Source organism: Phocoena sinus, chromosome 1 (assembly GCF_008692025.1).
Source record: "Phocoena sinus isolate mPhoSin1 chromosome 1, mPhoSin1.pri, whole genome shotgun sequence".
Lineage (NCBI taxonomy): Eukaryota > Metazoa > Chordata > Mammalia > Artiodactyla > Phocoenidae > Phocoena > Phocoena sinus.
In genome coordinates this window covers 38,480,123-38,551,280 of record NC_045763.1, presented here as the reverse complement: position 1 = coordinate 38,551,280, position 71,158 = coordinate 38,480,123, and the positions used below count along the sequence as shown (strand labels likewise).

At 44.8% G+C, this 71,158-nt stretch overlaps 3 protein-coding genes across 9 annotated transcripts in view; all 3 read right to left on the bottom strand.

The window, feature by feature from the left end:
- FAAH (fatty acid amide hydrolase) overlaps window positions 1–11,229 on the bottom strand; it is a 17,013-nt gene extending 5,784 nt beyond the window's left edge. For 2 of the 5 annotated variants that reach the window (XM_032635903.1, XM_032635891.1), the window contains exons 1-7: window positions 10,733–11,221; window positions 5,177–5,290; window positions 2,708–2,842; window positions 2,378–2,511; window positions 2,092–2,298; window positions 1,800–1,840; window positions 1,449–1,573 (exon numbers count right to left, since the gene is read on the bottom strand). In XM_032635903.1, the coding sequence (XP_032491794.1) occupies window positions 1,449–1,573; window positions 1,800–1,840; window positions 2,092–2,298; window positions 2,378–2,511; window positions 2,708–2,842; window positions 5,177–5,290; window positions 10,733–10,927 (951 nt within the window). In that variant the 5' untranslated portion in view covers window positions 10,928–11,221. Of the gene's footprint in view, window positions 1–1,448; window positions 1,574–1,799; window positions 1,841–2,091; window positions 2,299–2,377; window positions 2,512–2,707; window positions 2,843–5,176; window positions 5,291–10,732 lie in introns of all 5 variants that reach the window. The other 3 variants (XR_004350490.1, XR_004350491.1, XM_032635896.1) reach the window with 3 other exon arrangements.
- Window positions 11,230–21,190: 9,961 nt separating this feature from the next.
- On the bottom strand, window positions 21,191–56,772 carry NSUN4 (NOP2/Sun RNA methyltransferase 4). Its single transcript, XM_032635925.1, has 6 exons — window positions 56,626–56,772; window positions 52,353–52,696; window positions 47,959–48,113; window positions 44,282–44,442; window positions 29,690–29,814; window positions 21,191–22,666 (listed from the first exon to the last, which is right to left on the bottom strand). The coding sequence occupies exons 1-6, from the start codon at window positions 56,716–56,718 to the stop codon at window positions 22,390–22,392; spliced, it is 1,155 nt and encodes a 384-aa protein (XP_032491816.1). The 5' UTR covers window positions 56,719–56,772; the 3' UTR covers window positions 21,191–22,389.
- Window positions 56,773–66,473: 9,701 nt separating this feature from the next.
- LOC116750837 (cytochrome b-c1 complex subunit 6, mitochondrial) overlaps window positions 66,474–71,158 on the bottom strand; it is a 7,510-nt gene continuing 2,825 nt past the window's right edge. The window contains exons 2-5 of one of the 3 annotated variants that reach the window (XM_032626128.1): window positions 70,299–70,325; window positions 69,672–69,819; window positions 69,399–69,557; window positions 66,474–66,697 (exon numbers count right to left, since the gene is read on the bottom strand). In XM_032626128.1, coding sequence (XP_032482019.1) covers window positions 66,665–66,697; window positions 69,399–69,557; window positions 69,672–69,734 — 255 coding nt within the window. In that variant the 5' untranslated portion in view covers window positions 69,735–69,819; window positions 70,299–70,325 and the 3' untranslated portion in view covers window positions 66,474–66,664. Of the gene's footprint in view, window positions 66,698–69,383; window positions 69,558–69,671; window positions 69,820–70,298; window positions 70,326–71,158 lie in introns of all 3 variants that reach the window. The other 2 variants (XM_032626118.1, XM_032626110.1) reach the window with 2 other exon arrangements.

Sequence of the window (71,158 nt, the reverse complement as noted above, 5' to 3'; positions counted from 1 at the left end):
GGCAGAGCAAGAATGAGGATTCCCACTGGTCCTACGAGGAAACTGAAGCTTCAGGTCTAGATAGGGAGATAGGCCCAGAGTGGAGCCGGGACTCAGCCAAGGCCACTTGTCAGGGCAGAGCTACAAGACTAGGTCAGGAAGCCAGGTATCCCGCGTCCAGAGCCGAGGCTCTCCACAGCCTGTTTCCAGAATGCTAGTCCTGGCTCCCGTAATAGATCGTTCCAGACCTCAGGACAGGAGCCTCACCTCCTCCCCACCTCTCAGGAAGGGGCTCTTGAACGACTGGTTTCACTTAGAACATCTCCTCTGCTGAGGAGGGGTAGCTCACCCCATCCCCAGCCCCGATCTCCTGCCTGCCCCAGCGCCTTCAGCCCTTCCAAGGCAACCTGGGCTGGGTGAGGGCAAGAGGTCTGTAGGGGGAAATGCCAGACCGCTGAGAAATGGCGCTAACATCACACAGACAGCTTACTGTCTACATTAACATGGCTTTACTATTCCACTGCCCACATCGATCTAACTTGACTACTCCTGAAAGTGTTGTACATAAAGTACAGATAACTTTATCAGTCATTCTTAAAAGACCCGTCAATTCTTCAATAGAAGCACCAAATGACAGCTTATCCCCTAAGACTCCTTGAACCCCTCTCCTCAGAATCCTCACCTTGCTGTATCCACCAGTCCTAACCTATTACATCATGATCTGTACCCAATCCTAACCAATGCCCCACACTGAAATATCCACCTGAAACCAACTTCAACATCCTAACTTCGCACCCCTCCCCCACGCCGCTAAGGCTCTGTGGAGGCAGCACTCCCCCTCACCACAGAAAGCATTAAACTCAGCCTTATCTGATCAACAGGCTGTTTTGATGATATTCTGGGGAGCCAGCATCTGACACTGCCCACAGATCCCAGCTTTCTCTGGGAGGGAGACAGCTCCGCTTTTAACCATCCTTAACTCACTCAGCCTACACGCCAAGCATCCCTCTGGAGGCTGGGGATAGGGACATGAATACTATAGGAAAGGCTCCTAATTACTGGGGATCAAACACAGATAAGGTACAGGAGTGCTCTCTCAAGCTGTTCTTAGCCTCGAGGCCACTCCTGTTCTGCAGGGACAGCCCCCAGGCTGGGCCGGAAGGTGGGCCTTTCCTCAGCTCTGGCTCCCAGCCCACCAATTTGAAAGCCTCAAGGTTTCCAAATGCAGGCAAGGGCGCCATCTGGTGGCTGTCTGAAGAGGCGCTGCTGCTGGCCTCAGACACACACACCGCCACCCCCCACCCCGCCCCCGCTCACCCCCCCTCACCCCACCCCACCCCCGGCCCTGCCGGGGTGGTTTTCAGGAGACAGGGCCTCCAAGTCCTGCTGCAATGCGGGGAGTGCTCTCTGGGCTCAGGAGCACCAGTGAGACCTGAATCCACCCCATGCCCACCCCCACCCCGGCTCACCTCCTCCCTGAAGGGCAGCGGGGGCACGGAGGGGTCCAGGTGGAACATGTCCTCACACAGCAGCGCTCGCAGGCACAGCGCCAGGCTCTCCACGTCCCGGGCCATGGGGCCGACCGAGAGCTGTACTGTGGGGCAGGGAGGGGAGGAGAGAGAGATCACCAAGCCCCAAGGAGCTCTGGGGCCAGGTCCAAGCAAGGACTGGGCCGTGGCCCGTAGTGAACAGGGACAAGGCGTAGGAACTCAGACCTAGAGTGGCCTGGGGGCCCAACACTGCCCCAAGGAGAGGCAGGGGCAGAGGCAGATCAGGCAGACCCCCCTCCTCCAGGGCATAGAGGGAACCACAGACCTCACCTGCTACCTGTCCATAGACACAGCCCTTCAGGCCACTCTTGCTGGATAAGAAACACAAGATGTTGGCAATGGGAAATGGCCATCCTCTGCCCAACCCCACATCCATACAGCAGCTCCCAACTCTCTCACCACTTTGGAAACTAGGAACCAAGGACTGTGGTGCTGCGACACTACCTCCTAGCAAAACCCCAGTCAGGGAATCCCTGCCTGGAGCCCAGAGGGGTGGGAAGCTAGGCCAAGGTCACACAGCGAGAGACTCAGAAGCTCCCTCCCCCGACCACCTACACCATACCTGATGCGGTTCCCTGTGGGTTTGAGGCCGCAGATGCCACAGAAGGCAGAGGGAAAGCGAATGCTTCCTCCGATGTCGGTGCCTAAGCCCAGTGGGGAGCCCCCAGCCGCAATGAGGGCCCCCTCACCCCCTGAGGAGCCACCTGGGCTCTTGGAAGACTTCCACGGGTTCACGGTCTGGCCAAAGAGGGGGTTACCACAGTCATAGCTGGAGGAAGCAGAAAGGGGTCAGCCCATGTCACGCTGGCACCGGTGCCCCTGCCCCCACCCCGCACCCGAGACACAACCTGAACATGGACTGGGGGACATTGGTGTACACGAAGGGCAAGGCCCCCTGCCGCTTCAGCACCTGCACCACCACGCTGTCACGCTGTGCTGGCGCCCCCTCGTGCAGGCTCAAGCCCAGTGTCGAGTCCTGGCCCTAGAAGGAGGGATGGGCGAGAGGGACGTGGCTGACGAGCTGGGGGCGCCTCGGCAGCACAGGGGCTGTTCCCACCACCACCCCACAGGCCGTACCCATGGTGCCCTCTCAAGGCCTTTGGACCTGGTACTTCCTCTGAGGGCCCAGGGTGACCCAGGACGCAGAGCTGGCTGGCAGGGACTGGGGCAGGGCACACCTTGTAGCTGAAGCACTCCTTGAGGCTCACTGGGACGCCGTAGAGCAGGCCCTGCCTTGGGACCTGGCACAGCTGAGCCTCACAGTCTGCCAGGTAGGCAGTCACACAGTTAGTCCCTTTGTTCACTTCCCAGGCCTTGGGGAGAGAGAAATGGGTACAAGAACAAAGCGAGGCTGGCTTTTCTTTTTTTGTTTCAGTTGTGTTAAAATTCCCTTACCACCCAGGGAAAGGGTAACCAGAAACCTGACCCAGGGGCACAGAGGATAACCTAGGCCCAGCACTCGCCTCACTAGGGACATGTGGCTCCAGCCTCACCCTGGCTGTCTCTGGCCTTCAACTCCAAAACGGACAGAGAGTGAGCGTACTCCCAGGGCCAGGACACAACCAGGGCACTCAAAGGGGCAAGATACTGACCTCAGATGCCCCCCAGAGGCTGAGCTGGGAGGAGGTTGACCCTTGGCCACCCCAACCCCTGTCCTCCTCCAAGCCACAACCTCTGCCCAGTGAGGCTGGCAGATCCCCGTGTCAGGTCACAGTGGGAGTCAGTGCAGGGCAAGGCTTAGACCCAGGCTACAGCCTCCCAGCAGCACAAGGAGCCTCCCAACTCCTCTGCCCCAGGTGGGCCCAGGTGAAGCCTCCCCTCCCCCAGGAACCCTTGAAGCTGAGCTGATAATCAAGTCTCGTGGGCGCATGGCTGACTGACAGCAACTGACAGGAACATGGGTGTGGCCCTGTTGCCACACTCAGGCACAGAAAATCTGTCTCCTGCCCCAGGGCAGAAAGAGAAGAGGCCAATCTGTAGCCAGAATGCTCTCTGTGGATGATTAAGGGGGGCAGGAGCTTCTTCAGGGACATGGATTCATTAGAAACAACCCCGGCTGTTGAGACTGTGTGTCCTCTCAGTGTACCCGGCCCAGGGGTGTCCAGTCCTTTCTCTACAGTCCCTCTCTGCCCCGCTCTCAGCTGCAGTCACTCACACCACTCTCATACACACCCGTCAGTCCCCCTGGCACTCATGTCCACCTGCTTAGGGGTCCCACTCACTACCACATGCTCTCTTCCAAGAAATCATATCAGATACAAGTCACACTCATAGAAGTCAGTCAGAAAAAGAAAAACAAATACCATATGCTAACACATATATATAGAATCTTAAAGAAAATGGTTCTGAAGAACCTAGGGGCAGGACAGGAACAAAGACGCAGTTGAGAATGGACTTGAGGACATGGGGAGGGGGAAGGGTAAGCTGGGACGAAGTGAGAGAGTGGCATGGACATATATACACTACCAAACGTAAAACAGCTAGCTAGTGGGAAGCAGCTGCATAGCACAGGGAGATCAGCTCGGTGATTTGTGACCACCTAGAGGGGTGGGATAGGGAGGGTGGGAGGGAGACGTAAGAGGGCGGGGATATGGGGATATATGTATACGTATAGCTGATTCACTTTGTTATACAGCAGAAACTAACACAACATTGTAAAGCAATTATACTCCAATAAAGATGTTTTTAAAAAATGCTATGGCATATATAGACAAGTCACACAAAGCACATTTCCTTCTTTCATTTTGTTTCAAACACATTTTTTGAGCACTTACTATATAAAAGACATAGCGTTCAGCAATAAGGTGCAAAGACAAATAAGACTGTCCACCAAAAGCCCACATTTGCCTTGGGAAAGAGAAAGACAAGGCAAGCCCTACAATTTGATGAGAAACGTGCTGTTAGAAAGTGAACACTGAAGAGGAAACCCTAACTCAGGCTGGGAAGGGAGGAGGGTCCTGGGAGGCTTCCTGGAAGACTCCAGAGACTCCTCTCTGAGCCCTGAAAACTCTTCTGGGGGAGCCTGTTGCACTGAGCGGGGCAAGAAGGAGAAGAGCCTCGCAGGTAAAAGGAACCCCAGTGCAGGCGCTGGGTGCCAGGAAACTGCCAGCAGCTGAGCCGCTGATGCCACAAGCTACAGAAGGCCTTGGCCAGAGAGGACGCTGAAGAGCTGAGGGGGCACCTGGCCAGGAGGCTGGCGCTTGGTCCCAGAGGGAGATGGTGGTGGAGGACCAGGGTGGCTGAAGAGGGGGAGACAAGGGGATGGACTAGAGACAGCTATAGGAAGGGACCAGACCAGACTTGGTGACTGATGGGGTGGGGGCAGAAGGGAGAGGGAAGTCTGGGCTAAAAGCCAGGTTTCTAGCTAAGACAACATGCTCAGTATCCACCCCCCCCCCGCCCCTTCCCCCCCCTCCCCAAATACACACACAGAGCCATTTTCTCTCTTCTCTCTCTCTCTCTCTCTCTCTCTCTCTCTCTCTCTCTCTCACACACACACACACACACACACACACACACATACACACAGTACCTCCCTGGCACTGTGATCCCACCAGGGTCCTCAGTGGGACAAAGTCCAGGCCAGGTTTTCCCCCCAGCCTTGCAGAGAAAGTGGAGGAAGGAGCAGGGTCACTCCCAGGCTTTACCTTTCCCAAGTAGGTGAAGAGCACAGCCTCCGGAGACAGCTCCCCACTGTGTAGCTTCTGTACCAGTTGAGGCAGAGGCAGGGCCAGCAGTGCCTCTGAGTCCAGGTCAGGGTTCTGGGGAGACACCTCAGATCAGTCCCCTACTCCCCGCAGGCTCCATGTGCCTGCAGCAGACACCAGTGGCCCATGCCCCCAAATCCCCACACCTACCAAGCACGTGCTGTCACCTGCCAACCCGTGACAGATGTGCCCACCCACAGCTCTGACACCACAAATGTGGTCCAGCCTGGGCAGGCCCTTGCCACCTGTAGAAAATACAGATCTATCTCTTCAAGAAGCTTACCTGAGAGGGGTCCAGGGAGAGGTCATGCCCAGGCTGATCATTAGACCATTACTAACAGGGACCACCAATGACTACCTACTGTGTGCCAGGCACCATGCCAATGTGCTCCATGTTTGGATGAAATCTTACTACCATTCCCATTGCACAGCTAAAGAAACTGAGGCTCAGCAAGGGGAAGTGCCTTGCCTAGGACTTACAGATAAACTATAGTTCTCTGCCCATTCAGCATGGGCTGACCACTGGCTGTCCACCTGCACCTAACTACTCAACACCTTGTCAGGGGAGGGCAGAAATAAGAAAACCCTGTCCTGGGTGGTTAGGGTTGGAGCTGGAGCCACATCCAAATGAGAGGGTTTTTTTGTTCAGTCCATAGATATTCATTAGGCACCTATTCCGCAGCAGCCACCATGCTAGGCAAGGGGATACAGCAGTGAACAAAAAAGTCACATCCAGGCTTTGGGGGAGCTTACACAAGGTGCAGAGTTGGGGATGAGCAGATAATTCATAAGTAAATAAGAATTTTAGATAGCAAGAAATAAAGAAAATAAAATGGATGCAGTGAGTGGGCAGCACACAGGTAGAGGGTGGTCAGGGAAGAGCTCTCTGAAGGAGAAGGGATGTTTGATCAGACACCTACTGCCAGGCCTCGAAGGCCCCCAGAGTCTCTGGAGTCAGCCCCTGCCTGCAAACATCCGCTGGCTTCCCCCGCGAGGGTACTGGGCTAATTAGTAAATAGGGCTAGGAGGACATCTGAGTTGCAGGCACCACATCTCATCTCTACCCTCCTCTGCTCCTGCCAAAGTCACCAGGGACTTCCTTGTTGCCGAATACAACAAACACTTGACTCTGTTCATTCTGCTCCAAGTCTCATGGAGGCATTCAGAGGGCTCGCTTCAGTTTCCTCTGGGCACAGACATACCCCGCTCCCCGGGGCTCCCTCCCACCTCTCCGCTCCTTCTGTCATCCGCTCATTCAGTCAACACACAGGTTCTGAGCATCTACTATGTGCTGAGGACTAGCTAGGGCTGTGAATTTAGAGATAACCAAGACAGACAAGTCTCTGCTGTCAGAGCTTACCTTCAAGAAAACAAACAAGTTAATTGGGAAAATAATTTGAAAAAGAATAAAAGAAAAAAATATTTTTTAAAGAAAGAAAATAAGTTAACAAAGAATGGACAGATCATGGCAAGTGTGAGAAAGGATAAACGGAGCCTGTGACAGAAAGAACAGAGGAATGACTCAGATGGGCTGGGTAGGTGGTGGTGACATTTCAGATGTGATCTGAAGCATGAGAAGGAGCCAGACGCGGGGAGAGACAGAGGCTCCTGGAGGTTCCTCTGGCACCTCTTCTTCCCTCTCTGATGCTGGGAGAAGTCACTCCTCATGGCTTCCACTCCAGGCCCTCTGCCTATCTCACAGCCTCCAGATCATCGTCCTTCGACTGACCCAGCTGAGCTCAGACCTACTCGCTGGGCTACTCCCTTTTCTCCCTCTGTCCCTGTGTCATTCCCCTGAGCTCTGTGCCTCCCCACCCCTCTCCACTGGCTCCTCTTCCCTCAGGGAAGGACGCTGCCCTCCGTCTTCCACTCCCCGCCCTCCCTCCCACCCACATCCAATCACCAAGCCCCCTAAGTAGCTCTGGCAAATGGCCACCTCTCTGTCCCCTCTACCAAGACCCTTGCCGGTGCACATCCTTTCTCTCCTGGGTCAGACAGGGGCCACCCAACCGGCTGCCCCGCCCAAGCTTTGTGGCCAGGCCAGACAGTGCAATGTCCAAGCCCACCTTGCCTCTCCCCTTAAAGTCCCCTTCACACCACAAGCTCCAGGAGATGCTTCCAGGCCGTGGTCCTGTCAGACTCCCCTGAACCCCCTCAGTGCAACATGGCCCCCTCACACCCACCACACGCCCAGAGCTGAACGCCCACCACACACACCCACCACACAGCCTTTGAAGCCTGGCCTCAATATCAGGAACACTCCACCTCTTCCCTGAATTTGTTAAATGGATTCAACACTCACTTGGGATTTTTTTTTTTTTAAATAATACAGGCAGCTACAGGGAAGGAAAAAAAGAAAAATGGATCCATGATCTCCCCATCAACACACGAGACAACCCCTAGTGACGTACTTTTTTAAAGGTATACAGAATGAAAAGTGAACATTTCCCCCCACCTCTAGGGCCACCCTGCCCAGTCCCTCTTCTGAAAAGGAAACCATAGTTAACAGTTTCTGCTGAAACCTCACAGGAAAAAAAAAAAAATGTCTGTGAAAAACCCACAATGTGGGGCTTCCCTGGTGGCGCAGTGGTTGAGAATCCGCCTGCCAATGCAGGGGACACGGGTTTGAGCCCTGGTCTGGGAAGATCCCACATGCCACAGAGCAGCGAAGCCCGTGCGCCATAACTACTGAGCCCACATGCCGCAACTACTGAAGCCCGTGCACCTAGAGCCTGTGCTCCACAGCAAGAGAAGCCACCGCAGTGAGAAGCCCGGCCTACCACAACAAAGAGTAGGCCCCGCTCGCCGCAACTAGAGAAAGCCCGTGCGCAGCAAGGAAGACCCAACGCAGCCAAAAATAATTAATTAAAAAAAAATTAGTATGGAGAATGCAGGGAAGTGTACAAATAACGTCTCACCAAGCATGTGGCCATCTGTATGCCTACTTTTTCAAGCAAAAGATACTATAGCTATCATTGAATCACTGCCCCTCCTCCATCTGTTTTTCTCCTTCTGAACCACCTACTGTCCTAATTTCAGGTATCCTCGATTGTCCTCCAAGTCTTTTTTATTTTCACTCATGGGGTTTTTTTTTTTTATTGCTTTTGTCCTATTTCAAGATATCTCTTCCATTTGATCATGTAGGCTACTGATACTGATCGAAACAAAAACCATACTGTTCTTCGCGTTATTCATTGAATTGTTTTGTTTTAAAATCAGCTTCAGGTTGGTCTTGGAGACGCCAGGAGATGGAACTACAGGTCAGATCCAGTTGAAGGAAGTGGCATTTGTAATCCAGTGGAATTTTGACAAAAGGGCTTGTAAGGGATGTGTGGGAAGGGCATTCAGGATAAAACTACAGGTGCGGAGGCACAGAGGGATAAGCAGGTGTTCTGGGATGGCTCTCCCAGCCATAATATTCTGTCAATGGTGGTCTCTCTCTTCAGTCCAGAAAGGATATTGAAACTCATTCAGGGGGCAAGGTGGAAACAAATGCAACAAATGGGCATGTTACAAAGGTTAAGCTTCATGCGGTCAACAGAAAATACAAGAAATACGCCTCACTCTAAAGTTGCTCTAGAGTCCAGAGAAAGATGAACCATCTTGCAATGTTCAGGAGGTGCTTAGTACTCCTCCTCCTCCAGCAACGCCTCGGGACACAGGAAGTATCTGGGTCCCAACTAGCTTTCCTGCTGTCTATCAGGCAGGAGCTGCACTATAAGCTGCTGTATTCTTCCAGGGCCCTACTAACCCTGGGCCCCTTCCCAAGGCCCTGGATGAGCTCAGCTAAACTGCCCACCTCCTACCCATTCCCAAAGCTATTGTCATGAAGACAACATCTTTGTCTTCTTTGCTGATTGCTCAACACATTGAGGCTCCTAAGATAGTTCTCCCTCTCTTCTCCCAGTCACTGGAAAACCAAAAGGTGATTTCCCTGCTTTCCCATCTGCAAGAGCCAAGTTTTGGTGTTCCGAGGCCAGGCTCTGCCCCGTGGAGGCTGTTTCAACAGCTTTTGGTATTTCAGGGCCAAAGTTTCTACCCTTGAAGAGTCAGTTCTTAAAAATAATGAAAGGCTGTGCTCCAGAAGGAAACTGTGTAGATGCTGATGCTTGGAGTTGAAGCGAGGGAAGACCCACCCTTCTACCACCCCACACCCCTACCAGCTGGTGGGTTCCTTGCAACCAGGACGGGAGTCCTGTAGGCACAAACTGTGGACAGATTCTTACAGCTGCCTCCACACAGCCCTCAGTGCTGGCAGAACTCAGCTAGCCAGCTGCACAGGACCTGGAGCCTCGGGAGCAGCCGAGGGTCTCCAGGCTGAGCCTGGCATCACTGCAAGGATCCCTGAACGGGGCACCAAGGAGGTCAGCCAGAGAAGGAGGATCAGACAGTGATAAACCTGTGCCCAAGTAGGGAAAGTGACCAGTTTGGATGGAATACCTAAAAACTGACTGATTGTGTACTTTTCAGCCAGCTTGATGAGTGAAGGCTGGAACCAGATACATTTTTATTTCAATAAATAAACAAATATGACATTTCCTGGTCCAGGAATGGTGTGGAGTGAATCCATACCATTACATCCAGCTAACACCTCACGGCCATCAAGGCCATACCCAGGGCCTGGCATTCAAGGCCAGGGTCTCTCTTCCTAATCTTTCTCCCCTGCTCCTCTCCAGCGGAATGAGGCTGGATGGTCCCACCAGGCATCTGGGTTTTAGTTCCAGCTCCTGCCTCGTGCTGTCCCATTATCCGGAATGCCTTCCCACCTGTCAGATCCAAATCCTATCAAACACTCGGGGCAAGTCTTCCCTCCCTCAGCACATAAGATCTGAGTTCAGCATTTTGACTTGGAACTGGGTCCAGTGTGTCACACATCTGGACGGAAAGAAAGCCTCCCCTTCTAGGCCTCTCCCTCGCCCCCATACACACACTGAGCTGATACAGAGGAGAAAATCTTGTTGACAGATCACCCACCTAAACCTATTCATGCAAAGGGCTTATAACCCATCAGACTCGACAGCCTAGGTGGCAGGGGTCCAGCTCCCCCAGTAACTCCCTGTGAACTTGGGCAAGTCCCTCCCCAGCTCCCTCTTAGCATCCTCAAGCACATATCAATGAGTTTGAACTGTAAGCTCTCCAGATGCCCTTGGCCATCACTTTATGATTCCAAAGTCCTCAACCCGAGCATCCTATTGGTTCTCACACTTGCGTTTTAGAGTCCTAATAGTGATCTTGAGATTCTTTGGCACCAGAGCAAAGCTCCTCTTTGACCCCGTGCGCGACAGCCTGCCCAGTTCCTTTCGTTTCCCTTCCTCGCCTAGGCCCCATCTGGCTCAGAAAGAGTACGGAATGCATTACGGCGAGAGGAGTTTCGGGGAGTTACGAACCTGCGCTGCCCGCTGCCCGCCGCTCGCCCCTCCGCGCGGCCGGGCGGCTAAAAGTGCTGCCGCCACCCCAGGCCCTCCCCCAGACCCTGATTCCAACCCCGGCCATCACCTGGAGACGAAAGCGCTGCGCCGCCTTGTCCATGGTCTCCAGGGCCGCTTGCTGCCTCTGTCGTGCCCGGGCCGCCGCGCCCCGCGCCGTCCGGTGACTGGACCAGCGCAGGGCCAAGGCCGCCGCCACCAAGCAGCAAGCCACGGTAGCCCCGGAGGGGCCGGAGAGCGCGGCCCACAGTTCATCCAGCACCATGGTCTCCTGCCGCCGACCGCTGCCGAGGGCAACCGAAGAGGAATCAGCATGCGCGGACTCCGCCGCAAAACCCGGCCTGGACCTAGGATCCAGCGCCCGCCTGCGCTGGAGGGAGGGAGGGGCGGTGCCGCAGCCGCAGACCCGCGGGGCGGGGCGCTGTTGTCTGGCAGCCGGCCAGAGGCCGGTAAAGCGCAACCGTCAAGGTCAAGCGCGGCAGCTCGGCTAGGACTGCTCCGCAAGTCCTCACGCACTGGGCCGGGCGGAGCGGGAGGAGCACCCGATTCCCTTGGGCGCCCTCGGAAGCTCGAGCGTAGCAGCGGTTCGGCGCCCCCGTCCGGCCCGACTTCTGCCCTGCGCACCCGAGAGCCCCAGCTCCCGGAAGATGCAGTCCAGCCGGAGCCCCTGCGGGTAATAGGACGGAGAGCAGCGATAGGCTGAGCTCCCGGACCTGTTTAATCCCCACAAACAGTTTAGCAGCACCTTCCTTGGAGAACCTTGGGTTGGGCGGTGCATCACAGGGCACCCACCTCTCCCCTGCGTGGGGCTTTGGGGTGCCAGGCAGAGATGGGCACAGGATGTTCCTCTCGGGGAGCCCACCTGCTGCCCCCTCTCCTCCCCCACCGTGGGACCCGGTGTCTCCTTCCGTGGACTCTTCTTCATGGCCAGAATACCGGTCACTTGTCCTTTTGCTCAGCCACCTCCCACAGACTGACCTTCCCAGGGTCACTCATTTCCAGTCCTGGGCCCTCCTGGATTTCACACTCAGGAAACAGAAAGAACTGCTTCTGTCTGGGGACCTGACACTCTTCATTAGTGGGGTGGGTGGATTATATATACACACACATAATATTTCTCCCATCTAGGCCTTTCTCACAGGACTTTATGTGCTTTATTTCATTTGTCCTCCCAACAGACCTATGAGGAAAGCATTTTTATTATCCTCATTTACAGATAAGGTAACTGAGGACAAGAGGGGTTAAATGACTTCTGTGGGTCACAGAGGTGGCTGAGTGGGGATTCAAACTCAGGTCCGATCCTAAACCATTGCTCTTAACCATCAAGCAGTACTACCATTACTGCCCCTGGAAGTGAGGCTTTGTGGGATGGGATGTGGGAAAGTGCTCTGTGGCTGGAAAACTCTGTCTGCTGAAACACTGCTGTCCATCCAGTTCTGTCTTTACCTCTTTGAACCCGTGCCTTTTCCCGTAAAAGGATGAATGCCTACCTCGCAAGATTGTTAGGAGGAGTCTGTGAGATCCTTGCTGTGAGCCAGGGAAACTGAAGGAGGTACCAGATCTTCAATCAGGCCTTATGGAGCTCAAGGTCTGGTTGAGAAGGAAAAAACATGCATAGACCAAGAAACAAAAGACATGCTTTGGTGGAAATGCAGAGATCATGTGGCATGAATCCAAAAAGCCTTGGATGCTGGGCCCTTAGGCTGAATAGCCCTTGGGAAAGCCAGATAGCACAGTGGTTTAAAGTTTGCCTCTGGAGCTGGAGTGTCTGGTAACCCACCCTTGTTGTGTGACTGTGCCCCAGTTTCCTTACCTGTAAAATGAGGATAATAGTACCCCCGCCCCCGGGCCAATTCTCTAGTACTATTGTAAGAATGAGCTAACACATGAAATGCAGCCAGAACTGGGACTAGCCTATAGAAAGCAATCCATGCATGTTAGTCAGTATATTATTGTTGTTGTTATTATTAGAGACCTACAGAGAGGGGTTTTCTGACCTGAGAAGCCCAAGCTCAGGAACCAGACTCCCTGAGTTCAAATCCTAACTTTGCCACTTACTGTGTAACCTTCGGTAAATCACTTTAACCTCTTGTGCCTCAGTTTCCTTATCTGCAAAATAGGAGATAATCATAGTGACTGCTTCATAGAACTGTGAAGATTACATGAGTTAATTCAAGGGAAGTTAATTCAAAAGAGTCAATTCAGCTAATTAAATGAGGTTAGAACAGCACCTGGTCCATTGTAAGAGCTCAATAAACATTGACTCATTATTTTAAACAGAGATGTGACACAAATGTTTTGGAAAGGCAATGTGGAGGAGGACGGGGAGAGGAAAGCTGGAGGCAGAGACCGTGGAATGGAAGAGCAGGCAGATGTGGGGTTCCAGTGGGGCTGGGGTTTCCAGGGCTCCACCTGTGTTACCAGAAAAGCATCTGTAATTCAACACCACACCATTCCTCGAGACAAAACAGCACTTGCCTGCCCTCAGGTGGTGTGTGTAAACTAGAGTTACTTGTATTTCCAGTCGCTCAAGCAGGCCCTGGTGGGTTTCCTGAGCAGTATCAGGGTTCTCCCCCACTAGCTGGTGACCTTGAGCAAGTCATCCTTATGTATCCTCAGCTGTCAAGTGGGAAGACAGGTAAATACCTTGCCAAGTTCAGTTGGAGGTGGGGGCAGGGCAGAAGGGATGAGGGGTAGAGCTTGCAGAAGGGGAGGAAGCTTCTCAGATTCCAGAGGGTTTGAACCCTGTCTTTGTTCTGGGGGTGAGAAGAGGGAGTGTGCCCCTGTTCTCAGTAACTGCCCTGCTTTGTTTTCTTTCACTTCTGTGAGCCTTTCCTCAATACAGAAGGGGAGGGCAGGAGCAGGGCACAGCCTGGCTCCAAGGAACTCACAGTTCCACAAGTGACATAGGATACCACACTCAGAAGCACTACCTGTGGGGCATTTTATAATTTCAAAGCACTGACAGGTCTTTGACCTCAGCTGACTGAGCTCCCCAACCACCTCAGAGGCCCCCTACTCTTACACTCTCCCCAGAGGGAGGGGAGAGTTTGTCTCCTATGGCAAATGATTCCAATACCACAGCTTTCTATGTCTCCGCTCTTTGCAAAGAGCTCCTCCCTTCAGAAGGGAGCTATTTCCCCACCCCCTGTAAATCTGGGCTGAACTTTGACTTGCTTTAGCCATCAGAATGCAGTGCACGGGATGTTGTGTTAGTTCTGAGCCTAAGCTGCAAGAGAATTGTTTTCTTTCTCTCTCCTGGAACCCTGCCACTGCCATGAGAAGAAGTCCAAGCTAGCCTTCCTGAGGATGAGGCCATGTGGAGTAGAACCTCAGCCAGTTGTCCCTGCTCAGGCCCTTACACAGGTGAGAGCCCAGCCAAGATGAGCAGAGCCACTTGAATGCAGATACATGAGTGAACCTAGCCAACCAACAGACTCAGAATAATAAATCGTTGTTTAAATCACTAATTTTGGGGTTGGTTTATTACAAAGCAATAGCTAATTGACATACCTCCCAATCCCCATGGCCCAGATGAATAACTGAGGCCCCCAGACAACCAGGGACTTGCTTAATACTCCATAGTGAGTGGGGGCCCACTGTGAGTCAGACCTGGATCTTTGAGACTCACTGCTACCTCTGTAACAGGGATACACACACCTAGACTTTAGAACTGTTATTAAAAGTTCCTGGGCTTCCCTAGTGGCGCAGTGGTTAAGAATCCGCCTGCCAATGCAGGGGACACGGGTTCGAGCCCTAGCCTGGGAAGATCCTGCATGCCGTGGAGCAACTAAGCCCGAGCGCCACAACTACTGAACCCACGTGCCACAACTAGTGAAGCCTGTGCGCCTAGAGCCTGTGCTCCGCAGCAAGAGAAGCCACGACAATGAGAAGCCCGCACACCGCAACGAAGAGTAGCCCCCGCTCGCTGCAACTAGAGAAAGCCTGGGCGCAGCAACGAAGACCCAACACAGCCAAAAATTTTTAAAAACAAATTAAAAAAAGAATTTAAAAAAATTTCTTGTATTAAAAAAAAAGAAAGTTCCTAGTCGTTAGCCTGGAAACACACCAACCACATCTCACCCTTAATCTGTTTTCCTCAACCTGTTTTAACCCATGTCATCCTTTGGATATACACAAAATGTTTTATTTGAAACTGTGGGGTAAGTTTCTTCACCATTCTGCCCCTGAGTTTCCTCATCTGTTAAATGGAGGTATTGTACTACCTCACTGGTTATTGAGAATTAAATGAGTTAATTTTAGTACAGTATTTAGAACAGTGCCTGACATATAGCAAGGGCTATATAATAGAATAAAATAATGTGACTAAAAATGAGCCATAGCAATAGCAATTTTATTAGGGAAACATTTTTATTTTGATCCTGAGAGCTACATATTTTTCACTTGGCTCTGGTGACATCAATATGAGTATTGAGTCAGCTTGTATGCCATAACCTTTGTATCCAAGACGGTGAGGAAGAAAACATCTCGTGGGTGGCAAACCAGTTTTTGAAAACCAGACATGCAGAAAATCACATGCCCCCCTTCTCAAGAAGCATCAGTAGGAAATCATTATATATTTACCTCGTACTTCACAGAGGGTATATTCTTGGTAGGTTGTGTATAAATCAAATCTTAACATAAATCTATCTTATTTAAAGAACTCATCTGGGGAACCATTCTGCAAAGTGAGGATGGCTTTTGTAAAACCAGTATACCTTTGAGGGACATTCAGAATTTTGACTAGAGGTAGACAGAACTTCTTCGTGTCTAAAACAAATCTACCCTCCCAAGGTTCCCTCAGGTGACTCTGGTCCTTCTCTCTTGGGCTGCCTGCTACTGAATCCTGATACATCCCAAAGAGGCCTCTTGCCCTTGGCTCTCTAGGACTGGAATTTTTGCAATTCCTGACTCTACCAAGGTGAATCCCTTTGAAACCAGAAGGTGTGGGGCCATTGTCCTCAGTGACTCTGATGTCACTATGCTGACAGTCTAGATATTCAGCTACCAAGCTCTCTGGCTTCTGCTCAAGCTGGCGACAACCTGCTTACAACTTCCTTCACAAACAGGGTCATCTAAGAGAGACAGAGCCCACAGTTCTAGCGGATGCCCTCATCTGGTTCTGTAAGTTGGGTGAACACACGGGTAGGGTTCAAACTCAGTGTCTAACGACTCTGGCAGACTGTCAGAATGAGCACATGTACAAAGGAAGGTCCTAACTCATTTCTCGGCCTTCCTCAAACACGTTAGGTCCCAGTATTATTCTGTGCCTTTGAACACACTTCCCTTGGCCTCTAATGTCCGATGTTCCTCCAAAATCTTCACCCCAACCCTGCAACACACACTGCCTGGTAAACTTCTATTGATCCTTCAAGACCCAATTCAGAGGCCTCAGGTTCCAGATGGCAGATGATGCACATGTATTTTGCAGATAAAGCATTTACCTTCTTCATTAAAATAACAGAAGAACATATTTTTAAAAGAATAACAACAACAAAAAGAATAACAGAGGCATTATTGGTAAACAAACCAACCCCCAAAAAAGTAAGATTCTTAGAAGATAGAAAGCAGGTGATATCAAATTGAAGGAAAAGGAGAAGCAGTCTAAGACACCAGAGGGAGCCAGGGTCTTCCCCAAGAAAGGCCTGGGGAAGGTCCAAGCAGGAATGGGCAGTGAGGACAGTCTTGGGAATATACAGAGTACTGTTTTGGAACTGCTGTGACTTTGGGGCTGTTCCCTGCCGCCTTCAATAAATAAAATAACAGTCCAGGTTCGAGTCTGATGAAATACTCTCTAAATGAAGTGCCCCAGTTTGGGAAGGGCAACCACTAAGGGAATCAGGGCTTGCGAGGAACAGAACAAAGAGGAACTGTATGACTCTGGTCCCCTAGAACAGACAAGGAAGGGAAAAAAGAGAAAGGGACAGCGACATTGTAGGAGTCCCAGCCTACCTGCCCACTTCTTGGTCACATTCCATCTCCTGACCAGTCAACACTCTTGAGTCAGGGGAAAAGCCTCCTGGGAGGTAAGACCAACACAACTCAAGAAGGCATACCACCAGCCACCTTTCTTGACTAATAGTTTGTTCATTCATCCATTTATCCAATCAGGTGCAGAGGGATTGAATTCATCATACCCCTCAGTTCACAGGACATTATCATCATTAATCCATCCAAGCCCCTCTCATATATTATCTGAGTTTTGTTTGTTTGTTTTTGTTTTTTTTTTGCGGTACGCGGGCCTCTCACTGTTGTGGCCTCTCCCGTTGCGGAGCACAGGCTCCGGACGCGCAGGCTCAGCGGCCATGGCTCACGGGCCCAGCCGCTCCGCGGTATGTGGGATCTTCCCGGACCGGGGCACGAACCCATGTCCCCTGCATCGGCAGGCGGACTCTCAACCACTGCACCACCAGGGAAGCCCTATCTGTTTATTTTTTATCTTTGCTCCCCAATCTTATCCTCCCTCCACCCATAAGCAACTCATAATTTGTTTAAGCCTATCTTTTTGTTTGTATATGATCTTTTAAAATGTGTTGTTTTCTATGCATATATCTTATAGCTTTGAGATATAACTGGTGCACAATAAGCTGCACATATTTAAAGTATACAGTACCATGAGTTTTTTACATATGTATATACATGTAAAATCATTACCACCATCAAGACATCTATCATCCCCAAAAGTTTCCTCATGGTCCTGTGTAATCTAGCCTTCCCTAGGCAACCACTGATCTGCTGTCACTATAGATTGGTTTGCATCTGATATTTTCTATTCTATTCTCTTTTATTAAAAATATACATAAAATAGATAAGCAACAAGGATTTACTGTATAGTACAGGAAACTATATTCAATATCTTGTAATAACCTATAATGAAAAATAATCAAAAAAAGTATTATGTACATATGTGTGTATATATATATATATCTGAATCACTTTGCTGTATACGTGAAACTAACACAAGATCGTAAATCAACTATACTTTGATTTTAAAAAAAATCAATAAGAAAAAAAATAAGGAGCTGATCCATGCCCGCTGGATAGGTCAAAAGAGACCAAGGTAGGGACTTCCCTGGCGGTCCAGTAGTTAGGACTCCATGGTTTCACTGCTGAGGCCCCGGGTTCAATCCCTGGTGGGGGAACTAAGTTCCCGCAAGCCTCACAGCCAAAAAAAAAAAAAAAAAGGAGAAAAGAGAGAGAGACCAAGTTATACTTCAGTAACAACACAAACTCTCAGAGGCTGAACATGGCAGTTATTTTTCACTCTCGCCCCATGTCTAATGCAGGTCCACAGGGGGTTCTGCTCAACAAAGTCACTTGGGCACTCAGGCTGATGTAAGTTCCATCTCAACATATGTTTCCATGGTCACTGTAGTGGGAATGACATGGCAAACCTGATGTTCACTCTCAACACTTCCATCCAGAAATGTGGAAGAAAGACACCACTTCTACTAATATTTCATAAAGCAAGTCACATAGCCATGCCCAACTACAGAGGCAGTGGGGAAGGCAACTCTTCTGAGGAAGAGGAGTAACCTTTCCTTCAGGAAGAGAAGTAACTAACTAGCTATCTCTGAAAAATCCTAATGCCTACCATACGCACAAAATTGATTCCATGACCACGAATGAATTATGGTTGTGAACCACAGTCCAGAAAGCACTAGTTTAAAGGTTTTCTATTGATCTGCAATCTGGCTCACTACAACTTTCTTCTACTGACCCCAGCACTACTGACTCTGGAGACACTCAAAACACACCTGCACCCCCTGCCTCAGAACAGTCCTATTTAGATACAGGCATCTCTCATTCTCTCTCTCTCTCCTCTCTCTCTCATTCTCTCTCTCTCTCTTTCAGCAACAGAGACATCAGCGGTTTAATGGATAGAGGGAGCTTACATGTCTGTGCAAGGTCCTGGAGCGAAACCCCTCTGTAGCGGGGTTGGACTTGGCGGGGCCAGACTTGGTGGCAGTCTTCACTCCCAGGGGTAGGTGTAGGTTACCAGTTATAGGGGGAATTGATGTTAGGTTGGCTTATTGGTTACCAGGGAAACCAGCAGAAGGGCACACCTCTCACTACCCGTATGATAAGCGATCACGGTGGCTAAAGTTAGAACAATCATTAGCTGGGGCCTGGGGCAAGCATGTAGGAAGGTCAGTCAGGTGAGTAGGGTGCAGGTGAAGCAGGCACTGGTTGAGCAGGGAATGTACAGAGAGCAAGAGAACAGCTGTCTCCTGGCTTAATGCTCCCAGTTCTTCTTCCCAGGATGGAACTTTCAGTTTCCTCTCCATCCTGGTCACCCTCCCAGGTACACCTGACTTTGCCAGTGTGCCTCCTAGTGGGTCACCTCAAACTTCAGTCTGAACAGCAGGGAATTCAACAGCTCCCTTTACTCAGACAGGGGAGGGCTGAGGAAGCTTAAGTATTGGACTGACCTTCAGAAGCATTTTCTGTTGAATCAGTTATTTAACTTCCTCATTCAGCAAATACTATTGATAACCATACTCCCAGCGGGAGGCCCATGGAAATCTGATCAGGTCACTTTCCAGCTTAAAACTCCTGCACTGGCTTCCAATTACTCCAAGTACTCACTCCTTCAGAGCCTGCCAGCCCTGGTGCGGTTGACTTCCGCCTGTTCTCTGACCTCATATTTCACAAGCGTCCCCTTCTCTCTGTACTGCAACATACTAGACCTCTTTCAGGGCCCGGAGTCTATCTCTCCAGCCTCAGGAGCTTCAGTCACACAGCCTGTTACCTCTGCTGGAGGACAGCCCTCACACACACACACCCTCCTCCTCTGCCTCACTAATCTACCGCCTCCTCATTCCCAGGTCTGTCTGAACATGTCTTCCTCCAGGCTACGTTAGGTCTCCCAGGTATACGCACTGTACACTTCTCTCAGTACTTTGCTCACCTGTAACTTAGTTGTAATTCATCTGTAATTTCTTATCTTTCTTGCCCACTAGATTGTACATCCCTTGAGAACAAAGACCTTGTCCATTCTGATCACCCCTCTCTCTAGTATCTTGGATGAGGCCTAGCACATATGAGATACTCAAGTCTCTACTCATGCCTTTTATGTACCAAACACATTGGTGCTGGGGGGTTAGAGATGCAAGATACTAGCTTCCTGCCCCGAATAATTCTCAGTTTGGGGATGGGGTGAGGAGAGAAAGCACACAAGGGAAGTGTTATATTCATAATATATACAGAGGGCTGGGGAAGCACAGAAAAGGGAACAATGCAGTCTGCTTTAGAAAATCAGAGAAAGCTTCCTGGAGGCGGTGGAAATCTGGGCTAGCACGAACAGAGAGAAAAGGGCATTTAGACAGAGAAAACAATGTGTCATGATACAGAGGCACCAGGGGACAGGTTATGCTTGGGATACACAAAGAACTTGTGAGAGAAGGGAGCACTGGGGGATAGCAGAGATAGAATCAACAACCAGGGGCCAGGGCAGAGTTTGGACTTGATCCTGCAGGCAATGCAGAGAGAACAAAGGATTGTAAGCAGGTAAATGACAGTCAGATTTAGGTTTTCCACACGTGTCAATTATTTGTTGCTGTGTAACAAACCACCCCCAAAACTCAGCGCTTTAAAAACAACCATTTTATTTACTCATGATTCTGGGAATCAGCAAGCTAAGCTAGTCTTGACTGGAGTCACTCATGCAGTTTGGGTCATTTAACCACTTAATTGAGGTTAGAAGGTCTTAGCTTGGTGTCCATCACATGTCTCCAGCAGCTAGCCTAGGCTTCTTCACATGGCAGTAGAAAAGTTCCAAGGTGAGAGTGAAAGCTGCAAGGCCTCTTGAGGCCTAAGCTTAGAATTTACACAACATTCATTCCACCAAATTTAACTGGTCAAAGCAAATCATACAGTCAGCCCAGATTCAAGGGGTGAGGAAAGAGACACTGTGTCTTGGTGAAGGAAGTAGCAAAGCCATAATGCATTGGGGCAGGATGTGAAGTTTAAAATTTATAATACCAAGTATTAGCAAGGATGTGAAGCAAAGTACTCTATCTTTAGATTGAATCTCCATGATCTGTGTGGAGAATCTTGGCTGTGGGAGAGCTCAGATCTTTTTATGCTACTCTGGCCATGTAGTCAGGCCACACACATGTAATTAGTTAGGCCAGCTGTAAACCATCAGCAAAGAAAGTGACCTTGGGAGTCAGGGGAGCTTCAGAGTTAAATAGCACATTAGAAATACCAATGCCCTTACCTCGGCCAAGAGTGAAAAAACAGATATCCAGATAAAGACACAGCCTTTGCAAGCCAGCTGTAAATCAACTCCCTCTTCCATAATGTGAAATTCTAGAATAGGCAAAACTGTAGTGACAGAAAGCAGATTAGTGATTACCTGGGACCAGGATTGGGAGAAGGGGATTAAGTGCAAAGGAGCACAAGGAAACTTTTTAGAAGATGGAATTATTTTCTATATTTTGATGGTGATGATGGCTATACTACTATAATGAATTATCAAAATTCATTTAAATGGTACATTTAAAATGATAAATTATATCATATGTAAATAACAACAAAAAAGAATAAAGTTTTATTTTTAAAGGACATCATGCTACATCTAATCTTTGGGACTAAACTTTTCATTTAATATATTTTTGCTAAGAATCATTCATATTGTTATGTGTTATTGTAGCTCATTTTTTTGACACCTGTATAGTATTCCATTGTGTGAATATTCCATTTTATTTGTCCACTCTCATGGGCATTTGGGTTTGCTTTTGTGACCAGGGCTACTATGAACATTCTTTTTTTTTTAATTTTTTTTTTCGTTTTTTAAAATTAATTTATTTTTGGCTGTGTTGGGTCTTTGCTGCTGCACACGGGCTTTCTCTAGTTGCAGCACCCTTCATTGCAGTGCGCGGGCTTCTCATTGCGGTGGCTTCTCTTGTTGCGGAGCATGGGCTCTAGGCACGTGGGCTTCACTAGTTGTAGCACGTGGGCTCAGTAGCCGTGGCTCACAGGCTCTAGAGCACAGGAGCCACTGGAGCCACTAGACCTCTTCCCAGCCACATTTGGGAAGCAGTGCTGTTGACAGCAGGAGGAATGGCTGGAATTATTCAGCTCAAGAGAGCTTTCTCAAAGTAAGTAAGCAGATTATTATGCACTGGCTTAACATTTTAGTTACTTGTTCCTTAAATTAGATCGTGGGACATATGGAGAAACTTGGTAGGCTTGTTTAAGCCCTTCGGCTGCTCAAGACTTATCATGCAGAACTCACCTCAAGTGTGAGACGGGCTCTGTAACCAGAGGCCTGTAACCAGGCTGAGGTCCTGTGCTTTGGGTACCTGGGTACAAAAGGAACTAACACTACTTGGACTGACATGAGGCCCCCCAACTACAGTCCCAGCTCCATGTAGCTTCAACAATTTTATTGGCTAAATGCTTCTTCCCAAGTTTACAGCTTAAAGAGTGGCCCTGCTCACTGGTTCCTCCTCCTAAGCCCCTAATGGGGCAGGAACCTTTAGCACAGGCTCAGAGATGGGGAGTAGGAGCTGGAAGTGCGGTGTAATAAGTGAGTTAGAAATGTGCTGATGCTCCACAACTGGACAGCAGGACAGAAAAACTCTTACTTCCTATTGCTGAAAACTGTCTACAGAAAGACATGAATGGGATGGAGATAGGCCAGAGTGCATCTCTGCCACTGGTCTCCACAAGAGTACACCCTTTGTCTTCTTACAACAGGACTTCAGGAACAGGGTGATGCTACGTCATTCTACACATTTTGCAAAAGTACATAGGCCCAAAATTGGCCATGAGGTTTGGGATTACCAGCTCCCCAACTTGGCAGGATGGGAAGAAAGAAAATGTGTCCATGAAAAGCTTTCGGAAGTGAGTCAGGTCTTCCACATGAACCTTGATGTCGTACTGATTGGCCAGGAGCTCGATGGTGCCTTGCACCACATACTCATTCTGTAAGTGTGAGAGTGAGCAGGTGGAATAGACAACATGGCCTCCTGGTTTGGTGGCAAGGAGTCCAGCCCTGTAACCAGAAAGAGAAAGTACCAGTGACTAGTGAGCTTCCCAGAAGTAGAAGCGCATCAGAAGAAGCTGGAAGGATAGGGGAGTGTATTGTGGGATGGGTAGCTGTGTTAGCCTCTGAAGTGCCTTCCACACTGACACCACCTGAAAGTTGTTCTCAAAGCTGAGAGCAACCCAACCTTACTCCATGGGCTCTCCTCCAAAAGTCCTTTTGAAATGGTCCCCTGATCTTTGACTCTGGTTGTAAACCAAACCCTGATGCTGCCCATGGACTGAGTCCCTACCCCAGCTCTACAGAGCCTTAACCTCAGTAATTATTTTTCAAAATTGTGCTACTCACTGACATGGGGACTAGCATAGAGGTAAAAGTGAATCTGTGCAGCCCATCCTGCTATGCATGTCCTACCACACAGTCTTTTCTTTTCTTTTTGAATTTTGTTTATTTATTTTTTATACAGAAGGTTCTTATTAGTTATCTATTTTATACATATTAGCGTATACATGTCAATCCCAGTCTCCCAATTCATCCCATCACCACCACCACCCTCCCCGTCACTTTCCCCACTTGGTGTCCATACGTTTGTTCTCTACATCTGTGTCTCTATTTCTGCCTAGCAAACCAGTTCACCTGTGCCATTTTTCTAGATTCCACACATATGAGTTAATATACGCATATATTGTTTTTCTCTTTCTGACTTACTTCACTCTGTATGACAGTCTCTAGGTCCATCTATGTCTCTACAAATGACCCAATTTTGATCCTTTTTATGGCTAATACTCCATTGTATATATATGTATCACATCTTCTTTATCCATTCATCTGTCAGCATTTAGGTTGCTTCCATGACCTGGCTATTGTAAATAGTGCTGCAATGAACACTGGGGTGCATGTGTCTTTTTGAATTATGGTTTTCTCTGGGTATATGCCCAGAAGTGGGATTGCTGGGGCATACGGTAATTCTATTTTTAGTTTTTTAATGAACATCCATACTGTTCTCCATAGTGGCTGTATCAGTTTACATTCCCACCAACAGTGCAAGAAGGTTCCCTTTTCTCCACATCCTCTCCAGCATTTGCTGTTTGTAGATTTTCTAACAATGCCCATTCTGACCGGTGTGAGGTGATACCTCACTGTAGTTTTGATTTGCATTTCTCTAATAATTAGTGATGTGGAGCAGCTTTTCATGTGTCTCTTGGCCATCTGTATGTCTTCTTTGAAGAAATTTCTATTTAGGTCTTCTGCCCATTTTTTGATTAGGTTGTTTTTTTAACATTGAACTGCATGAGCTGTTTATATATTTTGGAGATTAATCCTTTGTCTGTTGATTCATTTGCAAATATTTTCTCCCATTCTGAGGGCTGTCTTTTCGTTTTGTTTATAGTTTCCTTTGCTGTGCAAAAGCTTTTAAGTTTCATTAGGTCCCATTTGTTTATTTTTGGTTTTATTTTCATTACTCTAGGAGGTGGGTCAAAAAGATCTTGCTGTGATTTATGTCAAAGAGTGTTCCTCCTATGTTTCCCTCTAAGAGTTTTATAGTGTTTGGCCTTACACTTAAGTCTTTAATTGATTTTGAGTTTATTTTTGTGTATGGTATTAGGGAGTGTTCTAATTTCATTCTTTTACATGTAGCTGTCCAGTTTTCCCAGCACCACTTATTGAAGACACTGTCTTTTCTCCATTGTATATCCTTGCCTCCTTTGTCATAGATTAGTTGACCACAGGTGCGTGGGTTTATCTCTGGGCTTTCTATACTATTCCATTGATCTATATTTCTGCTTTTATGCCAGTACCATATTCTCTTGATTACTGTAGCTTTGTAGTATAGTCTGGAGTCAGGGAGTCTGGTTCCTCCAGCTCCGCTTTTTTCCCTCAAGAAAAAAGATTGCTTTGGCTATTCAGGGTCTTTTGTGTCTCCATACAAATTTTAAGATTTTTTTGTTCTAGTTCTGTAAAAAATGCCATTGGTAATTTGATAGGGATTGCATTGAATCTGTAGATTGCTTTCGGTAGTATAGTCATTTTCACAATATTGACTCTTCCAATCCAAGAACATGGTGTATCTCTCCCTGTGTCATCTTTGGTTTCTTTCATCAGTGTCTTATAGTTTTCTGAGTACAGGTCTTTTACCTCCTTAGGTAGGTTTATTCCTAGGTATTTTATTCTTTTTGTTGCAATGGTGAATGGGATTGTCTCCTTAATTTCTCCTTCTGATCTTTCGTTGTTAGTGTATAGGAATGCAAGAGATTTCTGTGCATGAATTTTGTATCCTGCAACTTTACCAAATTCATTGATTAGCTCTAGTAGTTTTCTGGTGACATCTTTAGGATGATCTATGTAAAGTATCATGTCATCTGCAGTGACAGTTTTACTTCTTCTTTTCCAATTTGGATTCCTTTATTTCTTTTTCTTCTCTGATTGCTGTGGCTAGGACTTCCAAAACTATGTTGAATAATAGTGGTGAGAGTGGACATCCTTGTCTTATTCCTGATCTTAGTGGAAAGGCTTTCAGTTTTTCACCATTGAGAATGATGTTTGCTGTGGGTTTGTGGTACATGGCCTTTATTATGTTGAAGAAGGTTCCCTCTATGCCCACTTTCTGGACAGTTTTTATCACAAATGGGTGTTGAATTTTGTCAAAAGCTTTATCTGCATCTATGGAGATGATCATATGGTTTTACTTCTTCAATTTGTTAATATAGTGTATCACATTGATCGATTTGCATATATTGAAGAATCCTTGCATCCCTGGGATAAATCCCACTTGATCATGGTGTATGATCCTTTTAATGTGTTGTTGGATTCTGTTTGCTAGTATTTTTTTGAGGATTTTTGCATCTATATTCATCAGTGATATTGGTCTGTAATTTTCTTTTTTTGTAGTATCTTTGTCTGGTTTTGGTATCAGGGTAATTGTGGCCTTGTAGAATGAGTTTGGGAGTGTTCCTTCCTCTGCAATTTTTTGGAAGACTTTGAGAAGGATAGCTGTTAGCTCTTCTCTAAATGTTTGATAGAATTCACCTGTGAAGCCATCTGGTCCTGGACTTGTTTTTTGTTTTTTTTTTAATTAATTAATTTTATTTTATTTATTTTTTTGGCTGCATTGGGTCTTCATTGCTGCACATGGGCTTTCTCTAGTTGCGGCAAGTGGGGGCTACTCTTCATTGCAGTTCACAGGCTTCTCATTATGGTGGCTTCTCTTGTTGGAGAGCACAGGCTTTAGGCGCGCAGGCTTCAGTAGTTGTGGCACACAGGCTCAGTAGCTGTGGCTCGTGGGCTCTAGAGCACAGGCTCAGTAGTTATGGTGCACAGGCTTAGTTGCTCCACAGCATGTGGGATCTTCCCAGACCAGGGCTCAAACTCATGTCCCCTGCATTGGCAGGCAGATTCTTAACCACTGCACCACCAGGGAAGTCCCTGTTGGAGGATTTTTAATCACAGTTTCAATTTCATTACTTGTGATTGGTCTGTTCATGTTTTTCTATTCCTTCCTGGTTCAGTCTTGGAAGGTTATACCTTTCTAAGAATTTGTCCATTTCTTCCAGGTTGTCCATTTTATTGGCATAGAGTTGCTCGTAGTAGTCTCTTAGGATGCTTTGTATTTCTGCAGTGTCTGTTGTAACTTCTCCTTTTTCATTTCTAATTTTATTGATTTGAGTCCTCTCCCTCTTTTTCTTGATGCGTCTGGCTAATGGTTTATCAATTTTGTTTATCTTCTCAAAAAACCAGCTTTTAGTTTTATTGATCTTTGCTATTGTTTTGTTTCTATTTCATTTATTTCTGCTCTGATCTTCATGATTTCTTTCCTTCTACTAACCTTGGGTTTTGTTTGTTCTTCTTTCTCTAGTTCCTTTAGGTGTAAGGTTAGATTGTTTATTTGAGACTTTTCTTGTTTCTTGAGGTAGGACTGTGCAGCTATAAACTTCCTTCTCAGAACTGCTTTTCCTGCATCCCACAGGTTTGGATCGTCATGTTTTCATTGTCATTTGTCTCTAGGTATTTTTTGATTTCCTCTTTGATTTCTTCAGTGATTTCTTGGTTATTTAGTAACATATTGTTTAGCCTCCATGTGTTTGTGTTTTTTACGTTTTTTTTCCCTGTAATTTATTTCTAATCTCATAGCGCTGTGGTTGGAAAAGATGCTTGATTCAATTTTCTTAAATTTACCAAGGCTTGATTTGTGACCCAAGATGTCATCTATCATGGAGAATGTTCCGTGTGCACTTGAGAAGAAAGTGTAATCTGCTATTTATGGATGGAGTGTCCTATAAATATCAATTAAATCTATCTGGTCTATTGTGTCATTTAAAGCTTGTGTTTCCTTAATTTTCTGTCTGGATGATCTGTCCATTGGTGTAAGTGAGGTGTTAAAGTCCCCCACTATTATTGTGTTACTGTTGAGTTCATCTTTTATAGCTGTTAGCGCTTGCCTTATGTATTGAGGTGCTCCTAGGTTGGGTGCATATATATTTATAATTGTTATATCATCTTCTTGGATTGATCCCTTGATCATTATGTAGTGTCATTCCTTGTATCTTATAACATTCTTTATTTTAAAGTCTATTTTATCTCATATGAGTATTGCTACTCCAGCTTTCTTTTTTTTTTTTTTTTTTTTTTTTTTTGCTGTACGCGGGCCTCTCACTGTTGTGGCTTCTCCCGTTGCGGAGCACAGGCTCCGGACGCGCAGGCTCAGCGGCCATGGCTCACGGGACCAGCCGCTCCCCGGCACGTGGGATCTTCCCGGACCGGGGCACGAACCCGTGTCCCCTACATCGGCAGGCAGACTCTCAACCACTGCGCCACCAGGGAAGCCCTCCAGCTTTCTTTTGATTTCCATTTGCATGGAATATCTTTTTCCATCCCCTCACTTTCAATCTGTATGTGTCCCTAGGTCTGAAGTGGGTCTCTTGTAGACAGCATATATGTGGGTCTTGTCTTTGTATCCATTCAGTGAGCCTGTGTCTTTTGGTTGGAGCATTTAATCCATTCACATTTAAGGTAATTATTGATATGTATGTTCCTATTACCATTTTCTTTATCATTCTGGGTTTGTTCTCGTAGGTCCTTTTCTTCTCCTGTATCTCCCACTTAGAGAAGTTTCTTTAGCATTTGTTGTAGAGCTGGTTTGGTGGTGCTGAATTCTCTTAGCTTTTGCTTGTCTGTAAAGTGTTTGATTTCTCCATCAAATCTGAATGAGATCCTTGCCAGGTAGAGTAATCTTGGTTGTAGGTTCTTCCCTTTCATCACTTTAAATATATCATGCCACTCCCTTCAGGCTTGTAGAGTTTCTCCTTAGAAATTAGCTGTTAACCTTATGGGAGTTCCCTTGTATGTTATTTGTCATTTTTCCCTTGTTGCTTTCAATAATTTTTCTTTGTCTTTAATTTTTGTCAATTTGATTACTATGTATCTCGGCATGTTTCCCCTTGGGTTTATCCTGCCTGGGACTCTCTGCTCTACCTGCACTTGGGTGGCTATTTCCTTTCCCATGTTAGGGAATTTTTCAACTATAATCTCTTCAAATATTTTCTCAGGTCCTTTGTCTCCCTCTACTCCTTCTGGGACCCCTATAATGCGAATGTTGGTGCGTTTAATGTTGTCCCAGAGGTCTCTTAGGCTGTCTTCATTTCTTACTATTCTTTTTTCTTTATCATGTTCTGTGGTAGTGAATTCCACCATTCTGTCTTCCAGATCACTTATCTGTTCTTCTGCCTCAGTTATTCTGCTATTGATTTCTTCTGGTGTATTTTTCATTTCAGTTATTGTATTGTTCACCTCTGTTTGTTTGTTCTTTAATTCTTCTAGGTCTTTATTAAACATTTCTTGCATCTTCTCAATCTTTGCCTCCATTCTTTTTCTGAGGTCCTGGATTATCTTCACTATCATTATTCTGAATTCTTTTTCTGGAAGGTTGTTTATCTCTACTTCATTTAGTTGTTTTTCTGGGATTTTATCTTGTTCCTTCATAGTCCTCTACCTTTTCATTTTGTCTATGTTTCTGTGAATGTGGTTTTCGTTCCACAGGCTGCAGGACTGTAGTTCTTGCTTCTGCTGTCTGCCCTCTGGCAGATGAGGCTATCTAAGAGGCTTGTGCAAGCTTTCTGATGGGAAGGATTGGTGGTGGGTAGAGCTGGGTGTTGCTCTGGTGGGCAGAGCTCAGTAAAACTTTAATCGGCTTGCCTGCTGATGGGTGGGGCTGAGCTCCCTCCCTGTTTGTTGTTTGGCCTGAGGTGACCAGCACTGGAGCCTAGAGGCTCTTTGGTGGGGCTAATGGTGGGCTCCAGGAGGGCTCATGCCAAGGAGTACGTCCCAGAACCTCTGCTGCCAGTGTCCTTGTCCCTGCCGCTTCTGCAGGAGACCCTCCAACACTAGCAGGTAGGTCTGGTTCAGTCTCCTATGGGGTCACTGCTCCTTCTCCCTGGGTCCTGATACGCACAATACTTTGTGTGTGTCTTCCAAGAGTGTAGTCTGTTTCCCCCAGTCCTGTCAAAGTCCTGCAATCAAATCCCACTAGCCTTCCAAGTCTGATTCTCTGGGAATTCCTCCTCCCACTGCCAGATCCGCAGGTTGGGAAGCCTGACGTAGGGCTCAGAACCTTCACTCCAGTTTGTGAGTCACTCACCCAACGGTTATGGAATTTGATGTTATTGTGATTGCGCCCCTCCTACCATCTCATTGTGGCTTCTCTTTTGTCTTTGGATGTGGTGTATCTCTTTTGTTGAGTTCCAGTGTCTTCCTGTTGATGACTGTTCATCAGTTAGCTGTGATTCCAGTGCTCTCACAAGAGGGAGTGAGCGCACATCCTTCTACGCCATCTTGAACCAATCTCCACATAGAGTCTTTATGTCCCAGAGAAAGACCATCCAATGATGATTGTCTCCTCCAGGCAGATTCCCAGCCAGAAGACCCTTCTACAGGTAATGGTCTTGGCAAGAGCTTCTAGCCCCCAAGCCCCCCAGGTGACCAGACCCCCCCACAGCACTCTGGCCCGAAGTCCTGAGTTTCTGTAAACCCATTACTCACGCAAGAAGCTGCACCTGCAACATAGGCAACATCTGCCGCTCCTTCTTCCTTGAACGCTGAAAGATGTTGTTCTCCTCCTCATGAAGGGAGTGGCGGTCTGTTGTACAGGGCACATCCACCAGCACCTGCCCAGGAGTGTTAAAGGGTAAAGTATTAGGGCTCCTTACAGGCTCCTCTTCCTCAGGCCAGGGGTGTTTTAGGCCCCTAACCTGGAGGGTTCTGCAGAGTGCTCCCCTAGCCCATCCCCCCACTGCAGAGCATCTGACAAAGCTTCTCACTTTAACCTGGTGGACAATTGTGAAATAATCAGTGGGAAAATAGTACATCTAAGTATACTCATGGCTAGGCAAAAAACCAAAACCAACATACAAAAAACTGAATTAAGTAATTGATATCAACCTAAAAAGAAGTCTTCAGTGCTTCAGGACTCTGTCCTTGACTCTGTCCCTAGCTATTTGAATGAAAACATCCAATTTACAGATGATATAATACCCAAAGGGTAGCTAATATATTGAATAACAGGATCAGGATTCAAAATTATCTTATGCTAAAACAATGTCATATCCAATATGGAAAAGTTTTAAAGTGAGAGATGGAAAGTCATTCATTCATTGAGGAATTCCTCAGTGGTCCAGTGGTTAGGACTCCACGCTTTCACTGCTGAGGGCCTGGGTTCAATGCCTGATCAGGGAACAAAGATCCCACAAGCTGCGCAATGTGGCCAAAAATAAATAAACAAATAAAGTTATTCATTTATTTACTAAGAGCCTACTCTGCGATGGGCACTAAAGACCAAAAAACAAAAAACCTACCCATCCCCCCAAAAAAACAGTCCTGTATTTACATTTCAAAAAGTAAAATCAGGACTTCCCTAGTGGTGCAGTAGATAAGAATCCACCTGCCAGTGCAGGGGACATGCATTCCAGCCCTGGTCTGGGAAGATCCCACATGCCACAGAGCAACTAAGCCTGTGCGCCACAACTACTGAGCCTGCGCTCCAGAGCCTGTGAGCCACAACTACTGAAGCCCGCATGCCTAGAGCACGTGCTCTACAACAAGAGAAGACACCGCAATAAGAAGCACGTGCATCGCAATGAAGAGTAGCCCCCGCTTGCCCCAACTAGAGAAAGCCCGTGTGCAGCAATGAAGACCCAATGCAGCTAAAAAATAAATTAAATAAAATTTATTTAAAAGAAGAAGTAAAATCATCTGTGGAAGAGATCTATAAATTTTCAGTCAAGCAGAAATTCCGAGTAAATTAGTAATGACCCAGTGTTCAATATCCTGCTGTACTCTTAGGCTGAATGAATTGATACAGTGTATATAGAGTAAGAGAAATAATGACTACCTTGCATTCTAGTCACGTCGTATCTCAAGAAATGTGATGCGGCTAGCGTCCACAGGAAAAATAGACATTAACTAAATAGGAATGCTCAGAGAAGGGCATAGGAATGCTCAGAGAAGGGCCACTGGAATGTTTAGAAACCACACGATAGAAGAAATTAATACCTTCTGTTTCCAGGAACGTAGTAAACTAGATATCTTGAAACTCTTGTGATACAAAATATCTAAACATAAAATATATTTTTAAGGGCTTCCCTGGTGGCTCAGTGGTTGAGAGTCCGCCTGCCGATGCAGGGGATGTGGGTTCGTGCCCCAGTCCGGGAAGATCCCACATGCCGCGGAGCGGCTGGGCCCGTGAGCCATGGCTGCTGAGCCTGCATGTCCGGAGCCTGTGCTCCGCAACGGGAGAGGCCACAACAGTGAGAGGCCCGCGTACCACAAAAATATATATATATATATATATTTTTTTTTTTTAATACTTTTAAATGCATAGCTCATAGAAAATTAGAGAAATCCTCAGAAGCCAAAGAAAAACCAGGAGCACAAATCCAGGGAGGGATTCCAGAGCTGAAGTCAATGCCTTCTATTTTTTTTATCTTTTTTAATTGAAGTATAGTTGACTTACAATGTTGTATTAGTTTCCGGTATACAGTGAAGTGATTCAGTAAATATATATATTTACACGTATATATTATATATATTATTTTTCAGATTCTTTTCTTTGTAGTTTATTACAAGATACTGAATACAGTTCCCTGTGCTATAGGGAACTATATTCCCTATAGCACACTTCCCACTAGGCCACCAGGGAACTCCCAGGACCTTGTTGTTTATCTGTTTTATATACAGTAGTTTGTACCTGCTAATCCTAAAACTCCTAATTTATCCCTCCCCCCTTCCCCTCTGGTAACCATAAGTTTGTCTTCTATGTCTGTGAGTCTGTTTCTGTTTTGTAAATAAGTTCATTCGTTTCTTTTTTTTAGGTTCCACATGTAAGTGATCTGTGATATTTGTCTCTGTCTGACTTACTTTATTTAGTATGATAATCTCTAGGTCCATCCATGTTGCTGCAAAAGGCATTATTTCATTCTTTTTTGTGGCTGAGTAGTATTCCACTGTATATATGTACTGCATCTTCTTTATCCATTCATCTGTCAATAGACATTTAGATTGCTTCCAAGTCTTGGCCCTTGTAAATAATACTGCTATGAACATGGGGGTGCATGTATCTCTTTGAATTATAGTTTTATCTGGACATATGTCAAGGAGTGGGATAGCTGCATCATATGGCAACTCTATTTTTAGTTTTCTGAGAAACCTCCATACCATTTTCCATAGTGGCTGTACCAATTTACATTCCCACCAACCGTGTAGGAGGGTTCTCTTTTCTCCACACCCTCTCCAGTGTTTATTATTTTTTTTTTTTTTTTTTTTTTTTTTTAAATATTTTTATTTATTTATTTATGGCTGTGTTGGGTCTTCGTTTCTGTGTGAGGGCTTTCTCTAGTTGTGGCAAGCGGGGGCCACTCTTCATCGCGGTGCGCGGGCCTCTCACTGTCGCGGCCTCTCTTGCTGCGGAGCACAGGCTCCAGACGCGCAGGCTCAGTAATTGTGGCTCACAGGTCCAGTTGCTCTGCGGCACGTGGGATCTTCCCAGACCAGGGCTCGAACCCGTGTCCCCTGCATTGGCAGGCAGATTCTCAACCACTGCGCCACCAGGGAAGCCCCAGTGTTTATTATTTATAGACTTTTTGATGAATGCCATTCTGACTGATGTGAGGTGATACCACATTGTAGTATTTTTTTTATTTTTTATTTTTGGCTGCATTGGGTCTTCACTGCTGCACGTGGGCTTTCTCTAGCTGCAGCAAGTGGGGGCTGCTCTTCATTGCAGTGCACGGGCTTCTCATTGTGGTGGCTTCTTTGTTGCGGAGCACAGGTGCTAGGCATGCAGGCCTCAGTAGTTGTGGCACACAGGCTCAGTAGTTGTGACTCACAGGCTCTAGAGCACAGGCTCAGTAGTTGTGGCACACAGGCTCAGTAGTTGTGACTCACAGGCTCTAGAGCGCAGGCTCAGTAGTTGTGGCACACAGGCTTAGTTGCTCCATGGCATGTGGGATCTTCCTGGACCAGGGATTGAACCCATGTCCCCTGCATTGGCAGGCGGATTCTTTTTATTTATTTATCTATCTATCTTTGGCTGCGTTGGGTCTTCATTGCTGCACGCAGGCTTTCTCTAGTTGCAGTGAGTGGAGGCTACTCTTCATTGAGGTGTGTGGGCTTCTCACTGCCGTGGCTTCTCTTGTTGCAGAGCACGGGCTCTAGGCGCACGGGTTTTAGTAGTTGTGGCACACAGGCTCAGTAGTTGTGGCTCGCAGGCTCTAGAGAACAGGCTCAGTAGTTGTGGTGCACGGGCTTAGTTGCTCCCCGGCATGTGGGATCTTCCTGGACCGGGGCTTGAACCCGTGTCCCCTGCATTGGCAGGTGGATTCTTAACCACTGCACCACCAGGGAAGTCCCAGCTGGCAGATTCTTAACCACTGTGCCACAAGGGAAGTCCCCACGTTGTAGTTTTCATTTGCATTTCTCCAATAATTAGCAATGTTGATCATCTTTTCATGTGCCCATTGGAGGTGCCTTCTATCTTTTATCAATCCCTAGTAACCCAAAGCCTTGGAGGGCAGAAAACTGGGCACTTGAGGCACAGAATTGGAATGGAAATCCACAGAAAAGTCAAAATCCTTAAAGGGCTACATGCTCAATCAAAGTATGAACTAGGGGGGAAAAAATCAGCCACAATGGGACTTCCCTGGCAGTCCAGTGGTTAAGACTCTGTGCGTCCAATGCAGGGGGCACAGGTTCAATCCCTGGATGGGGAACTAAGATCCGACATGCCACGTGGCACAGCCAAAAAAAGAAAAATCAGACACAACGGAAGACAAGAGAATTTGTCTGTTTTGGCTTTAACTCCAGGCAAAAAGAAAAAAAAGTCTCCCTGAGAATTTGTAACCACTCAGATAGGAGGTTCAAACTCATAATGCCTGCATGATCCAGAAAATCCCCTGTAGAGCAATAAATGGTCCTGGATTGAGCAATCCCCCAAACACCTAGCAAAGCAAATGCAGGTTCCTTTCTGGAGGAATGAAAATCAACGATTAAACCAGGGCTCTTTTAATTAACTAGGCAATGATCATAAGCTCACAATAAACAAAATCAGGCTTTACACTTCTAGTAAAAGCAGAATAGCTTGTAAACCAACACTCCTGGTGGAACAATTAGAAATGCTTGACAAAATATTTAAAATATCTATCTGAAATCATTAGAGATCTACTAAAGAACCAAGAACTGAGGGGCTAAGATCCTAGAGAGGATAAAGTACAGGTAGGTAAGCCAGACGCATTCAGCTCTACTGTGACAAATAAGGGGTTGAGAAGATGAACAGAACTTTCAGCAGTCTTATAGAACTGTGGGGACAAAAACTGGAGTTCAGAGTCCACACCAAGGAGTAGAGGGTCCTAGTAAAGAAACACCTCATGCCTTGAGCTAGAGTGCTGAAATTAAATACCCTACATATAAAGGTAAACTGGAAAAAGAACAGCCCTCACAAACTCCAGCTTTGAATCAGCCTAATTTCTGGCTGAATTAAGATGATCTGCTCTGATGTTAACTGTCAGCCTTAGGAAAATCAAATCCTTTCTAGAGGAAGATATCTAGAGCCTCAGATTATCCCTGCAATTTTTCACACAAAATGTCTGGCATTCTAACAAAAAAATCACTAATACCAGGAGATAAAAGCAAATGACCAAAAACCAAGAGAAAAAACAGATCATAGAAGCTGACCCATGAGATCCAAATACTAGAATTATCATAGTATTTGAAAAAATCATGCGTATGTTCAAGAAGTTAGATGAAAAGACATAAAATTTTATCATTTCTAATTTCTACAGAACTAGAATTTTTTAAAATAATCAGCTGGAAATTCTAAAACTGGAAAATATAATAACTGAAATCAAGAACTCAATAGATGCAGTGAGAATATAAGTTACTGCAGCCACTATGGACAACAGTATGGTGGTTCCTCAAAAAATTAAAAATAGAACTATCATATCATCCAGAAATTCTACTTCTAGGTATTTACCTGAAGATAACAAAAACTTTACTTTGAAAAGATATCTGCACCCCCACGATCACTGCAGCATTATTTACAATAGCCAAGACATGGAAACAACCTAAGTGCCCATCAACAGATGAATAAATAAAGAAAATGCAGAATATGTATACAACTGAATATTACTGAGCCATAAAAGAGAAGGAAATTCTTCCATTTGAGACAATATGGATGGACCTTGAGGGCATTATGCTAAGTGAAATAAGTCAGACAGAGAAAGACAAATACTGTATGATCTCACTTATATGCAAAATGTAAAAAAAAAAAAAAAAAAAAGAAAGAAAGAGCTAGTAGATACAGAGAACAGAGTAGTGGTTACCTGAGGCAGGGAGTGTGGAAGGTGGGCGCAATGGGTGAAGGTGATTAAAAGGTACAAACTTCCAGTTATAAAACAAATAAGTCCTGGGGATATAATGTACAACATGATGACTATAGTTAGCAATACTGTATTATATATTTGAAAGTTGCTAAGAGAGTAGATTTTAAAAGTTCTCAGAAGTTCCCTGGTGGCCTATTGGTTAGGATTCCGAGCTTTCACACTGTAGCCCAGGTTCAGTCCCTGGTCAGGGAACTGAGATCCCACAAGCTGTGTGGTGCAGCCAAAAAAAAAGGTTCTCATGATAATAAAAAAATTTGTGGGACTTCCCTGGTGGTCCAGTGGTTAAGACTGCGCGCTTCCATTGCAGGGGACACGGGTTCAATCCCTGGTCAGGGAACTAAGATCCCACAGGCCGCATGGCAGCCAAAAAACAAGAAAAAAATTTGTTAACTATGTGTGGTGATAAATGTTAATTAACTAAACTTATTGTGATAATCATCTCACAATATATACATATATCAAATCATTATGTTGTACACCTAAAACTAATACAATATTAATATGTATGTCAATTATTTCTCAATTTTTAAAAAGACCTCAACAGATGTATTTAACAGCTTATTAGACACAGGTAAGAAAGGACTGGTGAATCAGGTCAAACACGACATCCAGATTGAATCATGATGGAAAAAAGGAGAGAAATATAGGAAAGAATATAAAATTTATATGGGACATGGTGAAAAAGCCTAACATACATGTAATTAAAGTCCCAAAATTATGAGAAAAAAATGAAACAAAAAATTATATGAAGAGATAATGACTGAGAATTTTCTAAAACTGATGAGAAAATCAAACCACAGATTCAGGAAGCACTATGAACCCCAGGCAGGAGATATACACACCACCTTTAAAGGAGGTTTTTTTTTTTGGTGGGGGGCATGCCTCATGGCTTGTGTGATTTTATTTCTCTGACCAAGGACTGAACCCAGGCCCCGGCAGTGAAAGCACTGAGTTCTAACCACTGGACTGCCAGGAAATTCCCCTCAAGAAGTTTTAATAAGACTTATAGTTGACTTCTCAACAGAAACAATGAATAGCAAAATAAATAAGATCTTCAGGGACTTCCCTGGTGGTCCAGTGGCTAAGACTCCATGCTCCCAATGCAGGGGGCCCAGGTTCAATCCCTGGTCAGGGAACTAGATCCCATATGCTGCAACTAAAGATCCCGCACACCACAACAAACATCACACGTGCCTCAACTAAGACCCAGCGCAGCCAAATAAATAAATAAATATTTTTAAAAATAAAAAAACAAGACCTTCAAAATGTTAAAAGGAAACAATTACCAATATAGAATTCTATGTCCAGTGAAATTATCTTTCAGATATGGTTTTTAGACTCAATATAATTCCTGGCAAAAGCCCTGAAAGTCTTGTTGTGTAAATTGACAAAATTTATGAAAATACAAAAGAACCAAGAAGAGCCAAGAGAAATTCAAAGATAAAGTTAGAGGATTTAGTATACCAGATATTAAAGGCTTATTATAAAGCCACAGCAATGAAGATAGTATAGTTTCTTGAAAAGAAAGATAAATAGGCCAATAGAACAGAACAGAGTCCAGAAACAAACCCACATATATATGGATACTTGATTTATGACAACGGTGACAAGGCAGAGCTGTGGAAAATGAATAATCTCTTCAATAATTGATACTGGGTCAACTAAATACCATTTTTAGTATCCTAACTTTGTTCACTACACATAAAAATCAGTTCCAACTGGACTGTAAATCTAAGTGACAAAGGTAAAACAAAAATGTTTCTAGGGCTTCCCTGGTGGTGCAGTGGTTGAGAGTCCGCCTGCCAATGCAGGAGACATGGGTTCGTGCCCCGGTCCGGGAAGATCCCACATGCCGTGGAGCAGCTGGGCCCGTGAGCCATGGCTACTGAGCCTGCACATCTGGAGCCTGTGCTCCACAACGGGAGAGGCCACAACAGTGAGAGGCCCGTGTACCGCAAAAAAAAAAAAAAGTTTCTAGAAGGTAATACTAGAATATCTTTATTACCTTAGGGTAGGCACAGGTATCTTAAATAAGACCTAATGTGAAGAAAAGGGAACCCTCCTACACTGTTGGTGGGAATGTAAATTGGTGCAGCCATTACAGAAAACAGTACAGAGGTTCCTCAAAAAACTAAAAATAGAGTTGCCGTATGATCCAGCTATCCACTCCTGGGCATATATCCAGACAAAACTATAATTCAAAGAGATACATGCACCCCTATGTTCCTAGCAGCACTATTCACAATAGCCAAGACAAGGAAACAACTTAAATGTCCACTGACACATGAATGGATAAAGAAGATGTGGTACACATATATAATGGTATACTATTCAGCCACAAAAAAGAATGAAATAATGCCATTTGCAGCAATATGGATGGACCTAAAGATTATCATACTAAGTGAAGTAAGTCAGAAAGAGAAAGACAAATACCATATGATATCACTTACATGTGGAATCTAAAATATGACACAAATGAACTTATATACAAAATAGAAACAGACTCACAGACATAGAGAACAGACTTGTGGTTGCCAAAGGGGAGAGGGGTTGGGGGAGGGATGGATTGGGAGTTTGGGATTAGCAGGCGCAAACTATTATATATAGAATGTATAAACAGGGTCCTACTGTATAACCCAGGAAACTATATTCAATATCCTGTGATAAATTATAATGGAAAAGAATGTGAAAAAGACTGTATATATATTTGTATAACTGAATCACTGTGCTGTACAGCAGAAATTAACACAACATTGTAAATCAACTATACTTCAATAAAATAAATTAAAAAAAAATAAGACCCCAAAGCATTAACCATTGTGATAAATTAGACTACATTAAGAACTTCTGTTTCATCCTAAGAGGGTGAAAAGATAAGTTACAGAGCAGAAGAAGATATTTATAATACATATATATTCAATAAAGGACTCATATCCAGAATACATAAAGGAACACTCACACATTAAAAAGAGACAAACAAGGGGACTTCCCTGGTAGTCCAGTGGTTAAGAGTCCACCTTCCAATGCAGGCAACACAGGTTCAATCCCTGGTCAGGGAACTAAGATCCCACATGCCATGGAGCAACTAAGCCCGTGCACCACAACTAGAGCCCGTGTGCTGCAACTATAGGGACCACACGCTCTGGAGCCCACGCCACAACTACTGAGCCCGCGAGCTCTGGAGCCCATGTGCAACAACTAGAGAGAAGCCTGCATGCCTCAACGAAGAGCCCATGTGCCACAATGAAAGATCCCGCGTGCTGCAACTGAGACCCGACGCAACCAAAAATAAATAAATAAATAAGAAGTAAATCCTTAAAGACAGACAGGGAATTCCCTGGTGGTCCGGTGGTTAGGACTCCACACTTTCACTGCTGAGGGAATGTGAGGGAATGGGTTCAAACTCTGGTCAGGGAACTAAGATCCCACAAGCCCCGTGGTGTGGCCAAATAAACAAATAAAATAAAAAATAAAAAGTAAATAAAACTTAAAAATAAATAAATAAAAATAGACACATTAAAAAGAGACAGATAATAGGAAAAACAGGCAAAAGACTTGAATTCTCACTTCAAAAAAAAATAGCCAATCAACACATGAAAAGGTGTCCAAACTCATTAGTCATCAGTGAAACAAAAATTAACATCACAATGCAAATACCATTACACGCCCATCAAAATGGCTAAAATGAGGAAAAAATAGTGTATATGTACACACACACACACACACACACACATATATATTTTTTTGGCCGCATCACACAGCATACGGGACACAGGATATTAGTTTCCCGACCAGAGATCAAACCCGTGCCCCCTGCAGTGGAAGGACAGAGTCTTAACCACTGGACCACCAGGGAAGTCCCAAAATAGTATATGTTGATAAGGTTGTGGAACACCAGGAATTTTCATGCACTGTAGGGAGGAATGTAAACTCGCACAATCACTTGGAAAACTCTGACAGTAGTGACTAAAACTGAACATATACATACTCTATGACTCAGAAATTCAACAGAAATGTGTACATAGTGCAACAAAACACATTTACAGGAATGATCACAGCAGTGTTGTTTGTAATAGCCCCAAACTGGAAGTGACCCAAATGTTTCTTACGAATAGAATAGACTATAAATTCTGTATATACACGATAATATATAATACAGCAACAACAATGAATAAACCACTGCCAGGGGCAACAACATGGATGAATCTCACAAACATAATGAGAGAAAAAAGTCAGAAAAGAGTACATACTATATGATTACATTTATATGAAGTACATCCACGGTTTTAGAAGTCAGAATAGTGATCACCTCTAGGAAGACAGAAAGGGGCATAAGAGAGTTTCTGGGATGCTGGTAGTATCATACTTCTTGAAAGGGTAGTAATAATATATTTCACTATAAGATCATTCTTTAAGCAGTATACTGATGATTTGATCACTTCTGTTATACTCCAACGGAAAAATTATTAGAAAATTATGAAAGGTGATAAAAATGACCACAAAATTTAAAGGGAGGGCTTCCCTGGTGGCGCAGTGGTTGAGAGTCCGCCTGCCAATGCAGGGGACACGGGTTCGTGCCCTGGTCTGGGAAGATCCCACATGCCGCGGAGCAGCTGGGCCTGTGAGCCATGGTCGCTGAGCCTGCGAATCCGGAGCCTGTGCCCTGCAACGCAATGGGAGAGGCCACAACAGTGAGAGGCCCGCATACCGCAAAAAACAAAAAAAAAAATTAAAGGGAAACAAGCCTCCTTAAGCAAGTGTTAGCAGAAACAACCACCAGTAGAATTAAACCCCCAAAGAGTTTTCATATTGAAATTATCTAATGTAGAATTAAAATATAAACCTTCCTGGGACTTCCCTGGTGGCACAGTGGTTAAGAATCCACCTGCCAATGCAGGGGACATGGGTTCGAACCCTAATCTGGGAAGATCCTACATGCCACGGAGCAACTAAGCCCATGTGCCACAGCTACTGAGCCTGCACTCTAGAGCTCGTGAGCCACAACTACTGAAGCCCATGTGCCTAGAGCCCGTGCTCCGCAAAAAGAGAAGCCACCGCAATGAGAGGTCTACGCACCGCAACCAAGAGTAGCCCCCACTCGCACCAACTAGAGAAAGCTTGTGTACAGCAACGAAGACCCAATGCAGTCAAAAATAATTAATTAACTAAATAATTTAAAAAAATATATATATATATAAACCTTCCTAAATAAAGTAAAACAAACACAGTAAATAATCTGACAGAGCCAAAACCAAATATATCGTGACAATTGTTTTAAAAGAATAAAATTTACAGATTTGTTCACAAAGCAAACTCCAACTCTATGCAGTATATAAGAGACATATCTAAAAGGAAGTGATTTAACAAGGCTAAATATAAAGAGATGGGTAAAGGTATAACTGCAACACCTATAAAAAGAAAGCTGTGCGTGGGGAGGCAGGTAGGTATCTTGCCATGAAAATGCAGAGCTCTGGCACTCCAGCTGATGGCCAGGTAGAGTTGGGGGAGAGATAGAGTTACCAAGAGTGTATGGAGCCCTGAGATAGTATTCTTCTTTGCATCTAAAGTGCTTCACCCCTGCCTAACACGTAGTATGTGTTACTATGTTATAGTGTGCACAACTATTTGTTCAACAAATAAATTAACAAAGACATCTTCAGGACATTAAAGCTGTTTTCAAATGTCTGAAGCACTTTGATGTGAAATGGGAGGCAGCTCACTGTTCTAAAAGGCATAGCTAGGACCGATGAATGGAAATAATATAATAAGGATTGTGATGATGACAATATTATTAAATGCTTTCTATATACCAGGAGCTATGCTAAATGCATTCTTATTTAATCTTCACCTATGGGATAGGCACTACTATTATCCTTATTTTACAGATGAAGAAACTAAAGCCTAAACTGAAAGGTTAACTTGCCCAAACTTCTCTGGCTGATAAGTGATAGAGCCAGGACTCCGATCCAAGCAGTATGACTCTAGAATCCCTGTACCCAACCATATACCATAAAATCTACACATCTTAATTCAATAAGAGGAAGAATTTTCTAACAGCAGAGGTGTTCAACCACCAAACCTCAGTGAGCCCCTGTCAATGAAAGTGTGAAAGCACAGGCTGAATAACGATGATAGCTACTACCTGCCTAATCTTCACGGCCAGTTGATGTACTAAGCACTTTCCCTGGATATGCTCATTATGAATCCTCATAATAATCTTACATAGCAGTGTTTCCTATTTTACAAATGAAGAGGCTGAAGTTCAGCGAGATCAAGCAGCCTTCCCAAAGTAGGTAAGTGGCAACCTTGTGATACAGAAACAAGTTAGGCCGACAGACAGCAGAGGTCATGCTCTCTCCACTCTGCTGCCCCCATACCAAAAAAGCTGAATAGGGGATTCCTACACAGGTGGGAAGCAGGTCTCTCAAGATAACCAAGATTCTATAAGCCTTGGTCTTTCAATTTCTTAGAGTGGCTGAGGCAAGATGGTAGGAACTGGACATATTGGACAAATGTGTCAGATGACAACACAGAGACAATAGCAATATGACAACAATATGACAACAATAGAGACAATATTTTTTACATTTTTAGAAGTATATGTTTTAAGTAAGTGTTTTTAGAATGTGCCAATTAAAAGAAAATACAAATAACTTAAAAATATGAAATGAGGGGCTTCCGTGGTGGCGCAGTGGTTAAGAATCCACCTGCCAATGCAGGGGACATGGGTTCGAGCCCTGATCCAGGAAGATCCCACATGCCGCAGAGCAACTAAGCCTGTGTGCTACAACTACTGAGCCTGCGCTCTACAGCTCACGAGCCACAACTACTGAAGCCCATGTGCCTATAGCCCGTGCTCCGCAACAAGAGAAACCACCGTAATGAGAGGTCCGCGCACCACAACCAAGAGTAGCCCCCACTCGCCACAACTAGAGAAAAAACCTGCACACTGCAACAAAGACCCAATGCAGCCAAAAATAAATAAAATAAAATAAAATTTTAAAATTTAAAAAAATATATGAAATGACTTTCAACTTCATTCATAACAAAATGCAAATTAGATGCTTCAGTTTGGCAAAAAACAAAAAGCTGGACAACATCAATGGTGGCAGGATATGAGGAAACAGTACTCTTATTCATTACCAGTAGAAATGAAACTGATTTGGCCTCCATAGGGAGTGATTTAGTAACCTCTGTCACTATCCTAAGTACATATAAACTGTTATCCAGCAATTATACTCCAAAAACAAAAACAAAAGCTTGAACTTCAAGGCACATTATTAAATTTAAATAAATACAAAGTTCAGAATAGTAAACATAATATACTACCATTCCTTTTTCTTTTTAAACATCTTTATTGGAGTATAATTGCTTTACAATGTTGTGTTAGTTTCTGCTATATAACAAAGTGAATCAGCTATATGTATACATATATCCCCATATCCCCTCCCTCTTGTGCCTCCCTCCCACCCCTCCATGTGGTCACAAAGCACGGAGCTGATCTCCCTGTGCGATGCAACTGCTTCCCACTAGCTATCTATTTTACATTTGGTGGTGTATATATGCCAATGCTACTCTCTCACTTCGTCTCAGCTTACCCTTGCCCCTCCCCCTGTCCTCAAGTCCATTCTCTATGTCTGCGTCTTTATTCCTGTCTTGCCCCTAGGTTCATCAGAACCATTTTTTAATTTTCAGATTTCATATATATGAGTTAGCATACGTATTTGTTTTTCTCTAGCAAAAGGTATTTGTTTTTCTCTTTCTGACTTACTTCACGCTGTATGACAGACTCTAGGTCCATCCACCTCACTACAAATAACTCAGTTTCGTTTCTTTTTATGACTGAGTAATATTCCATTGTATGTATGTGCCACATCTTCTTTATCCATTCATCTGTCAATGGACACTTAGGTTGCTTCCATGTCCTGGCTATTGTAAATAGTGCTGCAATGAACATTGTGGTACATGACTCTTTCTGAACTATGGTTTTCTCAGGGTATATGCCCAGCAGTGGGATTGCTGGGTCGTATGGTAGTTCTACTTTTAGTTTTTTAAGGAACCTCCATACTGTTCTCCATAGTGGCTGCACCAATTTACAGTCACACCAACAGTGTGGGAGGGTTCCCTTTTCTCCACACCCTCTCCAGCATTTATTGTTTGTAGATTTAAAATACACATTTATATTTGTATATACACAAAGAAAATATTTTAAGAGGATACAGTAGAAAATATAGACAATAGTCATCTGGAGGGAGAGGAAGTAGATGGCTGTGAGACAGGAGTAAGAGGGAAACATACTTTTCCCTGGATACCATGCTGTGCCTTCTACATTTTGTACCATGTACTGTATTAATATTCAAAAATAAATAAAATGAGCTTATTCATATTAATTTAATGAGGGTTACTGTGCAACCAAGTGAGTTGCAAAATAAAATAAGCCTAATAATTTTTTTCCAGTCAGACAGGTTCAAACTCTTTTTGCTAATTGCCTCTAATGAAGATAGTAGCCAGTTATCTAAACTGAGCTAACAATTCTACAGATGGCTGTTTTCACCAAATCACCCATGGAGAGTTGGCCAGGTCCACAGTCAGCCATACATCCTCAAATATATATGGCTAGATCTTACCCCCTCAGGCCCTAGAGCCAGGATGGGGATGCCAGATTTGGCTAGCTGAATGTCCCAGGTCAGGAATCACTCACCCGGTCATAGATGTCCCCCTCCAGTTCTCCCCACTTCCTTCCGTCCCATGATGTGACTCGAACTCGATTCCTATCCCTGACATCTTGAGGCACATAGCTGTGAAGGACCTTCTGTAGTCTGCCTGCTCGTGAAGTGGACAGATCATTGGCAGCGAGATTGCCTGCGGGAGCATAAATTTTAGGATTGTTTTTTCTACTTCTGTAAAAAATGCCATTGGAATCTTGACAGGGATTGCACTGAATCTATAGAGGTTTTGGGTAGTATGAACATCTTATGCCCACAGGAATAAAGCAACTTCAGAGGCCACAGCAAAAGAAAACATCGCACCAGCAATGGTGCTAATGTAGAGTCAGACCAATTCTCAGGCACAGCCAATCAATGCAGACACCAGGGGCAGGTGCAGGTGGAGGAGAAACGTTTATTACATGCATAGCACAGTACTAGACACTCCGGAGTGGGGGCTGCAAAGGCAAACACCGACATAGGCCAGAAAGGTTATGTAAATAAATAAAGCAGACCAGGTTAAAACATTTATTTCTAAAGAAATACGTTCTCTCCCACTTTTCTTGAAATATGTGTCTCTCTTCATCTTTGGTAGACACTACACAGTATTTACCCAAAATTTACTCTCCTCTTATTCCTTAGTAATAGAACTCCAATTTTATTTGAGGGAGGGGGAAGCAATATTCCCCGAAACACTACATTTCCCAGCCTCTTTTGACAACCAAGTAAGACTATATGACTAAGTTTTGGTCAATGAGTTGTAGGCAGAATTATTGTGTGGGACTTCTGGGAAAATGTTTAAAAGGAGCTGATACAATCAGGAGATGTGCCCCTTTTGTTCAGTCTTTTCTTCCTGCCTGGAATTTGAATGTGATGACTGAAGTTCCAGCAGTCATGAGGACCATGAGGCAATCCTGGGGATGGAAGCCAGCAATAAAATAGGTTGCAAAAAGCAAGAAGAAGTCCAAGTCCCCTAATAATTGTGGAGTCTCCATACCAGCCCTGGACTGCCTATATCCCAGCTCTCTTATGTAAGAGAGAAATAAACATTTCTTCTTTAAGCTGGTTAGTTGAGTTTTCTATTGTATATAACCAAACCTAATCCTAAATGATTCATCATCTTTCTTTCATTTTCCCTTTTGTGATAGACACGAGTTCAAGAAATATCTCACTTTGCTCTTGGCTCTACTATAAGAAATAATATTACTGCAAGCTTAATGATAAATGGCAACTGATATGTGGCCTCAGAGTCAAGGAGTGAAAGGGAGCAGTGGGCACTGTGGCACTGTGGTGAAGAACTAGAGAATACACACCTTATCCAATGGTGAACCAGCTTAGTCTTCCCACAAAGAAATATGTCCCAATTTTTGAGGGCACTCGAAGTCAAAATTGGATTCTCTGCTCAAGAGGAATTTGCAGCAGAATATCAACTGAGAAAAGAAAAGTTGGGCTCCAGTTCTGGCTCTACCTCCAACTCATGTAAAAGATTCAAGTTATTGGGCTTCCCTGGTGGCACAGTGGTTGAGAGTCCGCCTGCGCAGGGGACACGGGTTCGTGCCCCGGTTCAGGAAGAACCCACATGCCGCGAGCGGCTGGGCCCGTGAATCATGGCCGCTGAGCCTGCGTGTCCGGAGCCTGTGCTCCGCAACAGGAGAGGCCACAACAGTGAGAGGCCACAACAGTGAGAGGCCCGCGTACCGCAAAAAAAAAAAAAAGATTCAAATTATTTAATCTCTCTAGAGCTCAATTTCCCCCTCCATAAAATACGAGGGCTGGGGCTTCCCTGGTGGCGCAGTGGTTGGGAGTCCGCCTGCCGGTGCAGGGGACGCGGGTTCGTGCCCCGGTCTGGGAGGATCCCACGTGCCGCGGAGCGGCTGGGCCCGTGAGCCATGGCCGCTGAGCCTGCGCGTCCGGAGCCTGTCCTCCGCAGCGGGAGAGGCCACAACAGTGAGAGGCCCCCTTAACCCATTAAAAAAAAAAAAAAAAAAAAAAAAAAAAAAAATACGAGGGCTGGTCCCTTCTTACCCTGTAATTCCTATCTCCGTGGAATCACAGAGTCATTTGAGTGAGGAGCTGGGATAAGGGTGAGGTGTTGGTAATTCAGCATATCTTAGAAAAGCAACTCTCAGTTACTTCTCCTTGGCCCTTCTTCCTCTTCTGAGTTCCAGTCCCTCCTCATCCAAGTAACCCTACCTTATCCATTCCCCCTTCTGATGGATTCTCACAGCACTCAGTCAGATTAACATAGCCCAGTACACAGGCTGGGCTCCCTTGAATTGGACCCATTAAACCGTATCAACATTTCTTCTCCATTCTCTCTGGACTTCCAGAGCTGGTGATCAAATGTGGTACCTCTCTGAATCACCTGTAGGACCTACCTTGAGGCTGGAAGCTGACTCAAACTGTGCAAGTTGGCTAATGAGAACTGGAAAAGAAGGATCCAGGCCCAACAAAAAGCTAGGGCATATGGCAAGTTAAGCATGGCTGAGCTCCAGGATCAGTGTGAAAAATACAGCCCCCTTGTGGATATTTCTCAAGATAAAAATACTGCCTATTTAAGGCAAGATGTCGGCCAACGGATGGTTGAAGTGAATACTTACAGTGTACAAGGCCCGGCCTGGGCTATACTATTGAGTAAGACTTGGGCCTGTCCTCAAGGAATTTATAATCTTGAGGAGGAAGAAGATGCATACCCAGTAAAGCTCTGATGCAAGGCTAATGTGCTAACAGTTGCAAAGGTCATGCCCATGGTGTGGGAGCACCGGAGACAGAGGCAGCACTTCTCAACTGGCCAGCAGGGATCATGAGGGAAGACTTCCGGGAGGTGGTACACTTGAGCTGAGGCTGGAAAGCTTAAAGGGCATTGACAGGCCAGCTGTGATAAGGTGGGGGTATTCCAGAGAGAATCCATAACATGGCAAAGTTGGAGGCTTATTCAGGCAACAGAGAATAGCAGGTTTTGGCAGAAGCACATAAAGCCTGGGGCAGAATGACACAGTAAAGCTATAACGGGGGACTTCCCTGGTGGTGCAGTGGTTAAGAATCCACCTGCCAATGCAGGGGACATGGGTTCGAGCCCTGGTCCAGGAAGATCCCACATGCCTGGAGCAACTAAGCCTGTGCATCACAACTACTGAGCCTTCACTCTAGAGCCTGCGAGCCACAACTACTGAAGCCCGCGCACCTAGATCCTGTGCTCCACAACAAGAGAAGCCACTGCAGTGAGAAGGCCACTCACCGCAACTAGAGAAAGCCCGTGTGCAGCAACGAAGACCCAACGCAGCCAAAAATAAATAAATTTATTAAAAAATGAAAATAAAGCTATAACAGGCTGCTGCAGCCAGATCTTATCACTTTAGCTGGCAGGTTAAGGAAATGGAACTTAATCTTAGACACAAAGTAAACAGATGCAGAGGGATGAAAGTGTCATGTGGTAGATTAATCAGGGCTCTGTTTTAATCTGCCTTCAGAGACCTTGCTCTGATCACCAGTCTTCCCTGGCCAACTAACAGAGAAAGAGAGAAAATCATTGCAAACAGAAAAAACACACCAGCTTAGCAAGCAAGCACTATTTTACCTGTGACCCAGACCAGAAAGCCCATCATATTTAGTGTGCCCTTGACTGGGTGAGGTTGGGAGCCCTCCCTGCCAAGACACCAGCCCTCTGACTTACGGCAACAGCCAGTCTGAAGCAATGCTAGTGTCTTTCCCCCAGGGGCGGCACACAGGTCAAGCACAGTGTCACCAGGCTGCAGGCCGAGGGCCAGGACAGGCAGCAAGGAGGCAGCATCCATCAGGTAGTAATCCATGACACCCAGGCTGCCAAGCCTAGAAGAGAGGAGACCACCTTAGAGTCAAATTCCAAGTCAGGAGACCCACTGGAAATCAAGGTCACAAGTCCATGCCCTCAGGGGCTACTGAGCTCTACTCAGCAAAAACTAATTTCTCAGACCCACACTCAGTTGTGTACTTACTCATTCATTCATCTACATAGCAGCCAGAGTAGCCTTTTAAAACATAGATCAACTCACTCTATTTCAGCCACACCAGCCATCTTGCTATTCCTTAATTAAGCCACGCATACTCCTGTCTCAGGCTTTTGTAGTTGTGCTTTTTGCCTACAACACTCTTCCTCCAAATATCCCTCATTTGCTTCCTCACTTCTTTCAGGTCCTCCTCAAAAGTTACCTCATCAAAGAGGCACTGGCATACCCTGACTACTCCATCTAAAAATAGCAGCCCCCTACTCCCATCTATCTATCTTGCATTCTTTTTCTTTAAAGTATTTATTATTCACTTTATATGTATAGGTTTGTGTGTATTTTACCCCTTCTCTCTCTCCCTATTAGAATGAAGGTGGGGACTTTGTCTTGCTTTGTTCATTATAACATCCCCAACACCTGAAACAGTGAATGGCATGTAGTAAGAACTCAGTTTTATTAGGTTACATACTGAGATACAAAGTGCTTTGTGGGTTCAGGAAAGAGTGCCATCCACTGTGCCTGTCAGAGTCAGAGTTACCTGAGTTAGATCTGATGAAGGAATGGGCCTTCATTCGGTTAAAAAAAAAACAGAAGAGGAGCATTCCAAGCAGAAGAAAAAAGAAAAAGAAAAGGCACAGATGCATGCAAACTCATAACTTCTTTCAGACACAGTGAGAAATCTGGTGTGTTAGAAATACAAGGTACATTAGATTGAAGTTGGAAAGCAGATAGAGGCCAAGGCGGTAAAAGGTCTTAAACCCTACGCTAAGGAGTTTGGACTATAACCTGTAGACAGTTACCAAAAGTTTTTAAAGAAAATGACATGGGGGCTTCCCTGGTGGCGCAGTGGTTGAGAGTCCACCTGCCGATGCAGGGGACACGGGTTCATGCCCCAGTCCGGGAAGATCCCACATGCCGCGGAATGGCTGGGCCCGTAAGCCATGGCCGCTGAGCCTGTGCGTCCGGAGCCTGTGCTCTGCAACGGGAGAGGCCACTTCAGTGAGAGGCCCACGTATCACAAAAAAAAAAAAAGAAAAGAAAATGACATGATTGGCTAGTTAGAGTTTTAGAAAGCTAGGTGGGCTACAAAGAACAAATTAGAAACAGAGACACCAGTGGGAAAGCTGTTACAAGAGTCCAAACGAGAGCTAATAAGGCATGGAGAGAGGCAGCACCCATGTGGGTAGAGAGAGAGGGACAACAGACAGGTTGTTGTCACAGAAGGCCTTCTCACTCCCAATCCACTTGTCATAAGGGCAACTGTGGTGCAGCCATTCAGCCTGAGACACGGTTCAGCACGGACAGCCTTTGGCGACAGCCTCAAGGAGGCAGAAACTTGGTCCTTGCTGACCTGACAGGAAGGCTCTGGAAGAAAGATGTGACAAGATATAAGACAGAGCACCACTGAGAATCAGCTACAAGACCTACAATCCCCAGTCTCGAGGTCATAACACCTTTGGCGTTCACAAATGGGCTCAGGCCATGATAGGATATTTTCAAAGTCAAATCACACTTTGTGCCGCAACTACTGAGCCCGCACACCACAACTACTGAAGCCTGCGCGCCTAGAGCCTGTGCTCCACGACAAGAGAAGCCACCGCAATAAGCCTGCGCACCACAAAGAAGAGTAGCCCCTGCTCGCCGCAACTAGAGAAAGCCTGCGCGCAGCAACAAAGACCCAACACAGCCAAAAATAAATAAACTTAAAAAAAAAAAAGCAGCACAACAATTTCTCAATTTCAGGAGGTTCCTGGACTCCCTAAATACATCCTTGAACTCCCAAGAGATTAAGATCCCCTTGATTTACAGGGAGCCCATCAAGACAAGAAGGAAAAAAAACTCAAACATAGAGGGCTGCTTCCCCCACTACTGTCCGGATATCCTCAGGCAACTTAGGAAACCTCATGGGTCTGACTCCATTGATCTGCCTAAAGCCAGTGCCTCCAAATTGGTCTCTAATCCTGCTCTCATCTATGCCCTCCTCACAGTGACTAAAATGATCTTCCTGAAGCACAACCTTGATGGGAATAACATCGATATTGCAGGTACTATACTAGGTGTTTAATATGCATCATTTCCTTTAATCCTCACCACAACCCTGTGAGGCAGGAGAACCCAGATTCTAGAGCCTGACTGCCTGGATCTCAAATCCAGCCCAGTTGCTCATCAGTTGTGTGACCTTCTGCAAATTACTCAATTTCCCTGTGCCTCAGTTTCCTCATCTGTAATAAGAGTACCTATCAGATAGGATTAGTGTAAGAATTAAAGGAATAGAAGACAAGTACTTAGAACAGTAGCTGGCACAGTGAGCTACACTGTCAGCTATTACTACCATTACTTTCCAGATTATTTTCCTGATAAGGAAACCAAGGCTCAGTTATCCAATGCCACATGTCTAATAAGTGGTGAAGACAGGATCCAAACCTAGGTTTTCTTAACCACTGTACATTATTACCTTTCCTCTACTCAAAAACCCTCTTCAGTGGTTCTCTAGAACAGATGAACGTATTGCAATTACAGCAATATGAATTAAAAGGCACATGTCTGAAGCTGCCCAGCCCTGGTAATTCCAGCCATTTATAAGCAACCCTGGACCACCAGGAAAATCCCCTTCCCCCAACCTGCAAGCTCGTGACATTCAAGATTCCCACACATGGCCCCCATGTACTTTTCCAACCTCATCTCTTACTTCTCTTAAGCATGCAGTCTTCCCTCAAACCAGCAGCTAAGACAACTGCAAAAGCCTCCTAACTTACAACTCCATTTCTAGCCTTGCCCCTCTCCAATCTATTTTCCACACAGCAGCCAGAATGATATTTTAAAAATTCAGATCTGATCATGTTATTCCCCAGCTTAAAACCTTTCATGGCTGGGGCTTCCCTGGATGCCCAGTGATTAAGACTCTGAGCTTCCACTGCAGGGAGCACAGATTTGACCCCTGGTCAGGAAACTAAGATCCTGCATGCCACACGGTGTGGCCAAAAACAAACAAAAAACCACCACCAACAAAACAAACCAACCAACCTTTCATGGCTCCCTCTTCCTTTTAGAGAAAAAGTCCATGATCCCATAAGGCCTGTAAAACCTTCAAAATCTGGCTCTAGCCCTCTTCTGTAGCCTCACATCACTCTCCCATCCCCACTCCACGCCACCAGCTTTAATTCCTACTCGGCTTTCAGGTCTTAGCTTAAAGTTCACTTCCTCAGCATTAGATCTCCTAACTGTAAGACTTCATAGCATCTTGCACTTTTTTTCTGTAGCACTTATCACAACCATAAATAGTTTTTTAACACTTATCTCCCTCACTAGGCTGCAAGCTCCATGAGGACTTGTGCACTTAAGAGTGCCTAGCATTTGGTAGACAATAAATATTTGTTGAATGAATGAATCAGTCCTTCAAAGATCAATTCCCACATCCTACAGCTAACACTGAGCTCTCCTTTTCTCAATTTAGCATTTTATTACAGAGTCTTTTTTCATTCAACTTCATATACATCTGAGCATTGGATAAGATGACTGGAAGGTCTCCTTTTTTTTTACCCCAGTCTGGTCTGGTACTAACTTCGTGACCCTAAGCAAGCCCTATTTCCTAGGCAAGTCCCACCTCTTATTTGGTATCATGAGGTTACTTGTCCTACTCACTTTGATGGGGGCAAGTGAGAAAGCAGTTGTAAATAACACACATTTTAACTGGAGAGGGTGCTCGTGTAAAAAGGTTTTTTGTTTTTTTTCTTACTTAGGCGGTAGAAGTGGGGCACTTAAGCAGGTTCAAAGTGCAGGTTCTGAGGTCAGACTGCCTAGGTCTAAATACTAGCTTCACCACTTACTATCTAAGGGACCTAAAGCAAGTAAGTACCTTAACTTCCCTGCACCTTTGTTTCCTCAAATGTAAAAGAAAAACAATAATATTACCCACCTCAGAAGGCTGTTGACAGAACAAAAGGAGATAATGCCCAGCATGTATAAGTACTCAGTAAATATTAGCAATATTAAGATCCCTATTAAACAGGACAGGAGCTGTGCCTCTTCCTGTCTACTTCCAGCAGACACTCAGAACAGCCCTAGCCACAGCTCCAGATCCTACCTGGCAGGAGGGAAACGGCTGACATCCCCTCTGGCGAAAGTGAAGCATCGAAGGTTTGGACTGCAGGCCCAGGAGGCAGGGGGTGGAGCTGCAGTTTGGCCATTCTCAGGTTCTGGTTCCCCGTGGAAGATAGCTTCATTCACGAAGTCCCTTGCACTCAGCTGCTCCAGCTCCGCACTCACACGATCCCAGGCAGCAAAGTTATTGACCAGTGCACCATACTTCTGCTCTGAGAGGAGACTGACCCGGATCGATGGCCAAAGATCCCCAAATTGCACACTGTAGGTCATGTCAAAATTCTGCAGAGCCAGTCGAGTGGCAGGAAATTTGGGCTCTGTGGCAGCCTAAAAGAATGAGAACAGGCCTACTGGTCTTCCAGTCTTGCCTCTATCCCCTTACTGCCTGAGCCCACCAGTACCTCAGAGCGCTGGGGCAAACGTGGATCCAGCTAGTGCCCACTCCTCTTTGCACCCTGTCTTTGCATCCTGCCTCTGCCTGCCAAAGAAGTGTGTGAGAGACAAGCAGTGGGGAACCAGCCTTTCTATCTCAGCGTTGTGAAAGTAAGCTATAGCTCTCACAATAGCATGTGGGGGTCACCAATAAAGAGGATACTCCTTTGAGGCCTTGGAGAGGACTCTTGAGAAGAGTCTACAGCAGGTTGGTAGAAACTATGTAGGCCCTGGGTGAAGCATCAAGCTTAAAAATAGAAGATGTTTTCTTTCTCAACAGACCTTCCATTTTCTAAAGCACTTTCATGTCTCCTAGTTTAGGTGAGCACCACAAGAGATAGCGCAGTGGGATACAAAAAATATCAACCTTCTACATTTGATGGAGAGATGAGGGTAACTTACCTAAGGTCATGCAGTGACTGACACCACAATGCTCAGAATCACAGGGCTGAGGGTCATTTTGGGAAAGTCCCCAGACTCCAGGAAGGTGGGATGAGGAGAGCTCACAGAAACCTTGAGGTGTGAACAAAAGTGGGGACTTACAGGATGACTGCTATGAGGGTAGCAGAGAGGGGCATGAGTCAGGCTTGAAGAGCACAGAAGTAGACTGAAAGGGAAAAAAGGCCTCAGCTGAGGAGTCCACAAGTTGGTCCTGGTTGCCACAGCTGGGATGCTTGCTATGGCTGGCAGCCCTGTTACTATGAATTTTGCTTTAGCCTGGATTTTTGGATTTTTGGTCAGAACTCTTTCTCTGCTCTCATTTCTTGTTATGGTGGGGACTCTTGCTCTGGCCACGACTTTTGCCACGGCAAGGACTCTTGCTTCGGCTCCGACTTCTGTTACGGAGGGCACTCTTGATCGGGCCCTGACTTTTGCTATGTTGGGTACTTTCGCTCTGGCCCTGACTTTCAAAAAGTTGAGGACTCCCACTCTGTTCCTGATTTATGCTCTGATGGGTACTATGGCTCCCATTCAGACTTCTACTAAGATGGAAACTCTTTCTTTGACTCCAATTTGTGCTAGGGCTATGGGTACTCTCACTCTGGCTCCAACTTGTGCTTTGGAGGGTGCTCTTGCTCTGGCTGTCACTACTCTGGCATTCACTAATAACAACAGTCGAACTACAGTTGGCATTAGTGCTACAGCTGGAATTCTTGGATGAAGACAAAGGACAGCTGTAGAGGATCTGGGGAGACTCCTTGCGGCAGTCTCGAGAAACCAGAGTAGACATGGAGGCCACAGGGCATAGTATCAAGATGGCCCCAGGCTCGGGGGGCAATCGGTAAATTTGGGGGGTCAAAGGGTGTTCTCAAAGGGATAAAACAATAGATATGCATAGAACAAGGAGGCACCACAGGCTGGCGATGAGGTTGGGGTGGGCCCCTGGGAGTGCTATAGGTGCCACAGCAGGGCACCACGGGCTGGTTATGACACTGAAGGGGACCTGTGGATTGATTGAGGGGACCAGAGAGTAGGCAGGGATTGCGGCAGGTGGGGGAAACCACAGAATACACATGGGTACTGCAGGGGGGTCCAATGGGGGGTCCTCGGGGGCTGGTCTGAGCATAACTATTGGGTAAGACAGGATCACAAGGAAGGCAAAGGGGAAGGGAAGTGGGGATAACTGTTTTGAGGGTTCTAGGGACCACAGTAGGTGTGGTAGTCCCTTGGGGAAGTTTTTGGGGCAGGAATTTGAGCAAGTTGTGATGAATGTCACCATACAAGAAGGACCGGAGAGACCAGAAGGGCAGCAGGGAGGTGGAGGAGAGGTGCTGGCCTTAGGCGACATGGGCCGGTCAGGAGTGTGCTGGGTGACCAGGGAGTGACATCTGTGAGGAGCACATGGCTGTTTTAACTCTGAGGATTTGGGAGACTTAGCTTGGGGGCAAACTGGGATAGGGAGAGGGGGTTCCTTATAGCTTCTGCAGTGGGGTGCCTGGAGTGGAGACATAAACTGGTTGCCTGGAGGTGAAGGAAAGAAGGCAGAACAAGGACAGTGGGAGGACAGAGGAAGAGGTGGTTCCTGGGGACAGGGTGGACCAGAAATTGTAGTGCCTGAGGTTATGCAGACATAAGAGCTCCCACCAGTCTCCCAAGAGTAAATGGACTCAAAGCAAGGCTTCCTGGAAACCTGGGACTGGGGCGAGCAAGGAGAGCCAGTACTCCCAAGGGGTAGGTGGATGGCACAGTAAGGGCTCCCAGCGGCAGGTATGCTGGCATCTGGGGGAATATGGGAATAGTGATAAGAGCCCTCCTGAGGTGAGCTGGGACAAGATGTGCCTGCCTGAGAAGAAAGTGGGGAGCCACAGTAATTTTTCCCAGGAGGGGGGTCAAGCTGTGGTTTAGGTTCACAAGCGTCTGAATGCTTAACATGGCCTTAGTAAAAGCTGCCAGTGGGTGGGGAAGATGTTGGGGAAAGAGGAGGATAATTATAACTCCTCCCTGAGGACCAGGAAGAGAGCAGAGTGGAGGTCATGGGCCCAGTTTCCAAAACCCTGCGAGAAAGGGGTGGGGAAATTATAGGTCTAGTTTCCATGGGCCAGTGAGCATGAGGAGGTGAAATTATGAGGCCAGTTCCCAGCGGCCTATGAGTAAGAGGAGGTGAAATCATGGGGCAAGTTCCCTGGGTCCCAGCAGTGATGGAAGGTGAAATCGTGAGGCCAGTTTCCAAAGGCACATGAGTGAGGGGAGGGGAGGTCACCAGGTTGGTCACTGGGGCTGAAGGGTATCCACCACAGTAACAGCGATAAGTGTGTTGGTCAAAGTAAGGGCCTTGGGGACAGGGACATGGTGTTCTCAGGGGACTGATCCAGCTGCAATAAGGGCTCCACAGACGGGCAAGGGGTGACCCCACAAGGCGGAACCGGTCAACACAAGGACTTGGAGGGGATGAATCCGAGAGGATAGGCTCCCGGCGGTAGGGCCTTCCTAGGAGTGGAGAACAGGGTTCAAAAGAACATCTTCCTGGGCGCAGGGGAGTCTTTGGGGGTGGGGAGAGGGGAAGTGGGGGTGGGGAGAGGGGAGGTGGGGGCGGGGAAGGAATCGCTTGGGGTAGGGCGGGGGGCTGGCCGGTTATGGAAGAAATTCCAGGGCTACAAGTGAGGCCAGAGAAAGGATCTCTGGATAAGTGGGGAGAGCCCATGGGGTGAGAGGAGTCGCTGCACCTTTTTGCCTGGGCTTGGGGGAAAGGCCGGGAGGGTGGCTACTGTAACTTCCTGGGCGCCAGAGGCGGCTCGAGGCTGAGGAAGGGGTTGAATCCTTTCCCGGAGGGCAGAGGAAGGAGAGAAGGGGAAGTCGCTATGTCACCTTCCTAGGGGTGAGAGAGGCCGGGCTGGAAGGTTTAGGAGGAAAGGAGTAGAAGAGGTCATGCGGTGGGGGCGGGGGGCGGGAGGGGAGACGGAGGAGGAGAAAGAGGGAGGGGGGAGGGAGGAGCAGAAAGGGGGAGGGGAAGGGAGGAAGGGAAGTGGAAGGGTTAGTGGGGGCCCAAGGGAAGGTAACCAAGAGCCGGGAAACAAGAGGCGAGACAGAACTTAAAGAATGAGGACAGAGGTGATGGCGTAACATAGAGGGGCGGAGTCTGGAGTCTGCAGACTTAAGAGAAAAAGCCGAAGACTTGTGACGAAATAAAAGGGCGGACAGAGGCGATGACGTTACAGATGTGAGAGGGAGGGGCCTAGTCACGCCCCCTGAGGGGCGGGGGAAAGGAGGCCCAAGGCGTTCCAGAGGCACAGGAGTAGCGAGCCTAACTGAGGGCGCGGGAAGTGGGAGGGCTGGAGAAGTTTCCCGAGGGATGGTGGCGAGACACTGCTGTCACGGGACCTTACCCATTTCTTCTTATGTCGTTGTCTCCGCGGGACTGTCATGAAGTCCGCACGCTTCAGCATGTCCCGCACACCTCTCCCTACCAGCGCAGCCATGTCTGCGTGCACCGCTGGGTAGTTCCGACCGGAACCGCAAAGGGAGACGCGCAGGTTCCGGAGAGTTGGTGCGCCCCACTGCGGACGAAAAGGGGAGAGAGTTAACGGCTCTTTCCTGGGGCTCTGCCCACCGATACGTCGCAGATGCAAACCCAGCCCAGCGTAGGGATCTTTTGAGGGTCTGGAAAAGAAGAATTTTTCGCAGAGAGTGGTGGCTCCGTTTGGATGCTTGTACAGACTCTGTAAAGTCCCGTAACCCAGTTGGGGGATCAGGGAGGACTGGTAGCTGACAGTTGAGTACTGAAGGAGTTAGGTAGGCAAAATGGAGCGAGAAGAGTCTTTTAGGCAGAAGTACAGAGAGAGATCCTGAGGTAGAGAAAAACGAGGCTAGACTTCTAGGCAGAGGCGGTTTTATAGTGAAGCTAATTAAGCTTAAGTTTCAGGACCTGTCATTTGCACTGCCCTTTTCAAGGCTCGTACCTAATTTTTGTATTATTTTTCTTAAAGAGGGTCTCCCAAATTTTTTAAGCTTCCACAGAACTTGACTCCACCACAGGAGCCAGTGGAAAGGAGGGTCATTATCAGATAATTGTTTTTAAAAATGAACATCTGATAGCCAGCGATCCGAGTAGGTGGGAGTAGGGCAGGGAGATCAGATGAGAGAAGACCATGGTCTGGATTAGTGTGGTGGCAGTGAAGATGGAGAGAAGAAGATGGATTCCCCTTATAGTTCAGAGAAAGAAGTACAGGACTTGTTGACTGACTGACCCTATCTACACTAGTGTATACTACACCACCAGTCAATAGCTGTCCTCTTACTCTGCTTTTATTCTTCTGACTTATTATCACCTGATATGTATTTATTTTCTTATAGTGTGCTAAATAATAATTTTCAAAAGGTTAAAAACATAACTTATAAAAATATAAAATGAACACATGCCAAAGATTTTATTCATCATAATAAACTGCTTATCCATTATTATCCTAAATAATGAGGGAACCAGTGAGATGGTAAGACTTGTTCAAATGAGAATTTGAGTTTCAGAGATTTAGATTATCAGCCAAAGGAATGCTGAAATGAATTTGCTAATAGTTGCAAAAACATTAATATCCTATTAAGCAATAAACTATAATGTTGGGGATTATCTTTTACCAGAGAGAATTAAATTCCATCTCTACTGGACAAAAATTCATTTGCATTTCTATGGATAGGAATTATTTCCATTGCTCTCAGACAAGGTTTGCATTGCCATCAGTTTTCTACAAGTTAACCTCTACCCCTATAAAGTTGTAAGATAGCCTAGTCAATGTAAAGTCAATCAAAGTTATACCCCAGCACTACAATAAAAGATCACCCAGTAATCCTCTTCTGCCCATTTACAAGTTCTGGACAATTTTTCTGGATTTGTCTCCCCTCACTAGGATGTAATATTTAAAGAGCAAGGATTTTGTTTGATTCATTGTTGAATTATCATCACCTAGAACTGTATATGATACATTGTTGGCTCTCAATAAATATTTATTGAATGAGGGAGTGAAAAATGAGAAAGTAGGGATGTGAATGTAAATTTCTTTGAGAAGTTTGTTACAGGGACCTAGCAGTTGTAAGGTGGAGGGAGGTACATGTATAGAGAAAGGCCTTTTTTTAAAAAAAGCTCAGCGTTTCCCCGGTTGGCACAGTGGTTAAGAATCCACTTGCCAATGCAGGGGACAGGGGTTCGAGTCCTGGTCGGGGAAGATCCCACATGCCACGGAGCAACTAAGCCTGTGCGCCACAACTACTGAAGCCCGCGCACCACAGCTACTCAATCCACTTGCCTAGAGCCCGTGCTCCGCAACAAGAGAAGCCACCACAATAAGAAGGCTGTGCACTGCAACAAAGAGTAGCCCCTGCTCACCGCAACTAAAGCCTGCACACAGCAACAAAGACCCAACGCAGCCAAAAATAAATAAATGAAATAAATCTATAAAAAAAAATTAAAAGCTCATAGTAATAACCTATATGGGAGAGGAATCTGAAAAAGAATGGATATATGTATAACTAAATCACTTTGCTGTACACCTGAAACTAACACAACATTGTAAATCAACTCTAATATAAAATAAAATTTTAAAAAAAGCCATTTAGGGCTTCCCTGGTGGCGCAGTGGTTGAGAGTCCGCCTGCCAATGCAGGGGACACGGATTCTTGCCCCGGTCCGGGAAGATCCCACATGCCGCGGAGCGGCTGGGCCCGTGAGCCATCGCCATTGAGCCTGCGCGTCCGGAGCCTGTGCTCCGCAACGGGAGAGGCCACAACAGTGAGAGGCCTGCGTACCGCAAAAAAAAAAAAAAAAAAAAAAAAAAAAGACATTTAAATCCAGATAAGGCTCCAATGAAGAAAGATTCAATATACTAGAGAGGAGGTATCCCAGACACACCTGTTTTCAAAGGCTTACACCAAATATGGAGTGTCAGAACCACAGCCACAATCTCCCTGGGAAGGGGCCCTTCCCACTCCAAACCTCAGTTTACCCATCTAGAAATTGGAGGAGCAAGGGAGAGAGGGTTGGACTACATCAGTGATTCTCAAATGTTTTGGTCTTGGGACCTCTTTAAAATCTTAAAAATTATTGAGAATTATTGAGATGTTTATGTTGTCTATCAATATTTACCAGCTTAGAAATTAAAACAAATTTTTAAAAATATTTATTCATTAAAAATAATAAGCCCATTACATGCTAACATAAATATCTTTATGAAAAATAATTATATTTTCCTAAAAGAAATTTAGTCAGAAGAGTGGCATTGTTTTACAAATCTCTTGCAAATTCATGTCTGGCTTAATAAAGCTAGATTCTCAGATATTCTTCTTCAATGTGTTGTAATATGTTGTTCTAGTTGAAGTTTATGTAGAAAATCCAGCCTCACACAGATATGTAGTTAGAAAAGAGGGGTATTTTTATAGCCTTTATAGGTAACTGTGAGTATTCTTTGATGCTACATCAAAATTTGACAAGTGATAGTTTCCTTCAAGGTTAGTGGCAGTGTAGAATCTGAAACCATATCAAAGAACTTTTCATAGTCTGTTACATTAAGAGCTGTTGGTCTACCATGCATAATTTTGTCAGATCTTACAGTGGTTATTTGGAAATTGTTGCTTCACTGAGTTATGCAGATCTTCCTTTTTTTTTTTTTTTCTGGCTGCGTTGGGTCTTCGTTGCTGCATGTGGGCTTTCTCTAGTTGCAGCGAGCAGGGGCTACTCTTCGTTGTGGCTTCTCATTGCGGTGGCTTCTCTTGTTGCAGAGCACCAGCTCTAGGCGAGCGGGTTTCAGTAGTTATGGTGCACAAGCTTTGTTGTTCAGCAGCAAGTGGGATCTTCCCAGACCAGGGATCAAACCCATGTCCCCTGTATTGGCGGGCGGATTCTCAATCACTGCGCCACAAGGGAAGTCCCGGATCTTCCAAATGTTTTCACATTCATTATACAATATATATTTTTTAAAAATCACATTTGTTAATATCACTACTGATCTCATCAGAAAAGTCATTAAATGTTAGGCAGCTTTTAAACTCACAGTGGCACATACAAGTTTTTCAAAATCCTAATATTTCACTGAAAACGCAGATTTTATCTTTGGCAACAAATACTGTCAATTGTTTTCCTCGAAGCGGGAGGCTTACTTTGTTAACTTTTCAGGAAAATGCTAGCATATTAAAATACAATTGATTTTTGTCAACAGATCTTGTATCTTGAAACCTTGTTAAATGCAATTTTGTTTTGGTAACTTCCTTTGAAACCTTTTCAAATTTTCTGTGCACAAAGTCGTGTCTTTTATGAGGTCACTTTTACTTCTTTTTTCAAATCTGTATACCTTTTTTTCCTTTGTCTTACTCCACTGGTTACGACTTACAGTACACTGTTGAACACAAGTAGGAGTAGCAGACAAGACATCTTACCTTGCTTCCATTCTTAGGGGGAACACATTCAGTATTTCACCATTATACATGATGTTAGCTATAGTGGTTTCTATTTGTTTGTTTTAATATTTATTTGGCTGTGCCAGGTCTTAGCACATGCAGCAGGATGTGCAGGATACTGCAGGATCTTTTTTTTTTTTTGATTTTTGGCTGCATTGGGTCTTTGTTTCTGCACACAGGCTTTCTCTAGTTGCGGAGAGCAAGCAGGGGCTACTCTTCGTTGCGGTGTGCAGGCTTCTCATTGCGGTGACTTCTCTTGTTGTGGAGCACGGGCTCTAGACACACAGGCTTCTGTAGTTGTGGCACTCGAGCTCAGTAGTTGTGGCTCGTGGGCTCTAGAGCACAGGCTCAGTAGTTGTGGTGCACAGGCTTAATTGCTCCACGGCATGTGGGATCCTCCTGGACCAGGCCTCAAACACATGTCCCCTGCATTGGCAGGCGGATTCTTAACCACTGCACCACCAGGGAAATCCCTGTTCATTTATTTTTAATGTTTTTTTCTCCTGTTCTTCAGTTTTTATAGTTTCTGTTCTGTTTTATAGTTTCTGTTCTGTCTTCAAGAACATTCCAGTACACTAATTTTTTCTTCTTTATCAGTGACTAATCTTTTGTTAATCTTGTCCAATGAATTTTTTATTTCAGATACTGTATTTCTAAGCTTTAGAAATTCTATTTGATTCATTTTTATATTTTCTACTTCTCATTGTGTTGATTGCCATTAAATCCTTGAGCATATTTGTAATAGCAATTTCAATGTCCTCGTCTACTATTTTATCATCTCTGTCGTTCTGGGTCTGTTTACTTACCTTTTTTATTTTTCATTGAAGTATAATTGATTTACAATGTTGTGTTAGTTTCAGGTGTATAGCACTATGAGTCAGATATATATTTATATATATATATATATATATACACACACACACAAATATATATATATATATATATATATATATATATATATATTCTTTTTCAGATTCTTTTCCCTTATAGGTTATTACAAAATACTGAGTATAGTTCCCTGTGCTATACAGTAGGTCCTTGTTGGTTATCTATTTTATATATAGTGGTGTGTACATGTTAATCCCAAATTCCTAATTTATCCCTCCCCCTCTTTGGTAACCGCTCCACTTTGGTAACCATAAGTTGGTTTTCTATGTTTGTGGGTCTATTTCTGTTTCGTAAATAAGTTCATTTGTATCTCTCTCTCTTTTTTTTTTTTAGATTTCACATATAAGCGATATCACATGATATTTGTCTTTGTCTGTCTTACTTCATTTAGTATGATAATCTCTAGGTCTATCCATGTTGCTGCAAATGGCATTATTTCATTCTTTTTTGTGGCTGAGTAATATTCTATTGTATATATATACCACATTTTCTTTATCCATTCACTTGTCCATAGACATTTAGGTTACTTCCATGTCTTGGCTATTGTAAATATTGCTGCAGTGAATACTGAGGTGCATGTATCTTTTTGAATTATAGTTTCCGGCACTTCCCTGGTGGCACAGTGGTTAAGAATTCGCCTGCCAATGCAGGGCACACAGGTTCTAGCCCTGGTCTGGGAAGATCCCACGTGCCACGGAGCAACTAAGCCCATGCGCCACAACTACTGAGCCCACGTGCCACAACTACTGAAGCCCATGCACCTAGAGCCCGTGCTCCACAAGGGAAGCCCTGCTCGCCACAACTAGAGAAAGCCTGCATGCAGCAACAAAGACCCAACACAGCCAGAAATAAAATATAAATGAATTATAGTTTTCTCCAGCTATATGCCCAGGAGTCTGTTTATTGACTATTTTTTTCCTGGTCACATTTACCTGCTTCTTTGCATGTCAAGCAGTTTTTTTTACTGAGTGCTTGGTATTGTGAAATTAACATTGTTAAAGGCTGGATTTTGTTGTCTTCTTTAAAATGTCTTGGAGTTTGTTCTGACAGGCAGTCACGGTTTTGTTTGTTTGTTTGTTTGTGAATCAGCTTGATCCTTTTAAGGTTCCTTTTTTTAAGATTAGTTATAGCCTATCTTGAGTAGCCTCTCTCTATGGCTAGTTTTAGCCCTACTGCTGAGGTGTAAGTTCAACAGGAATTCTAGCTGGTCAAACTCAAACAACTCGGGGACTTCCCTGTGGCACAGTGGTTAGGAGTCTGTCTGCCAGTGCAGGGGTCACAGGTTCGATCCCTGGTCTGGAAGGATCCCACATGCTGCAGAGCAACTAAGCCCACAAACCACAACTGCTGAGCCCGCCAGCCACAACTACTGAAGCCCGCGCACCTAGAGCCCGTGGTCTGGAACAAGAGAAGCCACCACAATGAGAAGCCCGCCCACCACAACAAAGAGTAGCCCCCGCTCCCCACAACTAGAGAAAGCCCACGTGCAGCAAGGAAAACGCAACGCAGCCAAAAATAAATAGAATTACAAAAGAAAAAAAAACAAAAAAAACACCTCAAACATCTCCTAACCCTCTGCTTACAGCTTTGGGAATTATTCAGTTTACAGCTACCCAGTAGTCCTTTGCCTGGCTACATGGAGTTTCATTCTATTCATTTGCAGCTTAGTATTCAGCAACAGACTTAAGCATCCTCTAAGGAGAATTCAGAGCTTTCTCTGGTAATTCTCTCCTCTTTATGATAAAACTAGCAACACTTTGCTAAATATTCGCTAAAATCTGAGTAATGAGTTTAGGGCTGTTCACTGTAAAATTTCAGCTTTGCTGTATGTTTGAAAATTTAATAGATGTTTGAAAATGATCAGATTACATACAACAAATTTAATAGCACCATGTATATAGGTATTTGTGAGGATTATACATCACCGTGAAATGGGTTCTAAGTCAGAAATGGCTGGAAAATGCTGGCCATCCCTGTAGTTAGGACAATAGGTTGAAAGAGCTTCTAGGTTAAAGTGGCCCTTTGCCCCACTTTTACAAACATAATCCTTCAGATTCTCAGACGCTCCATTGCCATGTTTGTCTATGAAGCCTCAGTCTTGCAGGCTATATTGAATATCAGTATGCTGATTACTTCTGAAGCACAAGGCACTCACTTCTGGCATGGCTCACTTTCTGTATGACTGTTTACATATAGGTCTTTCTCATGTGCAACCAGATATTGAAAACTAGTGAGCCAAAGCCAGCCCATAGATGTGTTTTATTTGGCCTAATGCTTTCAAAAAGTTGGTTGTCCACATTTAAAAATTGGGAGATTTCACATAAAACAATTGATCTGGCAACAGTGGCTGTGAATTTCCACATAGCAACAGTTGACTGCAGTGAAAAGGCAATTTTCCGATGTCTGCTGGGACTGCTTCCCTCAGTTATCACTCAGGTAGTTGTTTGCAACTCCTAGTCCTCAGCTGTCTGATATGATAACCACTAGCCACACAAGACTACTGAATATAAATTAATTCAAATTTAATTATAATTAAATAAAATTTAAAACTCAGTACCTCAGTCTCATTAGCCACATTAGCATATTGGACAATACAGAATAGAACTTTGCCATCATTGCACACTGTTCTATTGGAGAGTGCTGACCTAGCCTGTCTCCCCAGTTGGAACAGGCAACATTTTTCCTATCCCCTGGGCAACATACCTTATTAGTAATACTTCGGAGCCTCATCACTATTTACTGTTTTTATGGGGAAATATGCCATGTCCTAACACTAGACATAAGCTTATGGATGGCTCACAGCACTAGCTGTTGCTTTAAGTCTGAAACTGGCCTCTGTTCTACACATTTGGAACTTATTGTGGTTTATTTTAAATAATTTCAAACTTTAACATTGATACAGCATTGACATCTTTCAGACTCCATTTAAGTTTTAACCAATTGTCTCAATAATCCCTAACAACAAAAGGATCCAGTTTAGAATCACATGTTGCATGTCTTGTCTCCTATCTGAAATGGTTCTGCAGTCTTTCCTTGACTGTCACACCCTTGACACAAGTTAAGGATTATTTTGTACAGTGAACAATTTTATAGAATGTCCCTCAATTTGATTTATCTGGTTGGATTCATCTAATCTCTCGCAGAAATCCCAGTGATACTGTGTTCTTCCTATATTATTTGTCCCATTATTGGTGATGCCAGCTTTCATCTAAGCTGTCTGCGTGTCTTCTACAGTGTACTTTCTTCTTTTGTAATTAATATGTATTCCCTTCTCACCAAACTTTCAGTTGATTCATTTATTAGTATGGCTCATGGATTTGTTTTATTCAGTGAGTTATAATCCAGTACTTTTATTATATATTTTGATGCTCAGATCGTCCCAGATTTGGCTATACTCTTGATATGTCCCTATCATTCTTTGAGCACTTCCTTCTTTCTGGAACAAATGTTCAGGCTCATGTTATACTTTCCCCATCCCAGCCCTGGAATCACCCATTTCTCCAACAAGCCTTGGTCCCTTTTACTGGAGAATGAAGCCCTTTGTGGGCCAAGGTAGGGAATGTATATATTCCCTACATACACAAATTGGCATCTGTATTTACTAAAATTGAAACATGTATTTATTTAGTTCATACAAATAACACTGCAGGCTTCATTCTGGTTTTATCCTTTTCAATATCTGTAACTCCATTCTCTGCTAGCTCTCATTATCTGCAATATGTTTACTTATTGGATCAATTCCCCGTGTATGTATGTAACAAATCTTCCATTGTCAGCACCGCCTAGCCAGGCGCTCTTTTCTCACCCTGCTTTGACTCGAGTACCCCTCTCCCCTCCCCCCCTTAAAAAAAAATTTTTTTTTAATAAATTTATTTATTTTGGCTGCGTTCAGTCTTCATTGCTGTGCGCAGGCTTTCTCTAGTTGTGGCGAGTGGGGGCTACTCTTCGTTGCGGTGTGTGGGCTTCTCATTGCCGTGGCTTCTCTTGTTGCGGAGCACAGGCTCTAGGCGCACAGGCTTCAGTAGCTGTGGCACACAAGCCCTAGAGCACAGGCTCAGTAGTTGTGGAGCACGGGCTTAGTTGCTCCACGGCACATGGGATCTTCCCGGACCAGGGCTCGAACCTGTGTCCCCTGCATTGGCAGGTGGATTCTTAACCACTGTGCTACCAGGGAAGCCCCCCAAAAAAATATTTTTAAAGAAAAGCAATCTTGGGGATTTCCCTGGTGGTCCAGTGGTTAAGACTCTGTGCTCCCAATGCAGGGGGCACAGGTTCAATCCCTGGTAGGGGACCAAAGATCCCACATGCCTCATGGTGTAGCCAAAAAATGAAATGAAATGAACCATCTACAGATTTCAAATAATAAAAAAGAAAAAGGGGAAGGGGAGGGGAGAGGGGAGATGGGAGGGGAGGGGAGGGGAGGGGAGGGGAGAAAGAAGGAAGAAAAGCAATCTTGTTGGACACTGAGACCAAAAACTATCAAAAGACACTTTTGAGATAAAAGAAACATTCATATGAACTGAGTATTTAATGATATTAAGCAATTACTGTTAATTTAAAGTGTGATAATGGCATCAAGGTTAAATTTTTATAAGTCCTTATCATTAAGAGAGATATACTTGCTAGGTAATGGGTACATGGGGGTTAATTATTATTCTGTCTATTCTTATGCTTGAAAATTTTAAATTAAAAAAAAAGGACAGGGGGCTTCCCTGGTGGCGCAGTGGTTGAGAGTCCGCCTGCCGATGCAGGGGACATGGGTTCATGCCCTGGTCCGGGAAGATCCCACATGCCGTGGAGCGGCTGGGCCTGTGAGCCATGGCCGCTGAGCCTGCGCTCCACAATGGGAGAGGCCACAACAGTGAGAGGCCCGCATAACGCTAAAAAAAAAAAGACAGAAGGCAAGATTGCTGATCACTGGACTTTATTAAGACGGAATCATTGATAATTACACAGAAGCTACCTGCCTAAGCCAAAAATCCTTGAGGTTCACATGAGCTTAGTTACACAAATAAGAAACAAATGGCATGTTCAAAACCATAAGGAAATATCCCGAAGCCCGGGTGATGAAGGCTGGGGTGAGAACGAATCTGCACATTTACTTCAAGCTGTTAAAGAGTTTGTGGGCCACCTGGATGGAAAGAAAAGGATGTCATCAACTCGTATCTCTAATGTCACGAGTTACAAGGGCCTTCATAACCTGAAACAGTACTGCCTCTCCTCCCACCACTTGCCTTCTGACACCCCCACACCCTTCGTGAGCCCTAGTGAACTCCCTTCAATTACCTGACTCATAGCTCCCTTCTAACCAGAACTCTTTCTCACTTTTTCATCTTTTAATTTTCCTTCAAAATCTAAACTTACATGTTATTTCCTGCAAGCTGTCTCTTAACAAGCTCCTGTCCCTCCTGTCTTCCCCACAGAAACTTATGCCTCCCATATCACAGCGCTTATTAATTCAACAAATATTTATAAAACATCTACTATATACCAGATACTGTTCTAGGTGCTGAGTGAGTCACAATGGTAAACAAGACAATATCTCTGTCTCCTCTGGAACTTAGAGAACAACGAGAAATATAATATATATATACTTTGATAGTGATAAATGCTATGAGGAAAATAAAATAGGGGCAGGGGGAGGGAATAGCAACTTTAAATAGAAGGGTCAGTAAAGGCCATCCTGAGGTTACACCCAAGAGATTTACCAGTTTACTAACCGTTCTACTTCTGTCTCTGCTGGCTTATAACTCAGTGTAGAACGGGACTATGCTTGTCTCATTCCCAGATATTAACCTAGTGTTGCCTCATAAAAGTATTATAATAATATAACATTTACCATTTTAGCCATTTTAAACTACCCATTTCTGTGGCATTAAGTAATTCACATTGTTCTGCAACCATCAACTTCCAGAACTTTTTCATTTTTCCCAACTGAAACTCTGTACCCATTAAATAATAATTCCCATTTCCCCCTCCCTCCAACCCCTGGCAACTACTATTCAATTTTCTGTCTCAATCAATCTGACTACTCTAGATGCCTCATATAAATGGAATGATATTTGTTCTTTTGTGTTTGGTTTATTTCACTTAGCATGTTTTCAAGGTTCACCCATGTTATAGCATGTGTCGTTTCCTTCCATTTTAAGGCTCAATAATATTCCATTATATGTGTATACCACATTTTGTTTATCCTTCCCACCAATGGACACTTGGGTTGCACCCACCTTTTGGCTATTGTGAATGCTATGAATATGAACACGTATGCACAAATATCTATTCAAGTCCCTGAACAGTCTCAATTCTTCTGGGTGTAAACCAAGAAGTGGAATTGCTGGATCATATGGTACTATGTTTAATTTTTTGAGTAAAGTACTTATTTCTTTTTATTGCCAAATAATATTCCTTTATATGGATAAATCACATTTTATATATCCATTTATCAGTTGTTTTGTTTCCAATTGTGGCTATTACGAATAATGCTTCTATGAATTATCTGTATATAAGTTTGTGTAGAGATGTCTTCATTTCTCTTGGGTATGTAACTACAAGTGGAATTGCTGGGTCATATGTTAACTCTACGTTTAACCTTCTGAAGAACTGCCAGACTTTTCCATAGGGCTGTACCAATTTATATTCCCATAAGCAGTGTATAGGAGGTTTCCAGTTTTTCCACATCACCAACACATTTTTCTTCATGATATGGAGAATTGTATATAAATGTTCCCTCTTTCCACTAAAATCATGTTGAAAAAAAGTTGTATGAATATATATAAACCAGAGGATGGATAAAATATGAATATATATCAATGGAAAAGAATATAATGCCTCTTCATAATATTTTACACGTACATGTGTTTATTATGATTTCATTTTTGTTTAAAAATCTGATAGTATATACCAGAAAACGTGGTAATCTCTAGACAGTATGATTTCAGTTGGATTTTTGTCTTTATAAAAAAAAATTTCCAGGGAATTCCCTGGTAGTCCAGTGGTTAGGACTCCGTGCTTCCACTGCAGGGGTCACAGGTTCAATCCCTGGTTGGAGAACTAAGATTCTGCAAGCCACGTGGTGCAGCCAGAAAAAAAAACAAACAAAAATAATTTTTTCCTTAACTATCACAATGTGTTTAATATGAGCCTGTGTATGAGTATGTGTACATGTACATTTGTGTGTTTGCATTGTATATTATAGAATTAAAACAAAATACCTAAATTGGGATTGCTGAAGCATAAATTATGGAAGTTGCCTGAGTGGAGATCATTAACTATTTTACTAGTTATTTAAACTATTAAACTATAACTAGTGGGGAGTTTATTGATTTATTGACCCCCTTCACCCATTTCTCCCTATCTTTTTGATTATAGCCATCCTTGAGGTATGAAGTGGTATCTCATTGTGGTTTTGATTTGCAGTTCCCTAAGAGCATTAAGCATCTTTTCATATGCTTATTAGCCACCCAATCAGTTTTAACATAAACAATCATATTGAACTTTGCCTACCCTGTAATTTATGAAAACACCTTACTGTTATATGTAAGGGAGTCAAACACAAGTTTACTTAAAAAAGCAAAACAAAACAAACAACTTTTGTACCAACTATTATGTACAAGACACACTGGAGGATATAAATTATTTTAAAGAGTAGACTTTCGTACTTAAAAATACAAAATCCAGTTTCCCCACTGTTTAGCAGTGTAAATTAGAACATCACTTCTCTTCTCTGAGCCTCAGTTTCAGCACTGTCCTGCCTCTAGGATGAAAAGGTGGTCAGCACCAAGTCTTCCCTGGCCACTGTAAGCTTTCCCCTTCCTGACCTTAGGCTGACTTACACAGTGGTCCCTTGCATGCAAGAAGTCTAAGAGCTCCTCTGTGCAATCCTCTGTCTGTGACCTGGAGGATACACGCTCATCACAGAGCTCTAGCCGCTCCCGAGCCTTTACACATTTCTCCAGCTGCTCGCATTGCTCTCTCACTGTTGTTAGGGGATCCTGAATGAGAAACATACACACACACAGAAAACCAAAATGGGGGTTTTAGGAAACCCACAAACCATAAGCTTTGATTAATACAACCACCAAACCAAGGTGCTGCCTCTGAATTACCGTGCAGAAGACCAGCTGGCAGAGCCACACTGCCGCCAGAAATGGCAGAATGGGGTCTCCCATTCAATTCTGATGCTAAGTAGTAGGGGAAAGTTTCACATTCCTGCCTTCCAGGGTTGCCAGTATGCACTGAAAGCCTCAGTCCTATCTGAAAAACAAGGTGGTAAAGGAAACCTGGCCAAACCTGAAGTAGATCTATAGGAGGCCTTACTTGTTAACACAGCATTTTGGGATATGTAATGTCTGTGAATTTCAATTCCCTTCGTCTGACAACCAGGCCTATGCACCCCAGCTGCCCAGCTAGAAGGGTAATGTTACATGGAGAAGGACAATCTAAGAAAGGTTCCTTCTAGAATTTTTATTAAACCACAGATAGCATATGATTGAGTACCAGGCCTTCAAGATGCTACTCTGCTCCCTGATACCATGACTGGAGAAGCCTCAAACCCAGAGAAGACTCAGCTTCCCAGGCCCACACGCCCCCCAAACACTGTACAGGAGGTATTAAAGGATTTTTCCACTCCCATTCTCTCTAAGGTGTCAAGACTCCTTAAATTGCCCTTAAGAGTTTCATGAAACTCAAACTTTCTTTTACTGAGAAGGTTCCAAACCTGAGACAGCTCTTACCACTAATTCCTCCTCCTCCTCTTCTTCCTACAAAACGAAAACAAAATTAATGTCAGCAGCAATTTTATAATACATATATTCCCAATCATACTGATGTTGTAATCACTGAGGACAGACATTATTAATCTTTTTATATTTTCTGTATTTTATGATGATTTGATGTTTTAGGAGACTTGCTAATCCTGGAGACAGCCCCTCCCAGGACTGGCTAATTTCTAGAGTTAGCAAACAACTTGCCTGGGGGCACGCATTTCCTATGCAAACCAACCAATCCAAAACCCTTCTCAACAACCACCTTTCTCTAACTCTCCTACACTAAACCAATTATTGCCCCTGCACTAATCACATCAGGGCTAAGTGTCAAACAAACAGGGACCAGCCCAAAGCCCAGAGCCCACCACGAAATTATCCACTCTTAAACTTGCTAGAGCACACCTATCCCGCCTCACTCATTCCTTTTTCCTTCTGCTCCAGATTGATCCAAGCACTTCCCCATGTGGCCCTGGGTGGTATGGCCTACCCCCTTCTCTTGGGAACTTCTTTCAAAAACAGTTGTCTCATCTTAGTTATGCTTTGAAGAAGGATGATAAATATTCTAGACAGGGCCACTTCAACATTTTACCAATTATACAATTTAAATTATTTTTTAATAAATTATAAAGTAGTTTAAATTAAAAAAAAAGTTGTCTCCATGCTTGTAACCTTACCCTACCTGATTAAAACAAGTCCTGGGTATATTTCAACAAGAACACACAATTTCACATTCATCAGCAACAAACTTAAGTGCGCACAACATTCTAACATTTATAAGCACTTTCATTTCTGTAATGATTTGATTAATCACAACAGTCCCTTAAGGG

Bases quoted from the DNA above. Each gene is read 5' to 3' on its own strand.
- NSUN4 (XM_032635925.1), bottom strand. From the start codon at position 56,718: ATGGCTGCGCTGGTAGGGAGAGGTGTGCGGGACATGCTGAAGCGTGCG. The intron at 44,443-47,958 runs GTAAGTCAGAGG...ATGCTCCCGCAG, and splicing joins GCTTCAGACTGGCTGTTGCC to GCAATCTCGCTGCCAATGAT. The intron at 22,667-29,689 runs GTGAGTAATGGG...TTCTGGTTACAG, and splicing joins TTGCAGGTGCAGCTTCTTGC to GGCTGGACTCCTTGCCACCA.